At 42.9% G+C, this 69,742-nt stretch overlaps 1 protein-coding gene across 1 annotated transcript; it reads right to left on the bottom strand.

Moving 5' to 3' along the window:
• Positions 1–30,958: 30,958 nt before the first annotated feature.
• SPACA1 (sperm acrosome associated 1) lies at positions 30,959–63,931 on the bottom strand. Its single transcript, XM_030558326.1, has 7 exons — positions 63,532–63,931; positions 57,354–57,410; positions 53,347–53,448; positions 52,841–52,947; positions 51,279–51,414; positions 32,898–33,018; positions 30,959–32,593 (listed from the first exon to the last, which is right to left on the bottom strand). Exons 1-7 carry the CDS (start codon positions 63,929–63,931, stop codon positions 32,305–32,307), a joined length of 1,212 nt encoding a protein of 403 aa, XP_030414186.1. The 3' UTR covers positions 30,959–32,304.
• Between the last annotated feature and the right edge of the window lie 5,811 nt (positions 63,932–69,742).

Here is a 69,742-nt window from a genome sequence, read left to right as displayed (position 1 = left end):
AACCCATTCCAGTGCTTCACTCTCCTAGTGAAAAAGTTTTTCCTAATATCCAGCCTAAACCTTCCACACTGCAACTTGAGACCATTACTCCTTGTTCTATCATCAGGTACCACTGAGAACAGTCTAGATCCATCCTCTTTGGAACCCCCTTTCAGGTAGTTGAAAGCAGCTATCAAATCCCTCCTCATTCTTCTCTTCTGCAGACTAAACAATCCCAGTTCCCTCAGTCTCTCCTCATAGGTCATGTGCTCCAACCCCCTAATCATTTTTGTTGCCCTAGGCTGGACTCTTTCCAATTTTTCCACATCCTTCTTGTAGTGTGGGGCCCAAAACTGGACACAGTACTTCAGATGACGCCTCACCAATGTTGAATAGAGGGAAATGAACATGTCCCTCGATCTGCTGGCAATGCCCCTACTTATACAGCCCCAATGCCGTTAGCCTTCTTAGCAACAAGGGCACACTGTTGACTCATATCCAGCTTCTCGTCCACTGTAACCTGTAGGCCCTTTTCTGCAGAACTGCTTCCTAGACATTCGGTCCCTACTTAAAACAGCAGAGATGGGTATGGCAATAGGTGATTGTTCTTTAATGGGATTTTTACCAACCTTAATCTGGAATAAATTCATCATCTTTTATTATGATGCTTCTCTTGGGATACCCAGAACTGTGAGCCACTGTATTACCCCTCTTGGCCTCAGCAAGTATGAGTTTTGTTGCTGCTAAGCTATGTGTCAGCTCGCTGTCACAACAACTTCTCTGCCTTGTCAGCAAACCCAACAGGACTCTGCCAGACCAAACCTTGCCTTCCAGGCAACAACCAGTGAACCCCAATTCCTAAGAGATCTCGCTCTGCAGTATCCAGTCCCTCTCACTGGACACTCAGAGAAGTTATGACGTTTGCTTCCTCCGAAGAGACAGTATGCACTACAGCCTGTTGGATTAGCTCAGGACTCGCTCACCAGTCTAATATGCAGCACTGAAATGGTTTTGTAATAAAACACAAATATGTTTATTAACAAAGAACAGAGACTTAAGTGAGAATAAGTAAAAATGAAAGAGGTGGGTATGGCCGAGTAAAACAAAACAAAGTGCGTCCTAGCAACTAAAACATAATTTCAGCAAGTTGCAATCTTTGTCTGAGCAGCTTTTGCACCTACAGTCAGTTTCCAGGTACTCTTGTCTACCATATCAAGAGGATCCACTTTTCATGAACTCAAAGGGTGCTGTACTCCTTTGTCCCCTGGGTGATGGTTGACTACAATGTCTCTTTTCCCCCCTTATATTATCTCAAAGTTCATTGTTGCTGTTTCAGGAGCCAGGAAGGCTTCCATGTGGAAGGGGGACTTTATTCCCCATTGTGATCGTTAAGTGGGTATCTCTTCTACTTGCTAGCTTGATGGCTTTGTGCTTTTCATTATCCTCTGCAATCAAATTTGGCAAACAGCACATAAAGCCTAGCCTGCCCTAGACAAAGGAATGTGTATTTGCTTATCTGACCAACATTCTAAGATCATATTTCCAGCATACCTTTATAGGGAGGAAAAAAGAAATTGTCAATAAAAGATATTGACCCAGATCCTTAGCTGGTGTAAATCAAGACACCGCCACTGAAATCAATGGAACTGTGCCAATTTACACATGCCGAGCCTTTGGTGCATTACTGGAGTAAGACTATACATGATTTTCAGGCCATGGAACAATTCCAAACTATTAAGCACTAGCCGCGGCAAGGGCTTAAAATCATAATTTTATCTAAAAATGCATAGCAGAATAGGATTAGTGAGTATCAATTCAGTCTAATCAGACACATATAGAAAAGGACGCATTAACTCACACACCGTATTATATGTAGTCAAATCAGGAAATGCCAGTACATCCTCTGTGCAACCTTTTTTATTTTTAGTTTAGCCCACTTTGTTTTTAGGCTTTCTACTATGCAAATAGCAACAAAAGGCTCAACCTCGTGCAGTATTTAATTTATAGAAATCTGGGCAAAGGGATTATTTTGCACAGAAAACCATGCAAATAACAACATAAAATAAATGGCCCATCTCCAACAACCCCACAATATTCTCCAGTTAGTAGGGTTAAAGGAGACCTTTATGGGAGCGCTAAGCACAGGGAGATAAACTAAATCTCCAGTAGGTACAACCTGTTGCTCTCCTTCTACAGGAAAGTCCAGGAAGCACTTAGCAGAAAAACTGAAAGGATTAAGTAAACACTGGGATTTTACTAAATTAATACTGAATTCTGTCTGAAAAGAAGCAAATTAATATAGAATCAAAATTATTAAAGGGACAGAGCCTTGGGTTAAGATATAAAACATAGCAGACAGTTTCGGTATAATACTGTTTTGATAACAGTAATAGACCACAGTGTAATTCCAGAAAAATCCCAGTGGTCCCTCAGTACATTAGCGAAGGATAGCAATTAAAAAAGCAAAGCAAAATGGAGCCTGTGAACATCCCTGGTGTGTCCTGTTTTCTATCTTAAAGAATGAGGATTAAGGTGTATTATTAATACCAGAGGCACACAGAGAATCATACAGGGTTATCCACTAGCAAATACTTACTTCTTCCAGACCAAACCTTCTCAAAGAGTAAAATTGGCAATCTGATCCTATAAAATGGCTCATCATCAGTCCAAGAAACAATGCAGTCATTGCTTCCAGAGCTCATAGCACATAATCTAACATGCCATAATTGTCACATTATATACGTAACACCTACCTGCTACAAATCCAGTTTGATCAGGCAAAAACTAATAATAGAGGCATTTTCTCTAAATCTTTAAAGCTTTAACCAGAATTTTAATATGTAGCTTGAGTAACACAGCCTATGAGCATTACAATGATCTGCCTCCTCCTCTTTTCATATTTATTTTGCATTATTTTAGTGCTTTCAAAAGATGTTGACAGAATTCAACCCAGGGAGTGGGAAAGGACTCTGGGAAAGAGGAGGACTATTTTTTTCAAAGATGGATTATTATTATCATGCCCTGGGGAGACCTCACCAAAGACTTGATTGTGCTAGACCCCACACAAACACATTTTAAGAAATGCAAGTGAAGTGACTGGCACAAGTTTAAACAGCAGGTTGGTAACAGAGCTGGAAAAAAATTAATTGGCTCTCCTGATTTGCATTCCAGTTCAACTATGCTGCCTCTCAGCTAAGCACAGCTAAGACATAGGCTGGATTAGTGTCTGTCTTCATTGCCAATTTTGGGAAAGGAGGTCTGGGACATCGACTCTGGGAGGATTTCCACTGCAGGAAGAAAACATCTAGTCAGAAAATCCACCTCTGTAAGTAGTGAGCAGATGGAAGTAGGCTGGCCAGAAGACAAAGTCCCCACCCCAATGAGGAGGAGTCACGGAGAGATGGAGCGGTAAGGGGAGGTAAAAAAGACGTGAAAAGTCTGGGGTGAAAGAGAGAGGGAGTTGAATAATGAAAACGAAAGAGATGAGTGGACATTGGTCAGTTGACTCTGCTTGGAAGGCACATTCAAGTTGGGAAGGATTCTCCTGTGGTTAGGACACTAGCCGAGGACTCAAGAAACCTAGAGTGATCTGCCATAGACTTTCTGTGCACCATTTGGCAAGTCACTTAGCCTCTCTATGCCTCAGTTCCCCATCTATAATCTGGGGATCATAGTATTTCCCTACCTCACAGACATGGTGTGAGGTTAAATACATTCAGGACTGTGAAGTGCTCATGTAATCCACTCCTTGATGTGTATTATCTGTCTCTTTGTGTCTGATATACAGAGGAGCTAGGTCATTTTTACCTTGCAAGCCTAGGTCTTTAGCTCATGCTGTAGCAACTCATCCTCTTAACTATCAAGGGCCCTAGTTCAAGTCCTGTAATGACAGTGGCCACAATCAGAGGCTACAATAATAGGAGCATGTGCTGGCCATTTAAGAGAACTATAGACACAGCAAAGTATGCTGGGAAAGTTAGTTACCAGAAGCAGCTTTCCCTGAGAGCAGTGAGAAACTGGTGTTGGGTATCTCAACAGGAGTTTTGGAAGAGTTCTAGAGAAATAACCAAGAGGCTGAGGAAAGGTTGGTGGTTGGGCCAGAGCCTAGAGGAGAACTGAAGGGAGTCTCTGCCAAAAGGCTATGGAAGAGTCCCAGTGCAAAAGCATGGCTTGTGAGTCCTGGACCAAAGGAGAGATTAGGCTTCAACTGGAGTATTGTGTCCAGTTCTGGGTGCCACATTTCAGGAAGGATGTGGACAAATTGGAGAAAGTCCAGAGAAGAGTAACAAAAATGATTAAAGATCTAGAAAACCTGACCTATGAGGAAAGATTGAAAAAACTGGGTTTCTTTAGTCTGGAGAAGAGAAGACTGAGGGGGGACATGATAACAGTTTTCAAGTACATAAAAGGTTTTTACAAGGAGGAGGGAGAAAAATTGTTAACCTCTGAGGATAGGGCAAGAAGCAATGGGCTTAAATTGCAGAAAGGGTAGTTTAGGTTGGACATTAGGGAAAACTTCCTAACTGTCTGAGTGGTTAAGCACTGGAATAAATTGCCTAGGGAGGTGGTGGAATCTCCATCATTGGGGATTTTTAAGAGCAGGTTACACAAACACCTGTCAGGGATGGTCTAGATAATACTTAGTCCTGCTTTGAGTGCAGGGGACTGGACTAAATGACCTCTCAAGATCCCTTCCAGTTCTATGCTTCTATGATTTCTAGGAAAGGAGGACTGAGGAGGGAAGATTTGCAATGGTTTTTTTTACTTTCCTGGCCCCTGGGAAGGGGAGGAATCTTTTAGTTTAGCTGGAGGGCTAAATTGCCCTAGTAAGAAGAGGGAAATGGAGGCAGTGACTGCACTTGGTGCTGGGGAGATAAGTTACTGCCACAGAGCCCTATAGGTGCCTCCTTTAAAAAACAAACAAACAAAAACACAAAGGGTGGGACCCATGAAGGGACTTAGGTGTTCCAATGCTGAGCGTCAGAGCACCTGGATTCACGGATTCTAAGGCTAAAAGGGGCCAGCATGATCATCTAGACTGGCTTCCTGTCTACCACTGGCCATAGAACTGCCCCCAAATAACTCCTAAGTAGGGTGACCAGACAGCAAATGTGAAAAATCAGGACGGGGTGGAGGCGTAATCGGAGCCTATATAAGATGCAAAAATCGGCACTGGCTCTATAAAATCGGGACATCTGGTCACCCTACTCCTAAAGCACATCTTTTAGAAAAGATCCAATCACAGGAACAGCACTGCAATTCACAAAGACCCATGCTCAGGGTGACGCTAAACTTCTGACTATCAGAAGCAGAAAGTGGGTGGATCACTCCATAACTACTTTGTTCTGTAGATTCTCCCTGAAGCTCTGGTATGGGCCACTGTCAGAGACAGGATACTGGGTAAGCAGAACCATGATCTGACAGTATGACAGCTTTTATGTTAGAACTCCTAGTATAGTGAAAGGGGATAGAGACGCACCTTAGACTGCAGTCCACAAAATCCAGCATGCAAGGTGGGCCTAAACTAGCCAATGGGAGATACTGAGGTGAGGGTATGTGTGCTGAGCCTTGCCCCTCTCACAGAGATGGTGCCAAAGTCTGGGCTGCAGTGAGGTGCCTATTGCTGCTTGTGATTCACAAATGGGACTTTGCTGCCTGGAGTCAAGTGCCTTAGGCACCTCAGCTGCTGTTTGTGGATATGAATTAGATGCCTGCCTTGCGCCAGCCAAAACAGCCAGAGCAGGAGGTGGTGCTCTACTGCCACCCACCTTATCACTTTTAGTCTAAGCACTCGCCTGGGAGGTGGGAAACCCAGGTTCAATCTCCCACTCTCTGCCAGAATAGGGTAGGGGGGAAGGATTTGAAAAAGGCTCTTCCACCTGTTAGTAGAGTGCTCCAAACACTGAGCTATGGGCTATTCTGAGGTGGGCCTTTCCTGTTGAACCTTTTCCACCATGGATAAATATTGAAAGAGTAGTTGGAGCAGGGGGAGTAGACTAGACCTGGAGGGTCTCTAGCATTGGGCTGCAGAATCATTCTCTCTCTCTCTGGCCCAATTACTGTTGAAGTATTTATCCACAGTAGACTAGTTATGATGGGAGTGCGGGGCTGGGCAAACAGCCCAAATCTGAGTGAGTGGCATTGCACCCTGGTGCCATTCAGACTTGATACCTGCCATTGATATCATGGGTAGCAACTTGCCCATCCTGACTAGGCCCAGAATATACCATTGTCACTGCGGTCATCAGCATGCCAGGCCTGAGGTGACCCACCAGGCCAAGAGCCCAGAAGTAGGAGTAGGGTTGGGTGTCAGGGATATCACTTCCACTGGCAGCTGGATCTGACGCTCAGGGAGAACAGGACTGAGAGCAAGGCCCTGTCCACATGTAGGGCAAATCTCCTAATCCCTAAGCAGAAGGCAGCAATTCCACAGGCCTGGAGCCTGTGACCTCCATCCCCATTCCCAAAGAAGGCAGCAACCCCACAGGCTTGAGCTCTTTCTGTCTAGTTTAAGGAAGGTGCGGGGCACCCAATTTCCATAGTGCAAATTAAAGAATTTGCACTATGGAAATTGAATTAAAGAATCCAGCACAGACTGAAATCATGAAACTGGGTTTGTTTGTTTTTTTTGAGACTTCATTGTTAGGTGTGCATGTGTGCAACTTCCTGTCATGATTGTGTGGGTGTGAGCTTTGATAGCCTAGAATTGGGGGTGGGGCGGGGAAATCCCTTCCATAACTGTCAAGTTTAGTATAGTGCTCCCATTGGATCAGACGGCTATCTCTGCCTCTGCTTAGGCTCCAAACTCTGGAGGTTAGGTGCCTAAATTGCTTCATGCATTACACAGTAAATCCTTTTGGGATCTATCCTTCAAGATGATGGGGCATGACTTGAACTGAGGGTCTTGGCGCTTGGCAAGACTGGGCCTTTGTTTGTTCTTAATCACATGTAAAATACTGCTACAGTTTCTTCTCCCTGTGAACCAGAGTAACAGTGCCTCCTTATTTATTCCATGCATGATAAAACCTCTGATTATAATAAGAAAGGGCAGAATCAGCTTTCACATTCAGTGCAGACTCATATGTTGTTCTTACTAATTCCCGATCTGCCCTATTTTGCTGATTACAAGAGGTTTTTATGTAGTTGCTTGTGATATCTAATCTTAGACTACAAATGAGCTGGCCTCTGCATAAAACTTTAGCCTTCCTGCTGACTTTGAAATTATAGGTTCAAGTCACTGGAAATACCCTTTCTGTCCCGGTATATTCCCTACTGTTAGGACCTTGTCCCAAAAAGGAAACAAACATCTCTATTTCAGAAAGCAGAATATGAGAGGATGATTAAATAGTAAAATACTTACCATGAGGAACGGATGGCAAAACCCTAGGAAGAACTGAAGCTGGGCACTTCCAGGGGCTTTGTTGAAATGAGTGCTGCAGTAGGTCAGTTAATATGATCACATTCTGTGTTCGGTACCAGACCTGAACTAAGGTGATGGTATCCACAAACTGCACTTTGTCTCCACGTTTGGAGTTCTTTCCTATCTGCTCCCCTCATGGCCCTACAAAAGGGCATCCCTGGTTCTGCTCAGCTGTGTCAGGACAGCACCTCTAAGTCACAGATCCAACCCAGTTTATGTCTACACTGCAGCTGGGAGGTGTGATTCCTAGTATGGGCAGACACATTGGTGTTAGCTCAGCCTGAGTTAATGCACTTTATACAGTAGTGTGAATATTGTGACACAGGTAGCCACATGGTCTAGCAACCCAAGCCCAGACCCAGGGCTACAAGCGGGCTTGGACTAATCACCCAAGCTGCCACCATGGTGCAACAGTCACGCTGCTATATTTAGTATGATGGCTCAAGCATGGCTAGCGGGTCTCTCTACCTGCACTGGCAACCACAGGTAACTGCAGTTTAGACATACCTCCAGACTCCTTTGCACTGGCTGCAGCAGTTCCTTCTTGGAACTGCCACAGCTGACTCAAGGGTTCTAGGGATTTACAGGGTCTGGTTTCACATGCTGCAGACAGAACTGGATGTGTTTTGGAGGAGGAACTGGCATGGCCAATAGGGATATCAGAGCAGCAAAGCCAGAGAAATAGCAAATTCCTGCAGGCACCATGGTCAAACAGCAGCCATCAAATGGTCCTAGGTACCAAAAGCCCTCAGTGATTCTTATCTTCTCAAATCCTATTAAAATCCCTATCTCCAATAACATGAGAATTGGAAAAATGAGCACTCTTCAAAAACTCTGATTTTAAAACAAATGTTTGGAGGCACTCGGGGCACATATAGTTAAAAAAAAGAATACATGTTTCTTCCATACCTAATCCTGTATCAAAATCCATGTTCCCTGGTTACCAGACGTGGTAAATAAATCTGACAGGGAGCTCTTGTGAATTAAAATAACTCCACCACGTTCACAGGCAGACTCATGAGCTAGCTCAGCCCACCCAGTCACATTTTAATTGCATCAATGACAAACGTGTTTCCTGCACAGATTTAACTTGACCTGTAATTCTATTTAAGTACCGTTTTTTTCCTCTGAAGGGAAAAATAACAAGTGACAAACATTGAGCCATGTTCTTGGCTTGTAGCAGCAGAATTTTATAGCACATCTGGGGGGGCGGTTGAGGAGTAGGCTGGCTTTCCTGGAGACACCTTTGTGAAGTAAGCTGTGGTCAGTGGTTCCTTCCTGTAGACGCACTTCTGGCAAATCTGTTCAGATCTAACCCATAAATCCTTAAGATAGGGCATTCTTTAAAATTCCTCTCCATCTGATGGCAATGATGGGGAAGCCCAGATGAATAGTATTCGTGGTAAGGAACTACTCCAAAGCCCCTTAAAGTCAATAGGAGACTTCCTTGTTGACTTAAGATGCTGTAAACTATATTCAGAACCAAACCAGAGCCCAGGAGCAGGAGACATCACTAGCTCATTTGTGGCTCTCTGACATTTGCTATGACCAAAGTTGACTGGGTCCCATTTAGTCTTCCTCTCAGATCACTGTCTGTGTGGCCTTGCTGTGCATATTGCTGTGAGCATCTGGCAGTGCTGCTAAAAGAGGTTAGTAGTCGCACAAAAAAAGAAACTTCCCCAAACTGCTCTTATGAGAAACACCAGCACTGCCTATGAGTTCCAGGGTCTTCTTTGTTGTGTGAGTCAACCCATGTCACAGTCTATATTCCATTAGTGTGAAATTCAACCCTGAGCTGAGGGACCACCCAAGGCCCTATTCGCCAGCTAAGCCCTTATCAAGGGATTTAATTGGGGGCCTATTAAGCCCTAAAGGGTATATATTCTACAGGCCCTTTGCACTGGGGAGCATACTATAGTGCAGTTGGTGGACTGACTTTTTTTATATTATTCTTTCAAGCTGTAGAAAAGATATTGCTGCAACTAACAGGAGCCCATCCTGTACCCTGGGCAAGCTGACCAATTAAAATTAACCCTCTCAAATAGTGTAACCACTAAAACAAATAACAGACTGCTAATTCCAGCTAATCCCACTCAATGTTTCAACAGTAAATAAAGCTCTTCCCTTACCTTGCCTCTCCCTTGTCAACATTTCTGGGCGAAGTGATCGCGTAGCATGACCAGAAGGCTAACAAATCCAGATTCTGGTAACCCCAGTGGGAATCAACCTCCAGAGATGAGGGCTTTCATGAAGATCCTCTTTCCAGCAGCTTTCTACCATTTGCAGTGAGGGTGTTGCTGCACCAGCATCTCAACTGAGTTCAGCAGCAGTAGGATGGCATGAGGAGAGAGGCAGGTAACTGGGTCCCAAACCGCTAAGGGTCCTAAAGGTTAAAACCACTCCCTAGAATTCAGTCATCTGTAAATTTAGCCAGTGCATATTGCTAAAATGGTGCTCCAATTAGCAAAGTAGCTGCCTTGTTTTGCAGCATCTTCAGTTTCCAAGTGTCTCAGGATGCATTTCCTGGCAGTGCACATTGCAGCATCCAATCTCGCAGAGAGATGAACTGAAAGTTTGAATTTAATATACTGTGTTTTGGGGGTTGTGTGTGCTGAGCCTGCTTATATGGGTGCATGAAGCTCGAATAGCAGATTCAGTGCATTTCCCTGGGTTGGTTGCCAAAGGAATGGCAATTGACTTCATGGCAGAACAGAACTCCACAAGGCACCGTGGAGGGAGGATGTACATATAGGGGCATGACCAGTAGGTGTGTACACAGAGCAAACCTGTCTGGAGTCTCATTCCCTTTATGTTCTGCCCCAGCAAAAGCTGTCGAAGACTTTGGATCAGGTCCAAGGTATTGCACAGCCCACTGGTAGAACAAGATGCTTCCAACATCTGGTTCTGCAAGTGGTCAAATCATCAATGCATCCCAATGCAGCTGTGCTGTCGCTAGAAGATTTGTACCTTGGGTGCCTTAGATTTTGCTCCTGCATGATTCCCTGAAAGCACTTGCCATGCAATAGGCATTATTTGTCCTTTCAAATATCAGTCTGGATTTTCTATTGCATCAGCTCCCTCCTCAGACTTGTTTCTGTAAATAACATTATTTGAAGTACAGTTATCTTTCCATGGAAAGAATAGTTTCTCAGTGGTGGATCCATGATGGAGCATCAACATACACCATCTCACAATAAGGCCATACAGCTCATAGGCTGGACTTTCTATCAAGTCATGTTTTGTGTCACTAAGAAGTTAGCTTCTGAAAGAAAGTATCAAAGGACTGGAGCATATCATGTCATGCAGAATGTGTGCTGCAACTTTTTTCACAACTTAGATATGTAGTTTTCATTCTGCCATGTTCTATGAAACATGGGAATGTATCCTAGCATTGCTTTTTATGAAAAACTCCCATTGACTTCAATGGTAGCTCTATGTATGGGACAATGACGTCAGATAGGGCCTTGAGTCTGCAAGGTTCTGAGCACTGTGGCCCATTCCAGCAAGACAAGGCTTCCCTTTAAGTTCATGAGGCCCACTGGGGACTTAAGTGCTTTGCCGGATTGGGCCCCAGTGTTCATCATCCTGCAGCATTGAGCCCGTAGCATGGTATTGTGAAGCACAGTGGTAAAAAGCATACTGGTTTCTCTGATTGGGCTAATTAATAAACAGATAAGGTGGAGGGAGGAATTTTTAAAAAAAATCAGAATTAGGTATTTGCAAGGTTTGGCTTCCCCATATATGTAACAATAAAGTATTGACTCTTGCCCTCAGATGCATGCACGTGAACCCCATTGGTAAAACATTGGATAGGATGCAGAAAAGAACTACAGTCATGATGCAGAAAAGAACTACAATCATGATTTGGAAGGTGGAGAAAATGCCTCCTTAAGAGTGCCATATGTTTAGCTTATCAAAAAGAAGACTGAGAGGTGACTTGATAAAAGTATGTGTATGTTCACAGGGAGAAAATACTGAGTATTAAAGGCTCTTTAATCTAGCAGAGAAAAGCATAACAAGCACCAATGGCTGGAATCTGAAGTCAGACAAATTCTAATTAGAAATAAGGCACACATTTTTAACAGCACATATGAGTTAACCATTGGAACAAAATACCAAAGGAAGTGGTAGATTCTGTCTCTTGATGGCTTCACATCAAGACTGGATGTATTTCTGGATGCCATGCTCATGTTAATCACAAGTTATTAGGCTTATCATAGGGGTAACTGGGTAAAACTTAATGGCCTCTGACATTAGGAGGTAAGTCTAGATGATCTAATGGTTCCTTCTGGCCTTAAACTTATGAATCTATTCAACTAAATGGGAGTTGGGAATATGTAACAGAGGGTAGACCTAGATCCAGCCTCCATTTTAACTTCTATAAAGCTGAAAAGAATTGGTATGTAAACGTTCAGAAGACAGTTGGATCCAGTGATGAGTCAGAAGCTAGTCAGTAAGAAAAAATATATCAAATTATCCATTTGTTTTCTCATAGATTCTATTGGAAAACTGAATGCCTGTAGAAACTGAGACTATAAGGTAGTAATTTACAGTGAAGATGTTCAAATGGAATTGGGAAATATAAATGTATGTTTGGAGACTGTCAGACTTGTGTAATGAAAGTGCTTTTTAAATTAATAATCTTACTGAAAATAGAGCCGTCATCTGCTACCATGTGTCTATTAGCAGATAAATCCAAAGTGAAAGATATCCCCTGTGGGACTACTTGATGGATTATATTAAATTTAATGGTAATGGAAATAATACTGTAATTGTAAGTTGCTGGAGGAAAAGATATTGGAGGAGGAAAGAAAGAGACATTGCTTATATGATAGACCCATTTATATAGAATTTGGCTCAGTTCCTGCCATGCTGCACAAAGGGAGCAGAGGAAGACTTCTCTTTTCACACAAGCAGCAGAAGTGACCTAGGTGAGTCCAGCTAATATGGCACCCTGCTGACAGCAGCCCTATGGGAGTTTTCTTCTGCAGCTTGGGGTGAGTCCAGATCCCCTAACCAACTGGCACTTATACAGCCACCAATGGCACACACTAGCCAGTAGACCAAGGGTGCACACAATACTCCTGCTCAAAGAAGCAGTGAAGTGATCTTTTTGTGCCACAGCCAGCCCATCCAGTGGGATGCTACCTTGGCTAGCAGAATTCTTTTGGCAGTGGCATTACCTCACTGTATCATTTTCAAACGACTGCACTGAGTAGGCTGGATTTGGTCTTATGTGTAAACATTTAGTATGGTCTGGAAGACAAAATATTTAATTGCAGTGTGGACACACCCTCAAAGGACTGCCGCAGCTCCTGTATATCTACATTGAGTGTGGGCCATGTTCCAGTTGACCCATGTCTCTTTCAAGTGAACCTTGGCCAAGTTTCAAGCAAACCTTTTGTTCCCTCCCCATGTGTTCTTAGGACGGAAACTAAGCAAACTCCAACCTTTGGTTTCAGTTCTAGGTCTTGTCTACAGTGGGGATCTGCCCCAATTCCAGCCATCAGCATAGGTGCCCTGGGCTAACCCCTCATATAGGTAGACTGGCATTACCAGCTATCATTTGATTATTGCAATTTACTTCTCCACCAATGCAAATATCAGCTTTGTTTGCCTACACTGGGATTTGGTGCCAGTGCATCTACATTGATCGCTGTCACCAATGGCTATAATCCAGCCAAATTCCCAATGTAGACAAGGCCTTAATTCCTTGTTAAGTTTCAGGTTTCTTTTAATCTAAACTTGCAAGTAAGATTGAGGAGTGAAAACCTATGGGGACTAAAACCAAATAAAGGTTGACAAATCACTAACCCTCAGCAAATAAACTGCTGAGTACCTCACCAATGAGATTGTAGTGATGTAAATGACAGCGGAGTTTGGTCTCATCTGTGCTGCAACACCATGAGAAAAGGGACTGAGTTAAGCTTGTTCTTATCTTGTGTTATAATGCTAACGTTATCTGAGTGCATTCTTCATATGTTAATAGGTTTGTACATTGTTAAACAATCTGATTATGTTTTGTTTGCTAGAAGCAACAGATCAGCTCACAATCCCATTTTCATAAAAACCGCTATTATTCTATGTAAAGATTTCATTAAGATGTTAATTGCTCTCTCTGAATTATATGCACATAAATAAACAAGAATATCTACCCATTATTCAAAAATAATTTCAACACAGACTGAGTCACTTACCTTATTTTGGTTTTGATTTCAGCAGAAGGGAGTAAACATGGTTGAAAATTAATAGAAGCACTTTTATTGTAAAATGCAATTTTATTTGATTCTATAAGGAATATGATTATGTAGACCATGTGAGGAGAGCAGGTGATGTCATATTTACATGACTAGAAAGGACTTGTACATAAAAAACTCCAATAATGAAGAACAATGCAGATTACATTGAAGAAGTGTTCAAGGAAGCAACCTAATAAACAACTATGGTGTGAATATCATACTGCCATGTTGTGTGAGCCAAACTCCCAAGGACAACAAAAGCATTGTCATCCATGACACCACATGTTAACTATTTAAGGACTAAGTTCTTGATCCTGCAAAGAGCTCCGTGTGGGCAAACCATGCTCCGGTGCAGAGTCCCATTGGAGTTAGTGAGACTGCTTGTGGGCACAGTTCTCCAGTCACACAACTCATCATAAGACTGGGGCCTAACTCTTGTGCATAGGAAGGGAGAACAGCAAAACTGGAGTCTTTGATAAAGTAGGAGCTGGAAACCTCAGAGGTAATCTTGGCAAGGTTGGTAATCATGTTGGTCTGAGAGGGTAATGACACTGTGCAAAGAGGTCTTAACTGTTGCTTCTGTACAGAGGGCTTCTCTGCTCTGTTTCAGGGTGTATTAGGCAGAGGAATCAGAGATGCTCCTGCCGGAGGTATGCTGATATGCCCTGTTGGGAAGTGGAAATCTTCAGGAGGCTGGGACTAAGTAAGGGCATAAGAAAAAATCCAGATTTTTCAAGGGTACCCAGTATCTCCTCACTTCTCTGCTTTCAAACAAGTGGTTCAAGCTAGCCATATGTGTAGGAATTGAGACCTTTCACTGGAAACAAAAGTTAAAAAGGAAGAATTGTAAACGCATAGTGTAAATAATCAGAGAATGTAGGTGAGAGAGAGACTGAATAGCAAGCAGCCTGAGATGCAAGAGAATACCCATAACAGAAGCTTCACAGTCAAAGCAACAGGAACATAGAAATAAGAAGGAAATTAAATTTTTAAAGACACAATGTTTAGCGAATGTTATCTCTGAGACACCACACGGCCAAGGCCAGGATATTCAGAATTAAGTCTAACACTCGTCTTATTTCCTGACTTTTGTGAAGAATAACAAACACAGTCAGATTCATGAGTTAATGTTTAAGTATTAAGTTAACTTTACATTTCCTGACATGTCACCATTTGGGCACTATTTAAACCTAGCTTTTTGCAGCTGTACATCTGTGGACTGACACATAAAGAAATATGTATTTTTATATATTAAGTGCAATGAAACTACGATGCACTAATATTAGTAGCTTAAGCCCCCAGAAGTCATGACTTTCAGAGTTATGGTTCATGTAGACTTTAACTTGACACCCTACTCCCCTCCTCTGTGTGTATATGATATAGGTCTAATCTTGATTCTAGTTAGGATAAAACTCCTGTTGATTGAACAAAAGCATAGGCCCTATGCTAGGGTCTCTTTATTATAAGATCACATCATAGCAGTCAGTGTGAACCTATTTGGCCAATATTTTTCTTTTTAGAGGTCAGATCCTGTAGCTCTTAGTTCTTATTCAGATAAAACTCCCATTGACTTTGACTTGTTAGGCTTTTACCCACTGCATTAACTAGGTGAAGTACAGAAATATTTAACAGCTTGACACATGCTCCTGCAACCCCTGAGCACCTGTTGACTTTCATGGGCTCTTTGGGTACACAAAGAGTCCAGGATTGGGCTCCAGTTGTAGGAAGTGATCACATGGAGATAATATGACAAATGGGAGGTTCCCAGAACAGCAGGCAATTATCACAGCCGCTGCTAACCCTGCACTGAAAAGAATCTGAAGCTGAAGATTTTTTCTCAAACAGTTCTTGACCCAGAACACCACAAAACAAACAAAGCTATGCTCGTATCTGACTACTTATTCAGATACAAAGAAGGGGGTTACACTATCCCTTGAGATACTTAGCTGCTGGCTCTTGTTACCAAGGGTGAAGAATCCCCAGTAGAAGAAAATCTGCCCAGGCACTAGGGGGTGGGGAGATAGTGACAACACAACACATCTCCTTTCCCTTTGCTAGAGGAGCACACAGCTAGCCAAAGCAGTTGGTGGCACTGGCTGTGGAGGAAGCATGAGTAAGGGGGGTGGAGAATGTGCTAATTCAGTTCATTCCTTTGGGAGTTTCTGCCAGCTGGCTGTTATGAAACCTCACCCATGGTCTTCAGGTGCCCTCTTCCAGCTGGGAGGCAGTGGTACCAACCACTGTGTTTATTCTCTTTCCTTGTGAGTGTCCTCCAGGGCACAGCAGTGCCTACTGGGGCAGGAAGGTTTCACTTGCATGTACCTAGTATATCTAGGAGTGAATCAGACTGGCAGAGTGGCAGAAACAATCAGATGGACAAAGCCTACACGGTATTGCATAGAGGCTCATTTTAATGTAATTGGCTGAGCTTGAAAGGCCTTACACTCTACTCAACAACATTTATTGTTGTAATGTGATAACTTTGAACGCCGCATCCAATCAATTCCAAAAAGTCAAGAAATGTTTTAGGCATGAATGGTCAGAACCCTATTGATTTTGATAAAATTCAGAAAACTAGAAGAGGGAAATGGGGGTGGCAGGAGGCGCTCAGAGTCCCTGGCATCTTGCTAGCTCACACATCGGTTTTATCCAGCTCTAAAAAGCTATAGATCAAAGAACCACTCGACAGCATCTTCCAGCCTAATAATACGCCATCCCAGTCCTGCCCATCCTCCCAATACTGTTTCAAAATGTTGACACTCTGAATAATTTCTCTCCCATACTGGAGGGGAGGAAGATTGGAGGATGTAGTGAGGTGGCCTGGCTCCCAGCCGCTCCAGAAAGGGATGAGCCCTTACGGACGCCAAAGTGGGTGGAGTCACTGGAGCCTGTGCCTGCCCCTCAGAGGTCAAGGCACGGGGCAGGAAGTATAAAAGCCCAGCCCCAGGGCTCAGAAGCTCCCTGGCCACCTGAGAGGCCAGACACTGATGCCCTAGCTCCCGCTGGGGAGACTCCTGCAGCCTGCGACCGACCTGAGGACTGGCCATACCTGGACGCCGACCAGACCCTGGAAGATCCCCTAATCCGACCAGTACAAAGGGACCCCAAGGAGCTGCCCAGTTTACCCCTTGCTCAGTATCCCGAGGAGCCCATGGTGTGGGATGCTGTGGAAGACGCCGCTGAGACACAGGTACCGGTAGAGGGGGAGGTCGGAAGTAGCCCGGGGGCAGTCGACCCTAGTCTGGCTGCAGCGCACCCAGAGCCAATGTCAGTGTATTGCGGCCAGGATCCCCCACTGACACAGGCTGCCTGCCGCTGTTCGGGCCCCGGGCTGGGACGTAGAGGAGTGGGCAGGTCTGCGTCCCCCCTGCCACCCCACTCATAGGTGGCAGTCTCCCCATCGCCCTGATACTCAGGCCCAGGAGCCTGAGCTTAAACTACTGAACTGCTTTGCTCAGCCCCTGCCTGAGGGTCTGAGCCCTGAACTATTGTTTGCTGCCCTGCCCTGACTTAGGGCCTGGGCTTAAACTGCTAACTGTTTGCTCAGCCCCTGCCTGGGAGTCTGAGCCCTGAACTGTCGTTTGTTGCCCCACTCTGACCTAGGGCCTGGACTTCCAATATGAGACTGTTTGCTCAGCCCCTGCCTGAGGGCCTGAGCTCCTGGCTGTTCCCTACCCCACCAAGCTAATTAGCCGGTGCACTGGACTCGTGTAGTGAGGCGGCCCGGCTCCCAGCCGCCCCAGAGAGGGGCAAACCCAAACAGCGGACATTTACAGAGGAGAAAAGGGGAAATGGGGGGCACACAAAGCCCCTGAGATGGGGGCACATAGAACACAGGGTGCGAGGGAGACCCTGGAATGGAGACATGGGGGGAAATTGGAAGAGCCCATAGAGCATGTAGTGGAGGGGAAACAGGGGGCACACAGATCACCACGAATCCTAGAAATCTGTTTGCCACGGAAAAACACAGAAAAACATAAAATTTGCGTTTTTACTGAGACTTTAGTTTTTACATTTTGTGAAAAAATAAAAACACACATTAACTGTGAACTACATTTTACTGAAAGTACCAGTGTTATTTATTCAATGTGCGCAAACTCCCCTTCTTGTGATTGGTTTTTGAATGTGCTGTAAATGTGCATAGTTAAATATTCTCCAATAAACTGCTTCCAGCGTAGAGAGGTTACTTAATGGCGTATAGGGGTTCGTGTTTTAATGCATCTCAAATTTCACTTCAGCCTCCAGACATGAGTAACTAAAGTTATGAAAAGACGCCGAAAACTAAAAATCACCCCTAAAGACCGTGTCACTGAGTTTGGCAAGGACAAACTTCACATTGATGGTAATGTGCTGTTGTGTACGGTATACAGCAAGGTTGTAGGTTATGTTCGAAGGCAGACAATTATAGGACACATGGAAAGTGCTAAACATAAGCTGAATGACAAGAAACAAAAACAAGAGGCTGAGGCAGCAGGGCCATCGATAACAGCAAAGAAACAATGCATTGTGACTAGATCATTCCAGCATTTTACAACGTAAATATAACAATAAAGCATTGTGTTCTACTAATACCTGTATATGTTTGCTTTTTTTATCATGGAAAACTAAAATCCCTGCTGGTCAGCAATCAGCCTATACAGTGGTAATAACTAGTAGCAAATGCACACAGTGCACACAATTATATATTCTTAACTGGTAGGCTGAAATGTGTTTCCAGGCTCCCAAGTCACTCAAGCACTTTTGTAAGGTTTATCCCAAATCTACTTAAGCCTTATAAAAGAATCTTTTATTCATGTGGCATACTATCCTTAGAATATCATTATTGGTGTCTCACAGACTGTTCTTCTATTGCTAAACCGTATGAAGGCTTTTTCCCTTCCCACTGATGTAAAGCTGGCTTTTTCTGTCTGTTGGTTATACACTATGATTATTAATTTGTTAATTTTTAATGCTTAAATATTATATGCGAACATATTCCAGCTTATAGGATCTGTATTTAGTGTGGTTTTGTGCATTTAAATTTTTTTTTTCTAAAAAATATAGAATACAGACATAGAAGGGTCTGGTAGATGTAAGAAATACAAATTGCAATTCTATTAATTTTATATTATTGTAATGATTGATGGAACTGGTAGGCTTAGAACTTGCTTAAAAATTGTAACTATATCAATAAAACATTATGTTCAACTGACATATATATTGTGGCTGGGGAAACTAAAGTTCAGCGTTTCATTTTAATCACAGAAAAACACAGATTTTTTTATGTTTTTTTAATCAGAGAATTTTTTGGGGGAGAGTGGTTCATCCTAGAAAACTAGAATCCCTGTAGATCATGTAATGTGATGGGAAAGGGGGAACTGGTAGAAGGGAAGAATGAGGGGGCACACATAGACCCTCCCGTGGAGAAGGAGAATGGGGACAATGGTAGGGGGAAGGGGGACATACATAGATGCCAGAATGTGATGAAGGAGGGATTTAGGCATATGCAGAGCCCCTGCTATAGGGAGACTGGGAGGGGTGCAAGGTGGCCCTAAAATAGAGGGGAATGGGAGGATGGCACACAGAGTTTGTAGGGAACCATGAAGAAATGTAAAGAGTCTCTAGTGTGAGCAATGAACTTGGCCTACCAAAGCATGTAACTCTCTAGTGCAGTGGTTCCCAGACTTTAACAACCTGTGAACCACTTTCACCAAAATGTTGAGTCTCGCAAACCCTGTCAGAAAAATGAATATTTCCAGGGATTTTCTCCTTTACCTGAGTATAAATTATAAAAGCAGTAATCTTGGAAATATAAAATTTGTTTTTATGACATGCTTATTACACACTATTTATTATTAATTATTATTGATCATTATAGTATCTTTATTACATTATGAAAACGGCAACACTCTTCCTAGATCTCACTTTCATAGCTTGTACCACTTTGAATAAGCCTTTTATAATTCAAGGCTCCTATGTTTCATCAAGGAGTATCAGATGTGAAATAGCATGAAGATATTTAAGAAGCCAACTCAAAGCATTCCTCCTACACAAGCATTTAGGTCGTGAGCAGTCCAGGCAAACAACACACGTTACAACAAAGCTTAAACTTGTTCTTTGTAATAATTTTAAAATCCATACTAGCTGCCTATTTAATTTAAAAAATAGCAAAATATATCCATTTTCCTTTCCATTTCTTATAAGGAGTCTTGAAGTTTAAATCTCCTCAGTGTGATAGAGATGCTTGCTTTGATCTGCTTAGCTCTTGGAAGTCCAGGGGCTCAGGGCTTCTAGCCCCAGGCTGTCCAGGGACCCTAGGGACAGCTCTGTCTGCCATTAGGGAATTTTTTCCCAAGAACCCAGTGTAACATTTCATGAACTCCAGTTTGGGAACCACTAGTCTAGTGTATAAGCCTTGCTAGCACTGCTATTATGCAAGTACACAACACACATACTCAGACAGACAGCCTCAGGCCTGGTCTACACTACGGGGTTAGGTCAAATTTAGCCACATTAGGTTGATTTAAAAATGAATGCATCCAGACAACCAAGCCTGTTCCATCAACCTAAAGGGTTCTTAAAATTGACTTCTGTACGCCTCCCTGGCGTAGGGGAGTAGCGCTAAAATTGACTTTGCTGGATCGAATTTGGGGTAGTGCAGACAGACATCAATGGTATTGGCCTCTGGGAGCTATCCCAAAGTGCTCCATTGTGACCGTTCTGGACAGCACTTTGAACTCTGATGCACTAGCCAGGTACACAGGAAAAGCCCCGGGGAACTTTTGAATTTCATTTCCTGTTTGGTCAGTGTGGCAAACTCAGCAGCACAGGTGACCACGCAGTCCCCCCAGAATCATAGAGCAAAGAACGTTTCTGTGCTCTCACTATCATCTCCATCCCTGAGGTTACCACAGATTAGAAGGCGAAAAAAACCACACTCATGGTAACATGTATTCCGAGCTCATGCAGCCCTTCCACACTGATAGGGCACAGCTTAATGCATGGAGGCATTCAGTGGCAGATGCCAGGAAAGAATTAAGTGAGCTCGAAGAGTGGAGGCAGGATGCGATGCTGAGGCTAATGGGGGAGCAAATGGACATGATGAAGCATCTATTGGGGGAGCAAACGGACATGATGAAGCATCTGTTGGAGCTGCAGGAAAGCCAACAAAAGCACAGACCCCCGATGCATCCACTGTATAATTGCCTACCCTCCTCCCCGTGTCTCATAGCCTCCTCACCCAGATGCCCAAGAACACGGGGGTGGGGGTGAGGAGGTGGAGGAGAGGCTCCGAGCACCCAGCCACTCCATTCCAGAGGATGGCCCAAGCAACACAAGGCTGTCATTCAGACAGTTTGATTTTTAGTGTGGCTACAATAAGCAAAATATCCTTGTCATTTCCTCCTCCCCCACCCCACCTGGGCTATCTTGTCCGTTATCTCATTTTTTAAAATAATAAAGAAAGAATGCATGGTTTCAAAACAATAGTTACTTTATTTCGAAGGGGGGAGGGTGGCTGGCTACCAGGGAATTAAAATCAATAAAGGGGGGAGTCTTGCATCAAGGAGAAACGCACACAACTTTCACACCGAAGCCTGGCCAGTCATGAAACTGGTTTTCAAAGCCTCTCTGATGCACAGCACACCTTCTGTGCTCTTCTAATCACCCTTGTGTCTGGTGCGAAACGATTGTCTGCCATTGCTTTCACAGAGGGAGGGGCGACTGACGACATGTACCCAAAACCACCCGTGACAATGTTTTTGCCCCATCAGGCATTGGGAGCTTGACCCAGAATTCCAATGGGTAGCGGAGACTGCAGGAACTGTGGGATAGCAACCCACAGTGCACCACTCTGTAAGTCGATGCTAGCCATGGTAGTGAGGACGCACTCCACCGACTTAATGCGCTTAGTGTGGACATACGCAATCAACTGTATAAAATCAATTTCTAAAAATCAACTTCTATAAAATCGACCTAATTTCATAGTGTAGACATACCCTCAGCTCCCACGGCTGCATAACTGGCTGATGAAGGATTCCATTAGTAAGAGGAAATGTCTGGGTGGCACAGAGCTGTTGTATTGGCACCCAAGCCACCCTCACTTATTCTGGACCTCAGGATAAGGGACCTGGCTAATAGAACATGAACACAGCTGGGCCATCTCTATGTCCTGGCAATACTCAACCGAGAGAACAGCACTTTGGGGCCAAAGGCAACTGGGTGTAGGTTAGAGACAGCATCACGGTGAGGCGAATTATACTTGTGCTTACAAGAGACAACTGAAAAGAAGTATTCTTCACTTTGTTCCAGTACTTGCATGTGGCATCCCACTTACATGCTTTCATTCACAGTTAAAAATTCTGCCAATACAATTCATATCTCAAGTGCACCTGTGAATCTGTGTTCCAGAGAAGGATGTGTCTTCTGAGAGGTGAGGAGTGATAGATGTAATTCATTCTCCTGGTAACATTTTGACATGTCACACCGATGAACCAATCTCACAGAATGCGAGTTGAAATTACAAGATATTACAGAGACACATGCCAGGTCCCTTCCAGGATTCTGGGGGACTGATATGGCCCTGTTATACTGGAGTAAATCCACAGAAATTGCTCTGAAGGCAATGGAGTTACACAAGTGTAAAACAAGTCCAAGTGATATCTGAATAAGGCCCTGTCATTATATAGCTTGTGCAAATCATGGTTAAGAAAAGAGGTACTAGCTTTTATCAAGGATAAAAATAACCCAAAATAGATATTCTATAGAGTCTATACCACCAATCACTGAGTAATAATGATCTCCTATTTATACAGTGGCTTTCAGACCCAAGGACGCCCAAAGCACTTCAGAAACCTAAACACACATTAAAACCCAGCAACCGCTTCACCCACCACTGAAATGCAGCAACCTCTAGGGTGTAATGCAGCAAGTTTTTAACATCTCACAGCAATACTACATAGCAGTTTAGGACATTTACATTTATACATAGCTACTGCCTGGATTTAGGATGCAATCTGAGTAAATTAAAGAGGGATCCAGTCTATTTAATGAAGAAACCCATATAAAAATGGCTGTTGCTACCTTATATATTCACTTGTTTAATATATCGATTTGTAAATGTCATGAATATTCCTGTTTTGAGTGAGTCTTGTGGGCGCTTCCCAAATAAAAACATTGTTGTCACACTAGCCAATACTGCAGTTTTGTAGAGGGGAGGAAAAAAATCCTCCCTGTCTCCCCAAGGTGATTTACTTGCAACCCGAGTAGGAGAGCTGATTAATTAGCCTGCATAACTTTGAGTGTAAAGAAATTCATGGAAGTGACCAGGGCAGTGGCAGCAGGCACTCTAATGAAGAGCTCCCCTCCACCACTTCTTTTTTCGATATAAAGTAAAATCAAAAGAAAAAACATGTCTATGGTATAAGCAGCAAAGAATCCTGTGGCACCTTATAGACTAACATGCATCTGACGAAGCGGGTATTCACCCACGAAAGCTCATACTCCAAAACGTCTGTTAATCTATAAGGTGCCACAGGATTTTTTGCTGCTTTTACAGATCCAGACTAACATGGCTACCCCTCTGATATATGTCTATGGTATGTTCTCAATAGTTAAAGCTCCTGTTTGCAGTCACCAGGATTGCTACTTTTATTCACTGTGAATGTGAAACCTACCACAGAGGATTCCAAACTACTACTATGCTTCATTCTCACAAACAGCGAAAGTCACCCATTGTTGCCCCCTCGAGAGCTGGCTGAAATTTTGTGACTGAAAACTTTTCTTGCTGAAAAACGGGGTTTTGTTGAAAATGAATTTTTTGAAGTGAAAATGTTATTTTAAATGTTGTAATGTTATTTCATTTTGTTATAATATTATTTAACATTTGTTTACAATATTTATATACAAATACATTATTAAAATAATTGAAAAGCTGATACGGGATTCAACTGATAAAGAATTAACAGCTAGAAATATACTTGATACTAATCAACAGGTTTTATGGTTTTAGGTCTTGTCAAGTACACCAGATTTTATTCCTTGAGGACATTAAAAGTTTGGTGAATAAAGGTAAGTTCATAGATATAATATACTCTCCCGCTGACAAAGCGCTGTCCACATTGGTGCTTTTTGTCAGTAAAACTTTTGTCAGTCAGAGGTGTGTCCTTCACCAACAAAAGTGCAGTGTAAACATGCAGTGTAGACATAGCCCTAGTTAGCCAGTGCACTCTACTGACACTGTATAAGGCTAATTTTTAATCAGAATGTCATGCTGCAATGACAGATCTCAAAAAGTAGTTGTCAGTGAAGAATCATCATCAAATGGGCATGTTTCTAGTGGATTTCCATAGGGATCAATACCAGGCTGACCCATTTCAACATTTTCATCGGAGATCTGGAAGTGAAAATAAAATCACTGCTGATGAAATTTGTGGAGGCCACAAAGATTGGCAGAGTGGTAAATAATGAGGACAGGGCAATCATACAGAGCCAACTGGATGGCTTGGTAAGCTGGGCTCGTTCAAATAAACTGTGTTTTAATATAGCTAAATGTAAAGTTATACATCTATGGGGAAGGAATTCAGGCCATTCCTAAGGAACAGGGGACTGTGCTGGAAAGCAGTGACTCTGAAAAGGATTGAGGGGTCATCGTGGACAGGCAACTGAACATGCGCTGTCAGTGTGATTCTGTGGCAAAAAGGGGTAATGCAATCCTTGGATATGCAAACGAGTGTAGGAGTAGGGAGGAGATTTGTCCTATATATATGGCATTGGTGAGATCGAGACTAGAATATCGCTTACAATTCTGGTGCCCACACTTTTAAAAGGATTTTGATAAATTGGTGAGGGTGTAGAAAATGAGCAACAGAAACAATTCAAGGGCTGGAGAAAGGCTTACAGTTAGAGATTTGAAGAGCTCAATCTCTTTGGTTTATAAAGAAAATTGAGAGATGACTTGATTACAGTGTATAAATACCTTAATGGGGAGAAAATACTGGGTATTAAGGGGCTCTTTAATCTAGTAGAGAAAGGCAGAACAAGAACTAATGGCTGGAAGATGAAGCTAGACAAATTCAAATTAGAAGTTAGGCACAAATTTTTAACCATGAGGGCAGAGGCGGCTCCAGGCACCAGTGCAGCAAGCACTTGCCTGGGGCAGCAAGCCACCACGGGCGGGCTGCCGGTCGCTATGAAGGTGGCAGTCAGGCAGCCTTCGGTCACGTTTCTGCGGGAGGTCTGCTGGTCCCGCGGTGGTAATTCAGTGGCGGGTACGCCAAAGGCGCGGGACCGGCAGATCACCTGCAGAACCGCCACTGAATCCACGTGACCAGTGGGCTGCCTGCAGGCATGCCGCCGAAGGCCATCTGACTGCTGTGCTTGGGGCAGCAAAAAACATAGAGCCGCACCTGCATGAGGGTGATTAACCATTGGACCAAACTACCAAGGGAAATGGTGGATTCTCCCTCTCTTTGATGTTTTCAAATTAAGACTGGATGCCTTTTTGGAAGATATGCTTTAGCCAGCCACAGGTTATTAGGCTCAGGATAGGGGTATCTGGATGAAATTTAATGGTCTATGGTATACAGGAGGTCAGATTAGATGATCTAATAATCCCTTTGGGCTTTATACTTCATGAACTTTGACTTTTCATGCTTTCTGTGGAAATCAAAAACGTCTTCCCCTGAGACTAGGAAGTGCTGTCTGTGCAAAACACAAGCAGCCTGAATAAAACACACAGAAATAAATCAACACTGAAAAAAATAAAAACGAGATTTAATTATATATGACTTGCCTTTCGAATATTCAAAGAGAGCTGACATTTTGACTTCCACTGGCTGGAGAACTGCTGCGATGATCACTTGGACCAGGAAGACTGATGGCATTTTGAAAGAACTACATAACTTGCCTAATGAACATTTCATGAGACAAGGAATTTACCTTATTTTTTGTAATTGTAAAAGTTTGCAGGTTTTAAAACTTAAAAAAGGTTGTTTTGTAGGTATTTACAAGGAAGTACACACTTGTCTATAAGGAAATGTGTCTGTGTGTATTCTCTCCATCACATCATGTTCAGGATTTTAGGGTGAAATATTAACCTCACTGCAGCTAATGGCAACATTTTCATTGACTTAAACGTACAGGATTTTTGTTCTGAGTCTTTACCTTTCAAGCCCTGCTCCACTTATTTGCTTGTGTACCCCATCCCATTGCCCTGCTTCCTCTGCTCTGTTAATCATATCACATTTGATTGCTTTTTTATCCACCTCTCTCATAAGAGCCTTCAAACTTTCTTCTTTGCTGCCTTTTCTGCAGGGACTGTCTTCCATTAGTCTTCCAAACTAATCCAGAAGCCAGTGTGACATAGCACTTATGCACAAGGAGGCCAAAATAAGGTTGCACAGTTAACTTTAAGTCTGGCATTTCCTAACTTTTGAATGCTTGGCTTTTCTGCCTTCATAAGGTATTTTAACATAGGTTTTATGTGTAATTTCCCAGGTTTTTAATAAGTTTTTAAACTGAAAAAACAGAAATTCCATCATGTGCCTCCTTGTCTCTCCCCAACCCCATCCCAGCTCCCACTCTACCTTCCTGGGCTCCTCATCCATTCTCAGTCTCCTTTCCCCAGTCTCTTTGCTCAGTCAGTCACAGTTTGCCCCCTGCACTCCAGATCCTTGTCAGATCTCGCTCTCCTCCCCTACTTGTGCCTAGTCTTTTCCTTTCCCAGCCAATCCTAGTCTTCCCCCTCCCTCCAGCTCCTTATCCAATCACAATGATCCTCTCCCTTCCCAGTCACTCACCCCATTTCCCTCAAAGATCCCAATCTCATCGCCACCATCCACCATCCAGTCTCCTTGCTCAATCACTCCCAGCCTTTCCTCTCTGTCCCAGCTCCCTGTCCCAGCCTCCTGTCCCTCACATTTCCAGCCTCCCCTGCCACCCCTTGGCTCCCACTCTGAGCCTTCCCATCCAACTAGTCTCAGACTGCCCTCCCTGCCACAACTCCCAGTTTTCTTGCCCAGCCAGTCCCACTCTCCTCCTCCCAGTCCGTCTTCTTGATCAACCATTCCCAGTCTCTCTCACTTCAACTCCCTGTTACAATGTCTCTCCTCTTACCCCCATCAGTCCCAGTTTCATCAGATTCCTCATCCCAATCTACTTCTTTCCCTCCTCCTCATCTGGCTTTTGTTCCCTCTGCATTTGAATCAGGCAGCTTCCTCCTCCACACTGCCTGGGTGTCAGCAGGGAGATCAGTAAAGAGACAGGCTCTGTTCTCTCAGTTCCAATGCCTGGCCCCATCCCAGTCCAGAGACTTCAGCCTTAATTTTTCTGAGCTCCCAGAGCACTGGGCTGGAGCATGCTCAGTTGCAGTGGGATGGCACGCGTTCAGTCCAGGCATAGGAGCTACAAGGGGAAAGTGCATGCATAGCCTGGTCAGCAGCACTTGGAGCAGTGGGAGCATGGACCCTGATCAGTTGTTCTGTGGGGATGGGGCATGTACACACTGATGAGCAATAAGATTTGTGAGAGGTTCAAGCATGTTCAGTGAGGAAAGAATCTTCAGAGATTTTAGCTAAATTCTAGTAAATCTCTACTGAGCGTGTGTGAATTAAGATTTTATTTAAGTGGGATTTTCATCAGAATGGCAAAAGACACATCCTTTTCATAAAGGCCATACCTGGCCTAATTTCAAGTTCCTGACCCAAAGCATGGGGGTGCTACAGCTGTTCAACAAAAAGATCTCAATAATTTTTGAATGTGGGCATTCTCCTAGCTTCATTCTCGGAAATGGTTGAACCATTTGGCTAACATTTTTCCCAAAAATTCAGCCAAGGCAGACAGCCAGAATAGAAAACTTCAGCTCAAACAGTCAAAGTTTAGCAATGTTAGAAGAATCTGAAAGCAGAGGCTTACAATGGAAAGTGTTGGGCACCCTAAACAGCAGCCAGTGCTACCAGCCCTGCATATAGTAAGATTGTTAACTTTCCATGTACAGAGCAAGGTAGTTTTAGCTCAAGGGCTTAATTGTTTCTTGTGTACAGTAAGCAGATGTTAATATTTAACATCCAGAAGCCCCAGTCTGGATCAGGGCCCCTTTGTACATATATGTAATAAGACACTGTCACTCCTGCAAAAAGTTTGCAATGTACCCTTAAGAATTCATTGGTTACAGTCCAACTCTCTTCAAAATGGTCATTAGATTGCCTAGTTTGAGCTGTGGTCTGTTCCACATCTTTAGGGTAGAGACAGTACAAAACACATATTGCTTAAGAATTTCCAATAATCAATCAGTTTCTCACAAATGTGTTGAATTTTGATTCTAATTGCTTCAGGCAGGCATGCTTTTTTCCAGCTATCTTTTCACAGCACATAAACACAATCTCCTGTTAAAGAAGTGTTATGCTGAACTACTATAAGGAATTTTCCAGTCTGTGCACTCTGATCCAGTTATTCACTCAATATTATTTCTAGACATCTAATGTGAAACTTAGTAGTAAAACACAAGTGCACAGAATTGGCCTAATTTAAAGAGATGCCCATGATGAAGTGAGCGGAAGCTGAGGGTGCTCAGTACCACTGAAAAATGGTCCATATATTTTAAATAAATAAGAAAATTGCAGAACTCAAGATTTTTACTATTTCTAAAAAAATAATTGCATAGCCAGCATAAACTACCTTGTATTTGACTTAACATTTAGCTGATACACAAATCAAATTATTTGCCTCCTGTACCTTCAGAACACTGCTGAAAATATCACTGCTAATCATAGAGAACTAAATCTGTTTTCAACTGATGTTTTTTTAATTTAATTTTATGGAGCATCTGGTTAAAAATGACCTTTATTTATGCTGCTAAGTTATCCACTATGCATAACACCAGAGAAATAGCTTTGAGTGTCTAGTGTTTTGTTAAATGTGTTTGGCTAAATAAAGTGATAAAATATAATGAAAATCTTTGCGATTCAACATAAAAAATTCATTTCCAACTGTCAAGGTTTTTTCCCCACTTTGAACTTTAGGGTACAAAAAGTGGGGACCTGCATGAACACTTTTAAACTTAATTACTAGCTTAAATCTGGTACGCTGGCACCAGCCAGAATTTAGTGTCTGGCACGCTTTCTGTTCCCCCCAAACCTTCCTTAGGGAACCCAGACCCAAACCCCTTGGGTCTTAAAACAAGGAGAAATGAATCATCTCCCTCTTTTCCCCCCCAGACTTTTCCCTCCCTGGGTTGCCTTGAGAGGTTTCACACCGATCCAAACTCCTTGGATCTTAAAACAAGGAAGAATTAACTATCCCCCCTCCTTTCCCCCCACCAATCCCTGGTGAGTTCAGACTCAATCCCTTGGATTTTAAAACAAGCAAAAATCAATCAGGTTCATAAAAAGAAAACTTTTAATTAAAGAAAGAAAAAAAGTAGAAGTTACCTCTGTAAAATCAGGATGGAAAATGCTTTACAGGGTACTCAGATTCATATACACCAGAGGGACCCCCCTGCACCAGCCTTAGATTCAAAGTTACAGCAAACAGAGGTAAAAATCCTTCCAGCAAAGAGACACATTTACAAGTTGAGAAAACAAACATAAGACTAATCCGCCTTGCCTGGCTACTACTTACAATTTTGAAACATGAAAGACTGATTCAGAAAGATTTGGAGAACCTGGAATGATGTCCCGTCCCTCTCAGTCCCGAGAGCGAACAACAAACCAAACAAAAAGCACAAACAAAGACTTCCCTCCACCAAGATTTGAAAGTATCTTGTCTCCCTATTGGTCCTCTGGTCAGGTGTCAGCCAGGTTTACTGAGTTTCTTAACCCTTTACAGGTAAAAGAGACATTAACCCTTAACCATCTGTTTATGACACCAACAAGGACCAGTAAAGCCGTCAAAGAAAAACTGATTTCCATCATATATAGTATTAGATCAGACATAAATGAAACATACATCAAGACCTAAATAACGATATAAATGTATCCTAAATTTTCTGAGACAGATGGTGGATCGCATACAGACGAGTTATGAATTCCAAAAGGATCATCCTTGAAAAGAAAAGAAAGGAAAAAGAAAGATTTTAAATGTTGCCCGATAAAACAAAAACAGCAAGGTGATTAATCAAATCTAGATAATGCAAGGTAAATGAGATAATGAAGATGACATAAACAATTTGGCCCCCATTCAGGAAATCACTTCACAGAACTTCAGTAGATGTTTAACTTTAAATGTAGGTGAGATTCTCGCCCCTGTTCCTGCCCCTTTATGCTGGGTAACAGCATTGTAAAGGTGCTCTAAAAGCCCTGGATCCAGCCAGGGGAGAATTCACCCACTGCAGAAGCTGAGGTTGACAGCTAGGGCTTTCCTCTGAGGACCACCTCATGCAACTGACTGGCAGTGAGGACATGATGGAATAGGTTTCAGCCTGGGCTGGCCACCCCAAAACAAACCCACAAGGAACCCTGGGGATATAGTTGTGTGGCTGCCCATGCTAGGGTCCATGCCACCACATCTTCTCTGCTATTACCCAAACTAGCTAGATTAAAGCTAGAGTGGGTACACCTGCCTGTTCTGCAATGACTCCTTCATTTGCAGTGTAGACATACCCTTAGACAGGCCCAGATCTGTCTAAACTACTCTGAGAGCTGCTCTGCCCCTCCCCCCCCAGGAGCTCAGAATCAGGAAGGCTGAGTTCTGTGCTTCTCCTGCCAGGGCATGTCTACACTTCAAACTGGGGGTATGAGTCACACTGACTTTCATCAAGCTAGCATGCTAAAAGTACAAGGTAGCAGCATGAGCTGTCCTGAGTATATACTCGGAGGGAATGCCCTTGGGCTGGCTAGACCCTCCCAGTGCTCATCCTGCTGTGGCTACTCTCTATTTTTAGTGTGGTCACTCAATGGGAGCTTGTGCAAGTGTGTCTCCTAAAGCTGGGAATTATATCCATAGAAGAACTCAATATGCTTAAATCCTATATTGACTTCAGTGGGACTTACATGCTTAAGCAGTCCTGAATATACATGCTTTCCTGACTTGAGGCGATTGCGAATTTAACATTAATATTTCCATTACATATGGCTAACAGGAGGAAATGCAAATATTATGCATACATCCTGCAGAAAGCAAAACTTTGCTTTGCTGCTTTGAATTAATTCAGCTATCAAAAGATAATAACAAAAAGGTATCAGCACAATTTAAATTACTCAAACACAACAGACATTGTAAGACATGTATCAGAGAAGTAGCCGTGTTAGTCTGGATCTGTAAAAGCAGCAAAGAATCCTGTGGCACCTTATAGACTAACAGACGTTTTGGAGCATGAGCTTTCGTGCGTGAATACCCACTTTGTCTGTTAGTCTATAAGGTGGCACAGGATTCATTGTAAGACATGTTTAGAAAGAGAGAGAGGGAGAATCTTTCTAACTTAGAAATATAGAGTTTGATCAAATTTTTGACCTTTAAATATTATTTTCTCCTTTTAAGAAGAGCAAGACAAACCTTTATTTCTGGATATTCTTCAGCTTATCTGCCATAGTGAAAAATAAGTAGTGCAATGTTCAGGTTGTGGGATCAAAAATAAGGAAATTCAAAAAATTAAAAGGTTGCTATGGCTATATTTAAAAGGCTATGTTGCACATCCTATGTATTTTATAATGTGGACTAATAGAAAGAGTAATACATTAAAGTTTACATCTAGCAGGGTAAAGAAGATGATAAAATAATACAGGGTGTAAGAATGTAGGAACTTTGCCAGAGCAACCTTAACTTTTGAAGTTTCCTGACTTTTGAGTGCTTGTGATCTCATAACTTTAGAGTTGTAACAGAAAGTGAGTTGCAACTCTAAGTATGGGGCAGCTAGGTACTGTTTCATATTTAATGCTGGACTTTTGCATTTAATTTTCTTGGGACGGTGGGTATTGTGGGAGGTTTTAGAATGCCAAAAATTAAGGAAGAAGAATAAAACCCAAATATCATCATTTTTCACAATATACAAGCTCTTCACCAGTTGAGTGTAAATTTCCTGGATCTGCACTTATATGGCTATGTAGCTTTGTCCAGTAGTTTGTAAATGCCATGTTCTGTATATACTTTTCTTGTGTTTCTGTTTTTAAACAATATACTGTTTATTGAGAACCAATTTTGTCCATTCGAGTATCTGAAATGAGTCTTTTTTTTTTAAGTCACTATGATGTAAAATACCAAAACTGTTATTTCCAAGGGCCCCTTTTCAGAGATTTCACTTATCCAAGGAATTTGGTCATAACATTTATTTTAATTATTTTGGGGACAAATTTTTAAAGGGCCTTTGTAGTGGTGTATGTACACCCTGGCCCAAAAAGGATTGTGGGGGTATGTGGTCCACTTGTCTGTCTCTGATCTCGCCACCCAGGGGTCTAAGGACCAGTAAAAAGTTAAAAGCCCTGGTGCCCAGGGCAGCGTGGCCTAGCAGCTAGAGTTAATAGTGCTGCCTTTCGATACAGGACAGTGTGGTCTAGCGGCCAGAGTCAATAGCATGGTCATTTGGTGCAGGGCAGCAGGGTTTAGTATTTTTACCACACCATCTTTAAGGTTCAGCTCTATATACCCAATGTATGTCAAAAAAAAATCTTAAAACTAGTAATGTGAGTATTTTAAACATGCTTTATTATAATCTCTTCTCAGATAATCTTTTAATTTAGTCTAGTCTTATTTTTCTTTCTAATTCTCTTCTTCATTGTTCCATTCATGGAAAGACTCCTGTTCTTGTCCAGTAGTATCTATATGTGATGATGTTGGTACTGACATTGTTGCTGAGGCTAATCCAGATCCTGATGCTAATCTTGATCCTGATGCTAATGCGGATCCTGATGCTAATTTTGATCCTGATGCCAATACAGATCCTGATCCTGGTGCTTCTTCTATGGTTCTCATTGAACCTTGAGAGCTTGATTGTTCTTCTTTGGAGCTCTTACCAACTTTTGATGTCCAGAATGCTTTTACAGCTGCCCTGATATGGAAATAATAATTGAACAAAAATGTAAATTTAAGTAGATTTACATTCACATTCCCTTACACAGAATGTGCTATATCATGTCTCTTCATATCAATAATCTATGGTACTGCTTTGCAGATTACTTCTTTTGAAGCTACTCTAGTAAAAAGAGACACTGCCAGATACACTGACCAATAGCAACATAAATATCCCAGTATAGAAAAATTAAATTATCTGATCTGAGTGTCAGGTTTGCAGTTAGTAGTACTATACTCTGATCAAAGAACACAAAAATCACATTTGTACACTGTCCACCTACCAGTGAAGAATTATGAAGATTAATGCAAAGATCACACCAACACAAACAATAACTCCAGTTATCAGGACAAACACCAGAACTATATCTGTGTTTGGTCTTCTTAATCTTCTTGTTTCCAATTCTAAAGAGAAGAAATACCTTGATCATTATTGCTCAAACATCTTGTTGAATAGGATGTTAAATGGAAGGAAAAGAAATGAAAAGAAATAGGGCCTGATTCTCCATTGCCTTAAACCTTGTATAACCAGTTAGACCTGTGAAAAAATGAGTCCAAATCAGAATAGTAGTATTTTACACCCACTTTGCACAGGTGTGATCATAGAAGATGCAAGGCAATGGAAAACCAGATACATAATAACTTTAAAAAGCCTAGGAGTAGTAAGGGACAGCAAATTACATTAGAGCTTGCAATGCAATACAGTGGAAGGAAATCAGAACCCAAATCAATTATGAGCTGTATCCAAAGAGGCATCCCATCACAAGCCGATTAGATATATGGTAGTCCTTCTCTATACAGCCCTAGTCAGACTGCACATAGTTTTGCACACATCAGTATCAGAAAGATGATAACAAACTGGAGGGAATTAGGAGCAGCACAAATTATTAAAGTGATTAAAACCTTAAATTAGGAAAAAAGCTGTTGTTATGAAAAGAATGAGTAAAAGAGTAATATTTTGCTTTTTAGAAATTGTTTTTATAACATTTGAATAGATTAAGGTAAAGGTAGGTGTATTGTATAAATTTAAAAAATTAAAAAATAAGTAAATTAAATAATTTGCTGAGATTGTAAATTCTTCAGGGCATAAATTTTCTCTTTGTTCTGTGTTTGTGCAATTCCTAGTACAATGAGCCCTGATCCATGGCTGGGGCTCCTAGGAGCATACAAATAAATAATAATAATAATAATAATAATAATTAAACAATAATAAAACAGAGGATGTTAACTGTATTGTATTTGAAGCATGAAGCATGGAGATGAATTGTTTTGGGTTGACCAAAGAGGTATAACTACACGTAATAGGATGAAATCGAGCAAGGGAAAACTTAGGATCAGAAAATATTTCTTAACAATGCAGTTGGTTAAACTCCAGAACAATCTTCGAAGGGAAGTATTGGCAACCCCACTACCTGAGACATTTTACATGTGTCACGGAGTGTGGGGGAGTCCAGCCCTGCACCCCTCTTCCTGGGACCCCCAGTGACTCTTAGCCAGCCAGTAAAACAGAAGGTTTATTGGACAACAGGAACACAGGTTACAGCAGAGCTTGCAGGCACAGTCAGGACCCCTCCACCGAGTCCTTCTGGGCTTTCAGGGTGCTTGGATCCCAGCTAGGATACCCTGAATTCCGCCCACACAGCCCCAATCCCAAACTCAAAATGCTTCCCTCCTGCCACTCCCTTCCTTTGTCCCCTTCCCGGGCAAAGGTGTTGACCTTTCCCCTCCCTTACCTAGCTCAGGTTACAGGCTCTGGCATCGTCCATCCCCTAAAGTCCTCCCCTGCTCTCCAACTCCCCACACAGACAGTCCCTACTGCATCACAACATGATACCAGACAAAACACGTGAGAACAAACTACACCTCTACCTCAATATAACACTGTCCTCAGGAGCCAAAAAATCTTACCACGTTATAGGTGAAACCGTGTTATATCAAACTTGACTTGATCTGCTGGAGCATGCAGCCCCGCCACCCCGGAGTACTGCTTTACTGCATTATATCGAATTTGTGTTCTATCAGGTGGCGTTATAATGGGGTAGAGGTGTATAAGGAACAATCCAACATTGGCAGAAGACATGCAAGATGACCTACTAAGTCTTTTCCATCTAATTTATGAGATTCAATTGTCACACTGTGAAGAAAAATGTTTGGTGGCCAAACACGGTCAGCTCTATTCAGAAATGTTGACAAGTGTCCAATAACAATCCAAGTTCCTGAAATGTAATACACCCGCCTCTGATCACTCCAGATTCAGCAATCTACATACACTGTATTTCCTCTCAGGTGTGCACCTGCGAAGCCTCACGAGGCCATCAAGGGCCACGCAGCAGCGACACAGGTGTGCACACAAGTGAGTGGAGAGAATGTGGAGGGTGAGCGCAGTGGGGTGAGGTGATGGGGGGGTTGGGGGAGCTTGGGGTGTGCAGAGTGAGGGGGAGAAAGATGCCTCTCTCCCCCGGCTAGGGCTACGGCGGGAACGGAAGAGACGCCTCTCTTCCCTGGCCTCAGCTCTGGCCTGGACTGTGGCAGGCGTGTCTTCCCAGGCCAGGGCTAGAGAGGGGAGAGATGCGCACGTGTGTGTGTCTCTGTCTCACACACACACACTTTTTCTGTGTCTCACACACATACACACAGTCTTTCACACTCACCTCCCGACACATACTTGTATTATTGTTGTTGTCGTTACTTGATACTTCCTGCAATGCACATATATTTTCTGTAATTTTATTCTTTCAGAGTGCTATTTTATTTTTTTGATTAGTCTATGCATTTCATAATTTTTATTTCTCTCTTATGCTTAAATTTAATTCTTTGAGAAGTGAGTTCTAAAATGCCTAACCTATCCTGGCTGGAGTAATTATCCCTATGGTAACTTTTAAAAAATATATATTATATCTAGATTTTTTCTTTCTACTGGTGGCACACAGCCGCACATTACTTTGATATTGGTACACATAACAAAATTCATTTCACCCATGGGTGGAAAAAATTAGAGGGAACATTGTACATATACAAGCGAATTTTAATTTCAGATTGATTTCTATCTGGCAACATATATGTTAAAAGCACAGGGTGTGATCCTGACATTTACTGCTATGCAAAATTCCCACAGTGATTGCAGGAAATCCATAGCATCACTTGAATATTAATGGGCCCTCCAGTCCATTTTCTTGCATCACGGCAGTAATGATTTCATTATTCCTAAATCATAGATCATTCTTATAATCCCCATGGTCTTTCTGCATGATACAGGGTTGACAGGTATGATCATTAGACTGGTTGAAAATTCCAAAACTAACTGCTCTGCATGTAGGAATTGTCAGATAAGGTTAAAGTAACTAACTGCTTTTAGGCAGTTTCATTTTAAATGTAGTACTGTGACATTTTAGAATGATATGGGGGGGATATTAATTTAAAAGAACTTCAATTTTGCTATTTAATTAATTTAGATTTTTTTATTTTATTGCTTAGTAATAAGTGATTATGATGCTCTAAGGATATCTCTATTTGCAGGTTGCAACAGGGGAGTCTGCTAATGAGAAGTAGGAAGTATCTCATAGTTCATCCAGTATTGATCCATTCACTTTTGCTTCGTATGGCAGATCCATATAATCCAGAACTAGAGTAGTCTATGAGACAACCTTATAACAAGCAGAGATGCCTTCAAGGCTATCACATATGATTAAAATAAAAGCAGAGCAGAGAGACAAGTGAAGGTCCAATCAAGCATTTTACTCTGAAGAAATACTGATTCAGGCATCACAAAAAGCACTTTAAAAGTATTTTAAAGCAATACAACTGGCTTGATTCTGTACTAATCGCTCAGACAAAACTTCCATTACAATCAGTGAGAGTTTTGCCAGAATGAGCAGTGCAGGACATAGACTCATAGACTCATGGTTCAGTATGTCTTTGATCCACTGATTCAGCCAGTGTAATATTTATTCCAGTCATTCTGAAAAAAATTAATTTGTTTATTAAAAGTAGAGATAGGAGAATATTCTTTAAAATGCTCCAATAGCAATACTCTAGTAAAACATCTTAGAAGCTGACTGTTAGTGTCAAATAGCTCCACTCCTGTCAATTTATATTTCATAAGTCTCCAACCTTTACACAGCCACATGTTTTCCGTGTAGCTGTTGATTCTTTGATTATGCTTTTCTGGACTGAAAGAGGAATGTGTGGTAAATTTAAGTGAAACTTCTTGTTTTGTTTGTTTGTATTAAATTAGAAAGTGAGTTGTGCACAAGTCAATGTAGCCCCAAACCAATACAAACATTTTGGAAGATATTTTAGGAATTTCTGTAAAAATCAGATTCTGTACAAATTAACCAACACACTAATTTTATGTACAGTATGAAAGAGCAACACATTATGAGTAACTGAATACTGAGGGCCAAACACTTCTCTGATTTAAAGTTCATTGAAGTCCATGGGAGTCTTTCCATTCACCTCAAAGGGATTTGGATTACGCCCTTAGACTAGTGCAACCGTCATTCCATTGAGAAGGAGGAATCTGGTATCTAGGGGACAGACCACGCATGGTTTGCCTCTGCACAGATATGTAGGGAGAGGGAAGGACAGGAACCATCCTTCTATTGTTCCATGAGGTGCAAGCCGTTCCAAAAGGCAAGAGGATGAGGCAAGGATATGGCCCATCCTCCCTTCATACCAACTATCAGAGCTAGACAGCCACAAAGGGGAGTGCACTCTGCACCCTGTGAGGTGTGGCATGAGGGTGTACTCACACTGTGCACTAAGGAGCTCTGGGAGTACCTGAACAATGCCTCTCTCAGCTCCTAGTAGTACGATGCTTCTCTGGACTGCCCACCAAGTGCATCTGTGCATTAATAGCACAATCTGCCTCTGAATCTATTAAAAATTAAATAGGCTACACCAAAAATATGTTGTCACTGCTAGTTTTTCCCTCCAGAAAATATCAGTGATATAAAATTTTATCCATACACTTTTAAATGATGTAATTTATTCAGTCACTTCTTTTTAAAAAATAGATTAATAATTACATGAATTACATACATCAACCCTGGAGCACTTGCTCTTCCACTCCAACTTCTAGCCATAGAAGACCGATCAACTGAGAATGTTACTCACCCTGTATAGTAACTGAGGTTCTTCAAGATGTGTGTTCCTATGAGTGCTCCACTTGTAGGCGTGGCAGTATCCCCTGCGCCTGGGTTCGGAGATCTTCATCAGCAGTGCCCGTCAGACCGCACATGCGCATACACAGTCCCTCATGCTATGAGCAGGACATATTTATAGTGCTGTGCGGTCTGATCACCCCCACTTCCTTCTCTGCCACAGAGCATATTTTTTTGGCTCCAAAGCAGAGAGGAGGAGAACAAGTAATGGAGCACCTACAGGGACACACATTTCGAAGAACCTCAGTTACTGCACAGGTTAAGTAACCATCTCTTCTTCTTGGAGTGATGTCCCTGTGGGTGTTCCACTTATAAGTGACTAGAAAGCAGGGCCCCTAATTGGAAAGCAGGGGCTTCAGAGCAACATTTACTGTTGATGATAGGACTGCACACCCTAGAAAATGTCTGCTGTGGCATCGTGCGTAATAGCATAGTGATGGGCAAAAGTGTTTGTTGATGTCCATGTAGCTGCTTCGCAAATTTCAGCAATGGGGACATTATTGAGAAAGGCTATCGAGGTGGATAATGAATGTGTGGAATGTGCTCTGATTGTGGTAGGATGTTGTCTATTGTGGAGTTCATAAGATAAAGACATACACTGCGAAATCCATTTTGAAAGGCGCTGCTTAGATATGGCTGTGCCTCTAGCTCTTTTGGTGGTGGAGAGGAATAATCATGGTGATTTTTGGAAAGGTTTAGTCCTGGCCAAGTAAAACACTAATGCTCGTCTCACGTCCAGTCTGTGTAGAGCTGCCTCCTGTTGATTACTGTGAGGCTTCAGGAAGAAGCAAGGAAGGTGTATAGGTTGGTTGAGATGGCTAGATATTGGAACCTTATGTAGAAATCTTGGGTGTGGGCATAGTGTAACTTTCTCCTTGTAGAATAGTGTGTATGGTGGTGTAGTGAGGTGGTCACCCCGCTCCGGCCCTGAAGGGGTTAAAGCAGCCCTGGAGTCTGCTGTGGCTGGAAAAAGCTGGGCTGATTGGAGAAGCAGCCACAGCTGGGGCCACACCGCAATCAGGCGATGGCTGGCCCTAGAAGAGGGCTGAGGGCCAGAGGCTGAAGTCACTCTCTCTCTAGCCTTTTGAGAGAGAAGGACCTGGCTTCCTGAGAGCTGGGGGCTAGATGATGACTGGCAGTAGCCACTGAGGCAAGGTGGGGATAGGGGGTTGGGAGTTCCCCTAGGAGGGGAGACCCAGAGTGAGGGGGTACTGTGATGGGCAGAACCCCTGGGAAAAGGGCACCGAGGTCTGGGAAGAACATGGGGCCAGTCGCAGGCAAGACACCGGCCTGCAGAGGGCGCTATGGAGGCTGGAGAGCTAATTCCCTGGACAACCAGCAGGGGGCACCACAGCAGTGAGTCATCGCCCCGCCACAGGTGGACATGCCATAAGGGTCGTAATTTCACCAACTTGTCAGGCAGAAGTGATGGTGACAAGGAAGGTCATTTTCACTGATAGATGCACATAGGAATAGGTTAACATTGGTTCATATGGGGGACAAGGACAAGATGCCAGGCAGGGGTCGGGTTTCCTATGTGGGGATAAAAGTTATAGAAACCCTTCAGAGGTGTTTGGTGAGCAGATGTGTGAAGACAGAATTACCATCTATGTGGCAGTGAAAAGTAATGATTGTCACCAAGTGTACCTAAATGGAGCTGGTGGATAGATCTGATTGTTTAAGGTCTGGCATGTATTCCAGGATAAGTGGTAGGGGAGCATGTGCTGTGTCAACTTGTGGGAGGCTCACCAGCATTAAAATCTAGTCCTTTGGTGAACATATATGTGACTAGTTGTGTCCTGCCTACTATTTAAAAGCATTTGTTTGACTGTCTCTGAACAGGTTACTTCCAAATCCCGGAACCATGGAGGAGCCAGGCTTTGAGATAGGATATCTTTGGATTGGGATGGAGGATGTGTCCTGTGACAGGCACGTTGGATGGAGAGAGATCAATTGGTATATCATCATATGGAGGAGGTAAGTATCCAGACCTGTCGTGGCCCTGTTGGAGCTGTAAGTATGACATGAGCTTGGTCCTCCTATATCTTGCAAAGTATTCAGAATAAGAGGGGAAAGGGAAGGAAGGCATAAAGAAGATGTGTATCCAATGTTATGAGGAATGTGTCTCCTAGAGATCCATGTCCCAGTCGCACTCTGGAACAAAATTGAGGACAGCGGAAGTTGTGTTACATGGCAAAGAGCTCTATGGTGGGATATCTCCATCAGTTAAAGATGCGCTGAAGTGTTCACATATCCCGTTCCCACTGATGATCGTGTGAGAATCTCCTGCTCAGTGCATCTGTGGTGGTGTTCTGGTGTCCAAGGAAGTACGCTGCTGACATGGCGATATTGTGTTGAATACACCAATTCTACGATTTTAATGCATCTGAGCATAAAGAGTGGGACCTTGCTTTTCCCTGACTGTCGATATAATACATGCAGGCGAGGTTGTCTGTCATGACTCTGATGGTACGCTGATTGAGTACAGGGAGGAAATATCATCAGGCCTGGCAGACTACTCTAGGAGATTGATGTGTAGGGTAGATTGGTTAATGACCATCTGCCCTGCTCTGCGTGATTGTGGAGATGCGCTCCCCAACCAGTTAGGGAGGCATCAGTTGTTAGGATCATGGCTGGTGGTGGTTGGAGAAAAGAAACTCTGACACAGATGTTGTTGGGCAGTGTCCACCAAAGTAGTGAGTCCTTGACTCTCATTGGCATGGATAAGAACTTCTGGAAGTTGTGTTTGTGGGGGAGATATACTGTATGGAGCCATGCCCAAAGAGATCACACACGGAGTCTTGAGTGCCTGACCCTGAAATTTGCCACTGCTATGTAGCCTAGAAGTTGCAGGCAGGTTCTGGCAGAGATCTGGGGTCAGACCCATCCGTTGGATACCAGATCTACAGTAGCCAAGAATCTGTGAGGTGGTAGGAAGGCTCTGGCTTGTGTGGCATCCCCAACTGTGAGCTGATGAATTCCAGTTATTGCACCAGCATTAAAGTGGACTTTTCTAAGTTCATAAGGAGGCCTAGCTTCATGAACAGGCCAATTGTTACGTGGACAGCTCAGAGAATGTCGGTCTCGGATGAGGCCTTGAGGAGATAATCATCCACGTATGGAACGATGTTTCCTTGTTTCCTTAAGTAAATAGCAACTACTGCAAGGACCTTGGAGGACACCCAAGATGCTGTGAATAAGAAATATGAATATGAAAATATACGTCTTGGAGGTTGAGGGCCAAGAACTAGTGCCTCTGTTCCAGTGTTAGGATAATAGTGGAGAGGGTAACCATCTTGAAGCATTGCAGTTTGATGAACTTGTTTAGACTGCGAAGATCTAGGTTGGGTCACCAGTTGCCAGATTTCTTCTGGATCAGAAAATAGTGTGAGTAGAAACCCTGTCCCACATGCTGGGAAGGGACCAGTTCTATGGGTCCCAGTTGCAGATGATTTATTTCCCCCCACAGAATGGAATCATGAGAGGGTCCCTGAAGAGGGATAGCGTACGGGGTGGCGGGGCAGGATGGATAGAAAAGGGATGGAGTATCCTTCCTTGATTACCTCTAGAACCAACTTGTCCGATGTGATTAATTTCCAAGATGGGAAAAACTGAGTTAGTTGATTACCAAACTGGTGGAATATTGAAGATGGTGGGAATGACCAGAAGAGGGCCAGGCTTCTTGGGAACTCGACAACAGCTTCACAATTGTTGCTTCAGTGGAGGTGTGTAACAGGTAGCCCCCTTGAGGAGTGGGCTGTCTATGTTTAGTAGGAGGCCTTTGTCTTCGTGCTAGGTGTCACAGTGCTGTTGAGGGGTGTACTGCGTGGTCGGGATTGCGGGGAGAGATGATATTTCTCTGAGTGTCTCTTTGGTGGTGTTGTATAAATGCCGAGAGGTCAGAGTGTAGCTCAGGAGTCTTTAAGGGAGGGCAGAGAATCATCCATGCATTCCGAGAATAGTTTCTGGTCCTCAAAAGGTAAGTCCTCTACTGTGGTTTGTACCTCCTTAGGAAAACTTGAGAGGTGAAGCCATGACGCATGCCTCATTACCACAGCAATCGCAATGGATTAGGCAGCAGTGTCTGCAGAGTCTAACAATGCTTGTAGGGTTGTACGGGTTAGAAGGTGTCCTTCCGATATTAAGGACTGGAATTTCTCTTCCTTAGCGTAGTTTAGGTAATTGTATTTAGCCATGAGAGCTTCACAGATAGAAAATCAAAACTGTAGCATGGTTGACAAATATGCTTTGAGTCCAAATAAGTGTAGGTGTTTCCAATCCCTATCTGGATGACTAGAATGGGATTGGTATTGATGGCCTTTCTCTTGCACAGCACTTACCACCAAAGAATTTGGGGTGGGGTGTGAGAATAGAAATTCCATATCCTTCACCAGAACATAATATTTTTTGTTGGTGTGTTTGCAGGTCGGAGGAATGGATGCCAGGGTCTGCTAGAGCATCTTCACAGGGTGGAGAAGAACCTAATTGATCGGTAGTGTGATCTTGGAGAAAGAGGATGTGTGAAACATATCAAGCAGCTTATGCTGCTGAACCTCGACTTCCTCCAAAGGGATCTCCAGTGAGTCTGCAATCCTGTGGAATAAGTCCTGAAAAATTTCTGAAGTTGTTGGCAGATGTAGAAGGTTGAGGCATAATAACCTCGTCAGGAGAGGACAAGGAAAAATGTAGAGTTGGCGTGGCCTCCTCCTCCTGTTCTTCCGCTTCAGTTGGTACCAGCATGGTTTCAACCTTCAGAGGGCAAGAGACTGATGGTGATGGGAGAGCTGTAGGTCTCAGGCTTTGCTTTTTAGGAGGGTTCCCAAACTGTGGCTTGCACATGGCCCAAAAGTCCCAGTATGGCCAGTATGGAGGGAGTGGAACATGTGGCTGCATCCACAGTGGTCCATGCCAAGATTGTGGACTAGATGTGAATTGTGGATAATGAGGATGAGCAGGTGTGATTTGCCTGGTAGAAAAGGGAGCAATTGAGCCCTCCTCTTCCTCCTCCTCATCATGGCGGAAGGGAAGTGCCATCCTTGGCAGAGAAAGGTAGAAATGTTGTGAATCCAGAGAAGAAGGTGGAAGTGGGGGGAGGTCAAAGGAGTGGAGACTCATGAGTGTCAAGATATCAGCAGGTCTTTAGGGTATATAAAGTCTTGTGGAGGAGGAAAAAGCATCATTATTGCTGGTGTGACTCAATGCCGAAGAAAGAGTGTATTCCCTTAAAGTGTCCATAGATGGAACCAATGATTTGGCCGATACTGGTGACTTGGCTGGTGCCTTGACCAGTGCAGATGATTTCAATAGTGCCAAGGGCATGCTCGGTATTGACTGTCTTGTTCGTGTCCGAAAGGATGCCAGCGCCATCATTTTTGTTGGCGCTATAGCTCCTGAAGTCGTCCTGTCTCATTCCCCAGTGCTGGGAAATAGTGCCAAGGGCTGTAGGTCTGCTCAGTTAGGGTCTTTAGACCATTTCTTTGCATCAGTACCAGAGGTACTCAGATGGGCCCTGGAACTGTGTCCCCTGCCAAACAATGTTGAGGCAACAAACCTTGTCGGGGAGGATGTGTCTCAAGGTGTGAGGAGGGAGCCCATTTCTTTTCATCTGAGTGAAAAACAAAATACTTTCTTTTCGAGGGACATGGGAGTGATTATCAGCAAACAACCTGGCAGAGAGTGAGGGCCTCTCCGGGGAAAAGTCTGGGCCCAAATCTGATGCCAGTTGCAGCAATTTCTCCATGAGGAGAAGTTTTAACCTAATGTCTTGGTCTTTCTGGCTCCGGCTTTCAGGCCAAGGCAGTGGGAACACTTTTGTGGGACATGTCCCTCTTCCAAACAGCGAATGTATTGCAGATGTCCATCCATTACTGAGCAGGTGGCCTCACAAGAAAAGCACCTCTTAAACCCAAGGGATTTGGGCACAAAGGTGAAGGGGAAAAGCTTCCCAGTTGGAAAGGGCGGGAAGTGAGGAAATGGAAACCTAAACTATGAAATAATTGTGAAGGTAAACTTGAAACAAAAAAATATATTTTTTTTAGATACAAGAAAGGATAAGAAGAAAATACTAACTACAGTACACTAACAGGTGGGGCACTATCTAGTGAAGGAAATAGGAGAAGCAGGCTCTGCTGTAGATTCCATCCCAGACAAAAGGCGATAAGCAGGGGCGGCACCAGGCCCCAGCATGCCAAGCGCGTGCTTGGGGCGGCATGCTGCGGGGAGCACTCTGCCAGTCGCCAGAAGGGCGGCAGGAGGCTCCAGTGGACCTCCCGCAGGCGTGCCTGTGGAGGGTCCGCTGGTCCCATGGCTCTGGTGGACCTCCCGCAGACATGCCTGCAGAGGGTCCGCTGATCCTGCAGCTCCAGTGGAGCATCCGCAGGCATGCCTGTGGGAGGTCCGCCGGAGCCGCGGGACCAGCGGACCCTCCGCAGGCACGTCTGTGGGAGGTCCACCAGAGCCGCGGGACTGGCGAACGGCAGAGCGCCCCCTGCGGCATGCTGCTGTGCTTGGGGTGGCGAAATGGCTAGAGCCGCCCCTGGGCGATAGAGATGAAACTGTGGGCGGTTCGACTGCATAGCACTATATATACGTCCCACTCACAGTGTGGGAGGGGCATGTGAAGTCCAACAGGCACTGCTGAAGATCTCTGATCCCAGGAGCAGGAGGGGTTGCCACACTTATGAGTGGAGCACCCATAGGAACATCATTCTAAGAACTGCCACTGCACTTTTTTTCCCAAAAATTATTTCATTGAGTTGGAGCTGTTCCTAGAGGATGATGTTGTAGCTGAAGATGATAAGAGTATTCTCTCTATAAACAGAATGCTTTACCATTTGCTCACACACTTCAGCAGCATATATGCATTATTTTCACTTAATTTCAGACCCAGCTTTCTAAGTATATATTGTTTGTTTTGAGAAAGTTGCATTAGATAGGAATGCACTTTTTACACCCTAGTCAGACTTCTTTGTACGTATGTACTACTGGTGCACATATCTTTGTTCCCCTTGTGGATCATCTGCAAGACTCTTCACATATTAAAAATGCATGTGCATGTCCAGATGTGGGAACAGACTCTCTTTCTCTCTCTCTACACACAAAGACCAGGAATTCCAAATATGGTCACCGGGATTCCCTATTTCATTACTATATAATGCAAAAAAATAATCATAGTATGTAATATGTCCTTTTTAGAGTAGTCTGTTAGAAAGAGGCAGCCTCTGCCTGAATAGGAAGTGAACTGAACTCATGAGAAATGGTCTACAGAAGTGCCTCAGCACAACCTACTGTCCACGTGGGTGATGTGCCATTTCTGATGCCTGACAAGCTGCTGCCTCCACCTCCTCCACTGCTGGTGCCAATAAACACACTCACTAGGGTGATGGAACAAGGGGCACAGTCTGGATCTTGGCAGACTGGCTCCCTTCACATGGCACCATGAGGAGAATCATTCTCTATCTTCACCCCTTCCCCCGCAAAATCCTCCCTCCCTACAGAACTATAATTAGAAAACATGAATAAACTGCCTTATGGCACTGGAGTCTTCAAAAGCAACTTAACAACATAACAGGAAGGAGTATGAACAAAATGCTTTACTGTATCTCATGGTAGTGATATGGTAAGAGGGACATATGGAAAATTCAGCCACTAATGGGTGGGTTTTTTCTTGCAATGGCCGTAATAATGTTTACTGAAGGAAAAACAAGTAATTGTTTTCTTTCCCCAGGATGCTACAAAAGAAGAATAGAACCAATCCATCTGGAACTGTGTTGAAAATAAAGGAGAAAAGCCCATTTGTGATGACAGCTCATTGTGAAAAAGCATTATTATTGCTCAATAGAAGGTCAGTGAGAACTACGGCAAGCTACTGAGTAAGTGCAAATGAAGGCTCTCTATAGGCAGCTTTACACTATACCAGGTTCTTCCACATAGCCACTTGGAATATCTGTGTGAACGGCTCCTACAGGTCTCTTCCTGCACTTTTGCAAAATGTATATAGTACTTCTTCCACCTTCCTAAGACATATCCTAAAATTTGAAGTGGAAAAGATCATGCAGCATGTTTTAAACAAGAAAATTCCTATACCTGTAGGGGGCCAAATTCTCAGCTGGTGTAAATCAGTGTTCTATTTCTTCCAATAGAGCTATGCCTATATACACTAGATGAGAATTTGGCTGTAATGTTCAAATTACACAAGCATACAAGAAGGAAAAGGGAGTGAAATGAGGGAGTGAGGCCAGAACAAACAAGTTTTCCTCTTACCTGTTCGTTTTGTTTTTTTTATAACTGTTGACCAGCACAAGATTCTCCTTTCCCTGGCAGCAACAAGCAGGAAACCCAACCAACCAAGCTGAAGCATTTCCACTCCCCTTCCCCAGCCTTGCAGCTCATTCTCCGTTTCTCTAGAGGAAGTGGAAGGAATTGGAAAACACCCATTACGATCCTATTCACTTCTCTCCAAGAACACATCTGGATCCTCTCAGGGAAAAGTCACTCTGAGAACCCTCTGAACAAAGTTGTGCGGGTCAAAACCAGACCCTTCAGTTGGCAATGCTTCTGATAAGTGTGCAAAGATCACCAGAAAGCCACATGACACAGATCATCTACTTAGGCTTCACCGCCTTCTACCTGAAAAAAGGTGACAACCTGGGTAGAATGTGCTCTGATCCTAGCACACAAGGCACTTCTGGTATTCTGTATGATTCCTGATCTACTTTGCAATGGCAGTCCTTGCTTGGGGCCCTTGAAAAGAACAAAGGGCCCAATCCAGTGCCCTCTAAAGTTTATGGGAACCAAGGACACCAATTGATTTTAATGGGAATTGGCTCAGGCCCAAAGAAAGTCAGCTTTCTAAAGGGTTCTGTTTTCAACGCAAGCCTTAAGAGTGCTCCGTAGACATAGGGTATGCCAAATGTCCCCTTTCCTAGTCCTACATTGCTGAGAAAAACTGGGCAAGAAAATATCTTGAATGATGTGAAAAGGCAAAAGCATTGCGGGAAGAAAACTAGGGAAGGTGCAAAGAGCCCTATATCTGTGGAACAGCATATAAAGTAACAATCTAGAAGGTATTGAAATCACCCTACTGGTGGCCATTATCACAGCAAGGAAGACTACATAGAAACTTCAATTCTATGGATTCAAATGCCTCGAAGGGAAAGTGAGAAATAATAGAAAGTAACTCTATGAGATACCGAACAAGGCCCACTGTGATCCTTAGTAAAACTGATCCACTGGGATAAAATCAGCCTGAGATCCTTCCCCTCGCGCCAATTCCATTCTGGTCTGAAACCCTTATAGTTAAATATGGATGCTGAAAAGAAGGGTTTGGCCTTGTAATTGGCCTTAAAAATGACTAGTTCTGCCCCATGTACCTCCTCATTCCCCATCCCCTCCAAAAAATTTGCTTTTAAGGCTCTACCTCACTGGATCTTAACAGATGGCACAGGAAAGAATCCACTCTGAGGAGAAAGGTTTAGATTTTCTGGAATAGGCAGAAATACCTTCTTGTTCAAGAGGTCTGGTAAAGTAATGCCTAAACTCTCTGCAAAATATGTTTTCAACTTTGAAGTGGGAGAGTTAGCATTCTAAGATGTGAAGTAACATTCCCCCCCTCCAGAGTCGTAGGGTCTGTCTACACTACGGGATTATTCCAATTTTACATAAACCGGTTTTGTAAAACAGATTGTATAAAGTCGAGTGCACGCGGCCACACTAAGCACATTAATTCAGCGGTATGTGTCCATGTACCAAGGCTAGTGTCAATTTACGGAGCGTTGCACTGTGGGTAGTTATCCTGTAGCTATCCCATAGTTCCTGTAGTCTCCCCCGCCCATTGGAATTCTGGGTTGAGATCCCAATGCAAAAACAGTGTCGCGGGTGATTCTGGATAAATGTCGTCACTCAATCCTTCCTCCGTGAAAGCAACGGCAGACAATCATTTCGCACCCTTTTTCCCTGGATTGCCCTGGCAGATGCCATAGCATGGCAACCATGGAGCCCGTTTTGCCTTGTTGCTGTCACCGTATGTGTACTGGATGCTGCTGACAGATGCGGTACTGCAGTGCTACACAGCAGCATTCATTTGCCTTTGCAAGGTAGCAGAGACGGTTACCATCCCTATTGCACCATCTGCCATTGTAAATTTGCAATGAGATGATGGTTATCAGTTGTTTTGTACCGTCTGCTGCTGTCATGGGTGCTCCTGGCTGGCCTCGCTGAGGTCAGCCGGGGGCTCATGGACAAAAATAGGAATGACTCCCTGGGTCATTCCCTTCTTTATGTTTTGTCTAAAAATAGAGTCAGTCCTGCCTAGAATATGAGGCAAGCCTACTAGAGCACCAGAGAGCACAGCCGCTCCGTGTCAGAGCCCCAGAGATCCCGCAGAAATGATGTGCTACATGCCATTCTAGGGGGTGCCCTTGCAACAACCCCATCCCTTGCTTCCCTCCTCCCCCAACCCTCCTGGGCTACCGTGGCAGTGTCCCTCCATTTGTGTGATGAAGTAATAAAGAATGCAGGAATAAGAAACACTGACTTTTTAGTGAGATAAAATGAGGGGGAGGAAGCCTCCAGCTGCTATGATAGTCTAGGCAGGACATTAAAGGGGGGGGGGAGAGAAGCGCAGCCTCCCGCTTCTATGATAGTCCAGGCAGCAGAGAATCTTTTTTTTTAGACATGAAAGGAGGGTGCGCTGATAGAGCTCAGCCTCCAGTTGCTATGATGAGGACGGTTACCAGCTGTTCTGTACCATCTGCCGGGAATGAACGGGAGTCATTCCCATTTTTACTCAGGCGCCCCCAGCTGACCTCACCGAGGCCAGCCAGGAGCACTCATGAGCTGATGATGATGATGGATAGCAGTCATATTGTACTGTCTGCCACCGGGAAGGGGATGCTGGTGTTCAGCGCTGCCGTCTACCAGCAGCATGCAGTAGACATAGGGTGACATTGAAAAAAAGGGAGAAACATTTTTTTCCCTTTTCTTTTGGGCGGGGGGAAGAGTGTAAATTGATGACATATACCCTGAAACACCCGGGAAAATGTTTTTGACCCTTCAGCCACTGGGAGCTCAGCCAAGCAAATGCTTTTTGGAGACTGTGGGGACTGTGGGATAGCTAGAATCCTCAGTCCTCAGTCCCCCCTCCCTCCCTCCATGAGTGTCCATTTGATTCTTTGGCTTTCCGTTACGCTTGTCACACAGCATTGTGCTGTGGACTCTGTATCATAGCCTGGAGATTTTTTCAAATGCTTTGTCATTTCATCTTCTGTAATGGAGCTCTGATAGAACAAATTTGTCTCCCCGTACAGCGATCAGATCCAGTATCTCCCGTACCGTCCATGCTGAAGCTCTTTTTGGATTTGGGACTGCGTCGCCACCCATGCTGATCAGAGCTCCATGCTTGGCAAACAGGAAATGAAATTCAAAAGTTCGCGGGGCTTTTCCTGTCTACCTGGCCAGTGCATCCGAGTTCAGATTGCTTTCCAGAGCGGTCACAATGGTGCACTGTGGGATACCGCCCGGAGGCCAATACCGTCAATTTGCAGCCACACTAACCCTAATCCGACATGGCAATCCCGATTTCAGTGCTACTCCCCTCGTCGGGGAGAAGTACAGAAATCAGTTTAAAGAGCCCTTTATATCGATATAAAGGGCTTCGTTGTGTGGACGGGTGCAGGGTTAAATCAGTTTAACGCTGCTAAATTTGGTTTAAACGCGTAGTGTAGGCCAGGCCTGAGCCAACAGAGCTCTGTAAACTATCAGAGAAGAGCTAAGAATGTCTGCATTTAAAACAGAATCCTGTGGCATATCTCTACAGCTTTTAATAGCAAAAGGGACCTTTCAAAAGTTCTGATCCTCCTAGAGAGGTACATGAAGAAATCCTGATCTTGCTGGATCTCAGAAAGCCAACAGACAGCAGATCTGGACACACAACAAAAAAGTCTCCATAGAACTGTATAACTCACAATCAATTATTTTACTGATGATCTCTTCCACCTTCAGTGTCTGCATGCATGTTAGGGGAAGTAAGCCACTCATCTGAAAATCCACTGGCAGTCTGTATCGATCTAGAGGAAACCAGTTTGGCACTGAGCATGACACAGACTTTTTCCATTGTCTTCCAAAGAGTGGAACTTGATTCTTTTTTTCCAAAGAACAGAAGTAGTAGATCTTGAAGCCAAGCTTTGCTGAGACTCTTATAATTGCATAGCCAAACCAATAGTTTCTGAATAGATTCTTGTAATCCTTGTGAGACATTCTGCTAGATGGATCTCGGCCTAGCCCTCATTCAGTAAACAACTTAATCATGTTTAAGTTCAAGCATGACTCCAATTCAATGGGGCTACTTGAGTGCTTAAACTTAAACACATGATTAAATGCTCTGTTGATCAGGGTCAAAGAAAACCACTCCTTCCTACAAACAGATTTCAGAGTTTGAATACTCATAGATAGAATATAACGTGATAAAGCCAGAGCTCTGGAAGTTTTGCAGGACCCAGATGGATTTAAGAATGCAAAAACAAATTCCTGGGCACTCTGCAGAAGAAAAGAGAAGAGACATTACCTATGTGAGCAGAGTTCCTTCCTGAATTAAATGTCGCTTCAGATGGACATGAAACCATGGGGGAGTAGAAAAATAAGGGACTTCAAGAGGTTTCCAGTCCCATGCCCTCTCCTCTACAGTGTTTATTTGGATAATTCAATCTTGCTGGCAGCACACTTTTAAAACAGACTGTTTTCATTCTCCTCAATAAAATGGTCCTCTATGGCTCTAGGTCCATCTAAATCCATACTTTTTCAGGCAGGGACTCTGTACACATAAGGTTCCTTCTCTTTTCTACTGATTGGGAAGGCTGGAGTCTCCAGCAGGCCTCTCAGAATCTGAAAGGCAAACGGGACCACTGCTGTATCTCCTGACAATACAAGCAAAAATTACCTGCAGCAGAAGAGGGAAGAAAACTGTTGCAGATGAACCATTTTATGAAATCTTCTTTTTAATTTTCAGCTTTTCTGCATGCATGATAAAATTCAAGATGGCAGTTAAATGTGTTAAAATTCAAAAGGTTGCCTTCCTACTTCTGCACTGCACTGGAGAATTTAACAGGGGAGCTGAGAAGCAGAGAACAAGGTGCCACTAACTGGAGTGGAGCTGCTTCCATTTAACTGGTTGCTTTTCCTGCTTTTTTGCTAGCAGTGAGAGAAGACACCTGAGATCTGTGCAGATTGACCAAGCCCTAGTAATAAATTAACAGGACAAAGAGAAATAATTTATTTTAGCCTATAAATTTAAGAAATTACTATTGCTACCATCAAAACCTCATAGTTTCCATAGCCGTGTTTTCTTTTCTATTCATCTTTCATTGATAAGCATTTCTATGGCACTCATTATAGCCTATGAACACCTGTTCTGATACTAAGGTGAGGTACAGTACCATGAAGGCTTATCGCTACTCATTAAACACAAGCAATATCTTGTAAAAGGTTTAAAAGCGACTATGGACTTACCAGCTGTTGTATATACTGTATATTTTACAGAGGCAACTATCTCATTATTTTCTTTTGTGTCACACTGGAAAGCTACTGGATGGGTATCCCTGTGTACCTCCAGAATAGCCGAATCATTAGGAAGAATCAGTGATTGCTATCCATATTAAAAAAAAAGACAAAATGGATTTTTTTCAAATAGCTTTATAAGGGGGAAATGCTCTATATCATAGTCACATAGAAAACTGGTTATTCTACTTGAGCACTTCTCAATCAGTTCCTTACAAGGGTCCCTCCCTCACTATCCAAAACCCCATCACGTCTAGGCAGGACACCTCTCCTATTCACCAAAGGAGTAGGGCAGTGTGGTTATGTCCCACTGACACTTGTTCATATCCTCCAGGTTGACAACCCAAGTTCTAAGAACATAAGAATGGCCATACTGGGTCAGGTCAATAGTCCATCTAGACCAATAACCTGTCTTCTGACAGTGGCTAATGACAATGATCAGAACAGGACAATTATCGAGTGATCCATCCCGTCCTCCACTCCCAGATTCTAGCAATCAGAAGCTAGGGACACAGAACATGGGGTTGCATCCCTGATGATCATGGGTATTAGTTATTGAAGCATCTATCCTTCGTTAATTTATCTAGTTCTTTTTTGACCCCCATTACATTTCTAATCTTTACAATACCACCTGGCAATGAGTTCCACAGGCTGACTGTGCACTATGTGAGGAGGTACTTCCTTTTGTTTGTTTTAATTCTACTGCCTATTAATTTCATTGAGTGACTCCTGGTTCTCATGTTATATGAAGGAATAAATAACACTTCCTTATCCACTTTCTCCACAACAGTTGAGATTGTATTGACATCTATGATATCCCCTCTTAGTCATTTCTTTTCCAAGCTGAGAAGTCCCAGTCTTTTTAATCTCTCCTCAAATGGAAGCGGTTCCATACCCTTAATAATTTCTGTTGCCCGTCTCTGCACCTTCTCTGATTCTAATATATTTTTTTTTTAGATGGGTTCCCAGAACTGCAAGCAGTATACAAGCTGTGGGCGAATCGTGGATTTCTATACTTGCACTATGATATTTTCTGTTTTATTATCTATCCTTTTCCTAATGGTTCCACACATTCTGTTCACCTTTTTGACTGCTGCTGCACATTGAGCAGATGTTTTCAGAGCACTATCCACAATGACTCCATGATCTCTTTGTTGAGTGGAAGCAGCTAATTTAGACCCTATCATTTGTATGTATAGTTGGGATTATGTTTTCTAATGTGCATTACTTTGCATTTATTTACTCAAGAAAGAACAAAAAAGGTTACCTTCTAAAATACATTACAGAATGTATTGCTTACTTTAAATAAATAAAGGAAAATTGTAGCTCTACAAAATAGTGGGGCACACAAGCTCTTGTGCCATCTGACTGTCAAAGAAAAACTGAAAGGTCTCATTTGTATTATGATAGCAAAGAAAAAAATTAAACCAGGAGTTTGTATGAGATTGTTGAAGCAGCTCGTAAAAGTACTGAATACATCATTCTCCTGCAGAAGGTGGAGTTCAGTTGCTCACCTGGTCTGGAATTAACATTTTCCAAAGATATGTAAATCGATTCTCTGGAGGTATAAAAATACATGGGATCTTCACAGTTGCAAGGCTTTCAGAAATTGGTTTACCCCCTGTGGAAGAAAATTTTAATAGATACATCAAATCTGTCTAAAATACCTCTGTATGTCCTATATATTTCATAATTTACCTAATCAAGGAATGTTATTTTGAAATTGTTCTTTCAATTAAAACCATTTAAAACATGTGCAGTTTGGCTTAATATTTAGAACTACATACATATCTACAAAATAGAAAATAAGTGCAGAAAAATGTACTTTACAGCGACTTAAAATCAAACACACATCAGTACAAAAATGAGTTTAGAAATGTTATTAGATTGCCTAATAGGGTAATTGGAGAATGGAATGCAATCATTTCCTTCCATTTCCACCACACTCAGACAGAATAGAGATGTTTCCCTTGAATAAACACATTCACTCTAAATTCCTATATCATAGTATTCTACTTACATCCACAATCTACTGGTCCTCTGCATTCCTCTACACGAACAATACATTTTGTTTCGCTTCCAGGGCACCCATTGGTTAATATAACTTCTCGAATGCCAATACCTTTGCAAAAAAAATTTAAAAATACGTTTTAATTTCTATTTCTTCTTTTTCTTCCAACATTTTTTGCCTTCTCCCTCTTTATATTGGATGCGAAACTAATTTATCTACCATACATCTGGAGAAACAGATCCTCTCAGAGCTTCTGCCAAGGCTATCCCATATTTGTGCTTAAGATTTAGGTGACAACACTTAACTCTGCCCACTTTCTTCACCTAAGGTCCTGTAAAGCACACAGATCCTCAGAGTCACCATGTCACATTCCTAAAAAGTCATTCTTAATATACTCCTTTTAGAAGAATTCAAAATACAATTAAACTTTATACAGTATACTCCAGATTATCCAAACAGCACTTGGGACACGGATTTTACTTGGATAATCGAGAGCTATTCAGGCACCAGTAGCGAGGTGGCCTCCCCTGAGACTGAGGGCTCGTCCTCCTTCTTCTCTTTGCAGTCTTGGCTGCGGGTCTCTGTTCCCCACCCACCCATCTCACACCTCATGCCTGCAGGGATTGGGTATCACTGGGCCTGCAGCAGCAAAGGGACCTCTCCCTGCAGCACTGCTGTCACAGCCCTACTCACTCACTCTCATGACAGTGAGGTTGCAGAGGACTCCCTGTGCTGCCACAGGAGCCATTCACCAGCAGAGTGGCCTCCTCTGTAGACAGGAGCTAGTCCTACTACACCTCCTAATAGTCCTGGCTGGGCTCTCCACTCCATTATATGAACCTCCACATTACTGAACCTCTTTCTTGTCCCTTGCATAAAATACATGCTACAGAGGGCATGCATTTCCTGTGTTTCATGCTGGGGGACAAGGAAGGGATTCAGATAATGCAAAGGTTTGGATAATAGGCTTTTGGATAAACAGAAATATACTGTATACTGCTAAAAAACAAAACAGCAAATCAAACATCAAAGCTGACTAGCAGTATTCATGAACATGGTCTTTCAGTGCCCAAGTCAGCTGGTGCTGGGAGCATGGTAGAGATACTCTTCCCACTCTGACCCTGATCCTGCACTGTACTGGGCACCTTTAATTCCCACTGATGTCAACAGGGATTGAGTGTGCTAAGCACCTTATAGGATAGGATCCTCTTAGAAGAAGGAGAGCCTTCAATCACTTAACAGTAACCAGTATTGTAAGGCTAAGGAACAACACTGACAGGCTCTGAAGTGGATTCCATTCAGACCCCCTCGTTTTGACCCTCATAACTCCACCTAATACATGGAGGGCCCTACTGAAGATAAGGAGGGGAAGTAGGCAATCATAAATATTGATGGTGAAGAGAAATGTCTGTATAAAATTCAATTAAATAAAATGTATTTACTCTCACACATCAGTATTTCAATGGGAACACTGCCTCATTTTAACCATTACAAATTCAAAACAAATGCTATATTTATTTTTGCCAAACAATGTGTACACAGTTCATTGAAATGACATAGGGTGTGGGGGTGGAGGGAATAGTATGTTTAGGCCCAGTAAACACTGAAGAAATTGTCATTATTCTAGCAGCATGTTGTTTACTAAACTGCAGGGGCATGGGAAAAGGGGAGTTAAAACCCTCCTGCAGTATGATAAATGGGAAATTGATTGGAATGCTGAATTAACCCCATTGATGTGAAGAATAATTTGTTGTGATGTATCTGCTTCTTTTAAATGTGTATGATACACACTGATAGATATTAGAATATTTCACAGATGACATATAGCTCATGAAACAATACTTCAAGTGACAGAGGGAGAGGACAACACTTACTGAAGCTGTCACAAAACACGGATCATTCTCCATTGCTGAGAATGTCTCATCTCAAGGATGCAGAGACAGAGTGTAAATGACAACGAACTGACACTTTTATTAAAGACATTCCTCTTACTTTAGAACTAGGTCTTTTTGTTGTCTGGTTGTCTGGGAAAACAGAGAAGGGTGAGCAGAAAACCTATGAACATCAAAATGATTGGTCTGAAAAGATCCGGATGCTGAGCTAACTGTGGTCACGTTTAGTAGGAAAAAACATGCCTGTTTTAACTACTTGAATATTAAAACTGTGGCACCCTATCGAAGTCAAAGAGTTGACTAAAGGAACCCCATCCAGAGACCTGTAGGATATTCCAGTACTCCCCTGACTCTCCATTTTGACCAGTTTTGTCTTCTATTCCCAGAAAACTTGGAACTTGAAAAAAAATGCAAGTTAATAATACAGCTGGGAAAAATAACACAAAAAGTAAATATCAATGGGAAGAAAAATACAAATGATGAAAGAGACCTAGAGGTAATAGTAGACAGAAAAATTAGACATCAATTTATTGGGACATGGCAGCAAAAAAGACTAATGCAGAATTGACCAAAATATTAACGAGCATCATTATCATGAAGAAAAAGGCCTTATGAGCTCTCTATAAGCCGTGGTATAACCACGTTAGGAATAATGAATTCTGGCCACAACATTACCAGAAAGATATTGAGAAACTGGAGGCAGTTCAAACAGCAACCAAAATTACTGAGGGATGTAGGGATGGATTTATAAACAAAGATTAAGAAAGTTAAATGTGTATAGTTTGGCTGGATGGACGGGAGGGAATACCTTTCAACCTGCCAACACCCAACTATTGGATCTAATGAGTGACCGAGATCCAAAATGAGGGACACAAAATAATATCCAAATTCAAAATGATGGGGAATGGCCTTAGTGTAAATAATCCTTCATCCAACCTCTGATGATTATTTAAGATTTAAATAATTGACATCTATAAAAGTGAAGGGACATCATATTTGTTGGGAACACAGGTAACTCTGGGACTAAACTGAGTTAAGTCCCTCAAATGGAAGGACATCTGAGAGGTCCATTGAAGAGGTAGGCCATGACAATAGTCTCTAAATATCTTAAGGGTGCAAGCATGAAAGAAAATGAGATTATTTAGGGTAGCTCATAATGAGGGGAAGTGAGGTATATAACCAGCAGTAAATGACAAAATTAAGAAAGGGAATAAATAAACTGAATGTCAGAAAAAAAGAATTTGAGATCAAGATGTATTAGCGTGTGGAATAGTTTCCCAAGGGCAGTAGTGGAAGCCCCATCATTTGCGACATTCAGAACTAGTCAGGAAAAAAATACTAGAGAATGTAATGTGTGAAACAATATTATATTGGCTGGGGAATAGACTAATTGATTTGAAAGTTGGTGGTTCCCCTCCTCCCTTCTTGTTTCCAGGTACTATGATACTATGAGAGACAGAGTCTGTTCAAAACAAATTCAATACTATTTCTGAATCTTCTGCTAAATGGGTGTTTTCTAAGCAATGCAGTGCCACTCCATTCCGGCCCCTATTACCACCCTAATACCACAGATGTCTTCTTTGCAATATGTCCAGTTTTCACCAGATGGGTGAAGCAAAAATTCTGAGATTCTATGTGCTGAATTTTCATCCTATCTTTTTCCAAGATACCTCTTCTTTCCATGACACAGTTTATAAATTATATAAATGTGGTATATAGAATAGACTACTGCAGATGAGCAATTTTTTGATAGAGTTGGCAATACTGTATGTGGGAAGACATCTGTGAGATGCATCAGAAGATCTTTCATCTTCTGAACATCTCACAGATGTTCACAAATAGAGAAAATTGTTACTTTGGTGAAGGCAGCTCATGTGCCAATAAATGTAGGGAACTGGTTTAAAATAGGAGCTTGCAGGCTGTGAAATTAATAAAACAACAGATCTGACCTAAACTTCTAATGACAATCAGCTTGATTGTTTTTGTTAATTATAGTTATTGGAAATTGAAATCAATGAGAGGTGAAGGAGAGCAAGCAAATTACACCTGCTAAATTGCTACAGTTAGCACTTTTTTCCCAAAAACAAATTACAATATGCTTTATTCATCTGCTTTGCTACTTACCACACGTCACTGTGCATGTTCCAAATTCTACTTCCTTGGATACTGTAGCATTCAAACCTAAACACAAAGTCTGAAGTTACATTTCTAATATGACACCTTCTTGGAGGGTGTGTGGGGGAGTGGGGAGGAATAACCATTTACCAGGAAATCCATTTCTTGAAGTCTTCCCTAGCCTTTTTTCAGAAAACCAAGTGCAAATAACTAATATTTAAATCTTAATCTCATTTCTGAGAAAATATTATGCATTTTCCTTATAAGTTAACCTTTTATGTTAAATTAGTTTACTGCAAGCCTTCTCACATGATTTTTTCCCCATCACACTTTAAGGTCAGCTTTAGACAGCTAGCACAAGCAATGAATCAACCAGGTACAGTCTTTTAATTAACTATTGTGGTTTTAACCACTATGATTTGGCTTCTTCTATTTTTCTGGTATTTCTCAGGCTAGGAAATGTGTTTTGCAAATTATGCAGAAGTAAAAGGTTCACATCTCCATCTGCGATTCAAATATGGATTTATTAATATTAGCATACAAGTTGAATGTTTATAAAGATGCTAAGAAAAAGTAACTGATCAATAGAGGAATTAAACAACTTTATGCAGTGTCTCTGAAAACAATTCATTAAACAAGCAATAAGTCTTTTTAATCTTCTAAAATGCAAAGGGACAAAGACGATTTATTATGGTTGTTTTTACAAGTCTACATAACCAGTCTATCCTACTCCAAATATGTTGTTATGATAATAAATACCATAAATGCAAAGTTTACTTTTTCTATTCCTCATTTTTTTGTTTTGGAATCTCTTACACAAAATGTTATGTTAATTCAGTAATGCAAGTTTATATTTCTCTTCTTTTAAGCTGTTAAAACTTTACATAACATTTCTGTGATTGAAAGATAAGTGGGTCCATTCCACTAGCAGTCAGTGATACACAAATATAAAATAGCCTTCCTTACTCTACAGCAAGGGATTAACACTACAGTGGTAGCAGGATTAAATTGTTATCAAACTCTTATAACCTCTTTTCCAACATTATTCATGAAACTTCATAATTCTACAGTTGTGCTATTCCTGTCACTATATATATAAGCTGTGCTAATCAGAACACCCTTTTAGTACATATACAACAATATTTAAAGAATAATTTCACAATTTAGTTCATTATTCTTAACTCTCTCAAACCAGAAAGGGAGGAATTAAAAAAAAACAGATTCTGTCAGTACCACCTCATGCAAAATCATGTGAAAACAGAGAAACAGCCCATAACTTAACACACCATGCCTTCAGTGCCTTCCCTCCCTCTCCCCTCCCTCCCCACTAACACCTCATTTAAATCTGTGGGATATTAGCTCAAGAGCTTTGGCTAATCTCAACCACCACAGCATAATAGAAAGGGAGAGGAGATTTCCAAGATCCCATCTATAATACAAATGTAAACATGTTTAAATGTGGCTGTGATCAACCCATATTATAAAATGGTCTATTCTCATTCATAGGGACAAAAATAAAACATGATAGAGAACTGGGAAAACTGGAGGGCAGATCCTTCACTGGTGTACATTGTCATAGTTCTATTGATTTCAACAGAACCGTGACAATTTATACTAGCTGAGGAACTGCCACAATGGGTAAAAGACTCATGGCACCCTCATGGCACACTCAAGACTGGGCAGGTCAGCTGACTCAGGCTTGCAGGGCTCAGTCTGTGGGGCTAAAAATGCTCTGTAGGTGTTCAAGCTCAGGCTGGAGCCCAAGCTCTGGGCCCCTCCACCCTCACCCACAGTGTGAGCTAAAGTCAGCTGACTGGGGCCAGCTGCAGGTTTTTTACCCAAGGTGTCTACCCCAGAGTCTATGTATTACAGTCATCCAATCTAGAAATGACCAGATCTGGCAACTGTGGCAAGGTGTGGTCACATCTGAAAGGAGAGGTTGCAATTTCCCATCCAAATACAAATGAAAAAATGGATTTTGGCCACTGCTACTACTTGGTTTAAGAGCAGCCAGGGACCGAACAGATTCAAAGATTACTAACAAAAGGTGAGCAACCTTACTACCCAAAGCACGCAAACTTCCTCTAACTATGAGGCAGATATCAACTATGCTATCCTCTCAGGAGGCTTCCCACAATCCAGAAGCATCATTATAAAACATATTATGACTCTTTTGTCACAAACTTAAGCAAGCTAAGCAGTCATGGGATAAGAGGGAAGGTTCCTCTCATGGATCAGTAACAGGTTAAAAGATAGGAAACAAAGGGTAGAAACAAATGGTCAGTTTTCACAATGGAGAGAGGTGAACAGTGGGGTCCCCCAAGGATCTGTCCTGGGACCAGTACTATTCAACATATTCATAAATTATCTGGAAAAGGCAATGAACAGAAATGTGGCAAAATTTGCAATGGATACAAAATTACTCAAGACAGTTAAGTCCAAAGATGACTGCGAAGATTTACAAAGGGATCGCACTAAACCAGGTGACCGTGCAAGAAAATGGCAGACTCATAGACTCATAGGTCAGAAGGGACCAATATGATCATCTAGTCTGACCTCCTGCACAAGGCAGGCCACAGAACCCCACCCATCCAATTTTATAACAACCCCTAACCCAGGACCGAGTTATTGAAATCCTCAAAATTGGTTTGAAGACCTCAAGCTGCAGAGAATCCACCAGCAAGCAACCCGTGCCCCACGCTGCAGGGGAAGGCGAAAAATTCAATGCTGATAAATGCAAAGTAATTCAGATTGGAAAACAATCCCAATTATAAATACAAAATGATGGAGTCTAAATTGGCTGTTACTACTCAAGAAAGATCTTGGAGTAATAGTGGATGGTTTTCTGAAAACATCTGCTGAATGCGCAGCAGCAGTCAAAAAAACCAACAGAATGTTAGGAACCATTAGGAAAGAGATAGATAATACAACAGAAAATATCAGAATGCCACTACAGAAATCCACGATACACCCACATCTTGAATACTGAATGCAGTTCTGGTCACCCCATCTCAAAAAAGATATATTAGAATCAGAAAAGATACAGAAAAGGGCAATGAAAAGTATTAGGGGGATGAAACAGCTTCCATACAAGGAGAAATTTAAAAAACTGGGATTGTTCGGTTCAGAAAATAGATGACTAAGGGGGGTATAATAGAGGTCTATAAAATCATGAATGGTGTGGAGAAAGTGAATAGCGAAGTGTTATTTACCCCTTCACATAACATATAACACAGGAACTAGGGGGTCATTCGATAAAATGAATAAGCAGAGGGTTCAAAACAAAAATAGGAAGTACAACTTCACACAACACACAGTCAACCTGTGGAACTTGTTGCCATTGTCTGTTGTGAAGGCCAAAAGTATACCTGCGTTCAAAAAATAACTAGATAAGTTCATGGAGGATGGGTTCATCAATAGCTATTAGTCAAAATGGTCAGAGATGCTATCCCATGCACTGGGCATCCCTAACCTTCAATTGCCAGAAGCTTGGACTGGACAACTGGAGATGGGTCTCTCAAAATTGCCACATTCTGTTCATTCCCTCTGAAGCATCTGGCACTGGCCACTATCTGAAGACAGGATACTGGGCTAGATGAACCTTTGGTTTGACTTGAAATGGTCATTCTTATGTTTTTAAACTTACAATAGTGATTTGTTCATAAGAGATGAATAACCCCAAATTAAAAAAAGGATTTTTTTTATTTTCAAATACTATTTCAACTAAACTTTTAAACATATTTAGACACTGAAAATGTGACTCTACATTAGCATGCCAATCAGAAATAATTGACAATGGACTCAATCCTGCTGTCAGTGAATTTGAAAAAAAAATAAAAAAGCAAAGAAAAACAAAAACAAATAAAATCTTTAAGGGGAACAGAAGCAGACGTAATGATATAATACTGTACATATTATTGTTATGATGCAACCTCACCTCTTTTTTTTCTTGTATTTCCTCCCTAGATTTTTTAAACCAATCTAACCCCTATTGATCCGTACATTTATATATGCCTTTTTCATTTTGCATCAGACTCTGATAAGAAGATATAGCATCATCCCTATGCAGAGATTTATGTATATAACTTCCACTAGCATTAATAGGAGTTATATATGTAAATCTCACACAAAATGAGATGAGACTATGCTAAAATAATATACATTTACATTCCAGTCATAGGGCTGCAATTAATACTAGCAAAGCAAAGACAACTCGGGTTCTCTTCTACATCTGGAATCCCGATAAAAACCATGCAAAACAGAAACTGTTTCCATTATTCTCTCTTTTCATTACAGGTCACATCACAGGATGCACATAGTACATTTTGATAAACACTTAAAAATCCTATTTGAGAATGTCAATAGAGGTTGTTCCAAGTCATGCCTGTGAAGTGAACTAATAGAGAAAGTCACTCATTCGTGTTGTAAATGTTTTACTCTTATTGTGGCTTATTAGCAATATTTTTCACTACGCTATACATGAGGCCTGAGCATCCAGGGGATAACTTTAACACTCTCTTTCCTAGTTCCAGGACTGCTGGAACTCAGGTTTTGCAGTCAAAGCAGCTGGCTACATTGATCTCTCATGATCCCTGATAGGCAATTTCTGTATGACACTGAGAGTGGTTACATCTGAGTAGGGAAATGGGATAAACACAGTATGAAAAATGATGTGGTAGGAAAAAATAAGACAAGGAGACAGATGAAATTCTGTAAAAGGAAAAGCCCACTTTCAGATGGCTGAAGGAAGGAATACAATTCATTATGTAGCTGGCTTTGTGCCTAATGACACACTAGGTGTGAACTTAGGTGTCTCATTACTCAATGAACTTAACAGACTGTGAGGGAGTTTACATGTACCCAACAAGTTCCTTTAGCCCACACTGTTTAGCTACAAGAATCACAAGTAAATCTAGGATTTCCCTTGCTCCTCCTTTAGGAGGGCCCCTTAGAAACTCTGTGACTTGATAAATCATGAATGAAGAAGGACATCTTCCCACTGTTGGCATATGATATGACCTACTCTCCACGCACCATGGGAGCCAGTCTCCTTCCTGGTGAAAGTACACGGGGCCAGGGAACTTTTCTGCACTTCCCCACTCCTAGTGTGTTCAGGGAAATCCTGCTTGTCCTCAGCACCCAAGAATCATCCCTGCTGCATGGCACCCCCTCATCTTAGTGACCCCATCACTCTGCCTGCCATCCCACAGACAGCCCCTCACCCACCTTGGCACCCCACAGATCCCATCACCCTGCCTGGCGTGCCCCAGACACCCCCTCACCCACTCTGGCACCCCACTGACACCCACCTCACCCCCCAGACACTCCCTTACCCACCCTGGCACCCCACTGACACCCACCTCACCCTGTCTAGCACCCCACAGCCACCCACCTCACCCTGTCCAGCACCTCACAGCCACCCACCTCACCCTGCCTGGCACCCACCTCACCCCCCAGACACTCCCTTACCCACCCTGGCACCTCACTGACACCCACCTCACCCTGTCTAGCACCCCACAGCCACCCACCTCACCCTGTCCAGCACCTCACAGCCACCCACCTCACCCTGCCTGGCACCCACCTCACCCCCCAGACACTCCCTTACCCACCCTGGCACCTCACTGACACCCACCTCACCCTGTCTAGCACCCCACAGCCACCCACCTCACCCTGTCCAGCACCTCACAGCCACCCACCTCACCCTGCCTGGCACCCACCTCACCCCCCAGACACTCCCTTACCCATCCTGGCACCTCACTGACACCCACCTCACCCTGTCTAGCACCTCACAGCCACCCACCTCACCCTGCCTGGCACCCACCTCACCCCCCAGACACTCTCTTACCCACCCTGGCACCCCACTGACACCCACCTCACCCCCCAGACACTCCCTTACCCACCCTGGCACCTCACTGACACCCACCTCACCCTGTCTAGCTCTCCACTGACACCCCCTCACCCTGTCCAGCACCTCACCCTGCCTGGCACCCGCCTCACCCCCCAGACACTCCCTTACCCACCCTGGCACCCCACTGACACTCACCTCACCCTGTCTAGCTCTCCACTGACATCCCCTCACCCTGCCTGGCACCCGCCTCACCCCCCAGACACTCTCTTACCCACCCTGGCACCCCGCTGCCGCCCACCCCACCCTGCAGGAACGCGTCGGTCCGGCCCCTCCCCTCACCCGGCTCTAACAGCTGCACTATCGGCTCCACCACGGCTTGCTCGAGGGCAGAGCCGCTGTCATTCTTGGCGCTCACGGGCTGCTGGGCCAGCAGGCTGAGGAGCAGCCCCAGGCGCAGGGCGAGGCGCCCCGCGTCCCCGGCCGGCCGCAGCCCCATCCTCAGCCGCGCCCCGAGTGGCGGCCCCGGCGTCCTGAGCCCAGCGCCGAGCCGCCCTGGTGGAACCCGCCGCCGCAGCCCGGCAACGCCTGAGGCGTCACAAAGGGCCGGCTCAGCGTTCGGAGCTGCCGCCAAGCCAGGCGGGGGGCGGGCTCCGCGCTCCCGCCTCTGTATGATAGTGCTAGGAGACGCCCCTCCCGGGCCACTGTGTGGTCCTCCCCCGACTCTCTTTCCATCCTCCATGTCCTCAGTCCCCGGACCCCGTTCACAGACTCCTCTCCCTGTCCCTTGTTCTCTACCTGGCACTCCAAAAACATCCCCAGCCTTCTCTGCCCTTCCCTCCTGGCTGGGCACCCCCCACCAGAACCTCCTTCTCTGCCTCCTTTCCATTGCACCTCACCCCCAGACATCTCTTTTCCATCTCACAGCACCCAGGCAATGCTACCTTTGCTACCCCTTCTCCCCAGGCAGCTGCCCAGATCTGCCGGCCATCCGACTGTCACAGCACCCGGAGCAGCCCTCCTTCTCAGTCCCACCCTAACATGTAGGGGGCAGGGTCTACTCTGAATTACAAATTCAGACTAACTTTCTCTGAAGTCACTGAGGATTTAAATTAGTCCAAATGAGAGCAGACTCTGGACCATGATGCCTAAATACTAACTTGTATGTACATCTACGGCATCAATCCGGTATTTGTGTGCATGGACCTCAAAGCCCTACTTTCTGAAAATGTGAACCACAAACTTTGTGCTGCCTGAATGTTGAGGACACTCATTACAGATAGGCCTCAGTAACACAGTCTGTATATGGAATTGAACCCACAGAGCACTCCCCCAAACTTCAGAAGGAAGAGAGTTTGGATTCAGTGTTCTGCTTCAGGCCTGTTCCTAATAGAAATACTTACAATTGTATCTTACCTTTCTATAGCACCTGTCAACCCAAAGTATCCCAAAGCTCTTTACAAACTACATACATGCAGCCCTGCTGAAATGCAGCCACATCTGGAGTAGAAAGATGACAGCTATATAGATAGCAGGTGTGCAAAACAATAGTTCTGGAGAAGAAAGGGGATTTTGGCCAACTACTACCCAACGCAGCTTAACATCACAGGGCACAATGAACATGTGTCCCTGGGGCTGGTCTACGCTAGGGGGGGAAATCGATCTAAGATACGCAATTTCAGCTACGTGAATAGCGTAGCTGAAGTTGAAGTATCTTAGATCGAGTTACCTACCGTCCTCACGGCGCGGGATCGACGTCCGAGGCTCCCCCTGTCGACTCCGCTACCGTCGTTTGCGTTGGTGGAGTTCCGGAGTCGACAGGAGCTCGTTCGGGGATCGATATATCGCGTCTAGATGAGACGCGATATATCAATCCCCGAGAAATCGATTGCTATCCGCTGATACGGCCGGTAGTGAAGACGTACCCTAGTGCTCTGGTCTTTACACTGAATAGAGTCCACTCAAAGTCTCTCTCCTGATGCTCAAAACCTTGTCTGGAATTGGCCCAAGCTACTTAAAAAAGAGTGTCTCCCTCTACAATCAGGACCTCCATTGACATGTGTGTTCTGCTGAAATGATGAAACTCAAAGAATAGGAGGCTTGTGAGGGCAGGAGATAGAACTCTCAAAGAAGCTGGACCAAGACTATGGTATTAACTCTTGCAAGAGATAAGAATGAGCAGAGATCACATCCTTTTCAGAATTAAATGCAAATCTTATTTCAAATTAGCTTTCCCCCAATAATTTCTTCCCATACATATAGATACACAAAACACCCAGTCACTCACATGCACAAACATAAACAAGCAAACAAACAAAATTCCTGTGAACTGATTAAGCTATTAATCCTATGGGCTGGGAAGGAAGGCAGGAAGAGAGCTATTACTTTTTCAAAATACATGGTAGACTCTCATTTACTATAGTGATGGGGACAGGAATTTCACTCTGGGGAGTTTAGAGCACTGCAATATTTTGATCTGATGGATGGAGAGGCATTGCCTATTCCATCAAATGCATAAGACTTTCAAAGTTTGTATCAGAGAGATAAAGTGGGTAGGTAACATATTTTATTGGACCAACTTCTGTTGATAAGAGAGACAAGCTTTCGAACCACACAGAGTTCTTTTTCAGGTCCAGGAAAGAGTAGAGTGGTCCCTTAGAACATGCGCTAACTACTTATGCTAAACAATCTGTTCCACCTTACATTTAGCTGTGACGCTCGGACTACTTTTCCCAGACCTGAAGAAGAGCTCCGAGTGGCTCAGAAGCGGTCTCTCTCACCTATAGAAGTTGGCGCAATAAAAGATATTACTTCATCCACCTTGTCTTTCTAATATACTGGGACCAACACGGCTACAACAACTCTGCAAACAAAGTTTATATTGTCAGAATGATAAGGATATATTCTATAGCTTCTAGTCCCACCCACTGGAACTTTTAAAACTAGACTGGAAAAACATAACTAAATGTGAAATAAGGAATAATCCTCTTGAGACAGTGAAATGATAAATTAGATGAATTAATAGGTCTTCTCCCACTCTACATTTTGATTCTTTCATCCTTTCAAAGCACTTTACAATATAGTGCCAATGCAATGCACCTCTGGTGTGGAGGGCAGAAAACAACTGGTGCATAGAACAAATGACAGTTTTGGATGGTGGCAAAGAAAACCACTGCTTTCACATAAGGAGCTCAGTTTTTAAGATCTTACCAAAACCCAGATTTTTTTTAAATGGACACAGAGTAAACTGCAGAGAACTAGTGGATGGCTAGTTAGCATGCTTTATGTCACTTTTGGGGGGAGGGAGAGCTCAGTGGTTTGCGCACTGGCCTGCTAAACCCAGGGCTGTAAGTTCAATCCCTGAGGGGGCCACTTAGGGATCTGGGGCAAAAATTGGTCCTGCTAGTAAAGGCAGGGGGCTTGGACTCAATGACCTTGCAAGGTCCCTTCCAGTTCTAGGAGATTGGTATATCTCCAATTATTACCTAATATTATTCTTTAGTATGGAAGTCTATTCCATTTCTGCACTGCACCCCCTACAAATATTGAGTGTCCATCCTCTCCATAAACTTGTGTATAACTATTCTCCATGCTGTGTCTCACTTTTCCTAATCCTCCTTATTTTTCATCTCTTTCAGATGGGACACCATTTGAAAGTTATAAATGAGGACATAATGGAATTAAAATACGACCACATAATTCCAATGAAATATTACAGACCTAGGAAAGCTTTTTGAAGGGACTAAGAAAAAAGCTAAATATTTTGCTCAAAAATAGAGGGTGTCCCCCCTAAGTAAGATCAGTGTGCAAGAATCTGCTCTCCTCATTCCCCATACTCACTCTGCTGGTGACTCCATGGAGGAGCATAGTGGATTGCCAAGTAGTGGGTTTGCCACACCTACCTGTACTGCTCTCATGGCTGGTTGCACCCTGGTCTACTCCAACAGGAAAGGGGCTGGCAAATGAACATCTTTGAAAGAGATTGCAACTGCTTCCTCACCTCTACAGCACCAGGACAGTAACAAAAGCATTTCTGCAGTGGAATGGTGTTTGGAAGCTTTCTTCCAGGCTCTGCTCTTATCACTGGCACCATACCTCACTTAATACTTTCTCTCTCCCCAGCCAGTTATAGGAAGGGGAAAAGTAGTCTTCCTGAGCCCACAGCAGCCACCACCACCCCAGGATCATAGGAGCAGCAGTTACACAAGTGGTAAGAGTTATATTTTCCTTACAGGTGCCCACATGGGTCTTGAGGGGGAGAGGTAAAGTTGACACCTTCAGGAAGTACAAGGCTTGTGAAGTGTTATAAATATCCCTATCTTCCTTAGTGCTTTTGGTTAGCACTCAGGCTGTATTTGACAGACCCATTTAACCACACAATGCAAAATAGTTTCTTGCTTATTTTATTAGTCTTATTGCCACTATTAGAGGAGGGAACAAAAACAATTTGTATTTTTACCCTAAATCCTCACTCATTCACATAAAGAGTACAACAAACATGGATGTTTCACAGAGCTTCTTTAGCTAATAATTGGTGTTTTCATAGCTTTATAACTGCACATAGCCAAAACACACACACCACTAAAATGGACTTGTCAACGTCTGTTTTATTCACAATGATAAACTTAGTGGCTTTAAATGCAAGAAAGATGCTTGATTCTTTCAGATAATGTGAATTTCATGCCATGTTGTCTTCTGTGACAGAGTGCTTGAGGTCAATAGTATTTCTTGATTCACTGGGCATAAGCCAATGAATAATTCCCTAAGTTTTATTTAATAGAAACTGCCTGCAGCAGGAGCTGATGTCAGAAGGTCAGCACATCTGTAGTGGGTGGGTAGGGGGAAACACATTGAAAAACACCTCTTCCTATTTAATTCCTATGCATAGAGAATGCCATGCTTCTTCCAGCAAGTAAGAATTGTTGCCATAGTAATGTTTTCAGCATTCATTTGGATCAATAGCAGAGCAAATTTTTTTTATTATTAATATTATTGTTTGGAAATCTACCACCATGTCTTCAACATAGTTGTACTCTTTCCTGTAAAATAAGTTATTTCAAATAAATTTATGTACTTTACAGTAATGTGAAAAAAGTAACATACAAAGATATTAAATCATAATCAGACCTGGGATAAGCATATGCAATTCTGCTGAAGTCTGAGCAGTTGTTTCTACTTACTCCAACATCTGAATTTGGTCCTCAGTATCTATCAACAGGGGACCAAACACTAGAATAAACTTAAACTAAGAGAATTAGTGGGATATCTCATGCGGGACCTGTGGTATTGGCGACTGTGCCTTTTAAAACTGAGCTTCCCAGAGTGTGGGTGGGTGCTGTGAAACTCTTGTTGTTACACACAACCAGTTAAAACTGGACAGAGCCATTTTATACTGGACTCAAATGAACAGCAACATAGAGGAAACTGTTAAGGCTTGTTACATATGCTAAAAATACAGGCCCTGTAAAGTGAAAGAGATCACGCTGTTGGCACAGGAAAAATTGGCCCTCTGGAGCAAAGCAAGCATAGATTTGTTTATGTTGGCTAGAAAAAACTATGTATTTGTCCTAAACTATTATTCTCACTTTCCTGAGATACTCCTACTAGAAGATACTACATCTAAATAGGTAATTGTGCCTATCAAATCTGTTTTTGCTAGTATACGGTATACCTGACTTAGTAGTATCAGTCAACGGGGCACAGTTTAGTGGGCATGAGTTTAAGCATTTTGTAGTGAAGTACAGGTTTAGACATGTAACCACTAGTCTCCATTATCCCCAATCCAATGAATTGGTGGGAAACAGTATCAAAATAATAAAGCACCTACTGAAAAAAGCTGTGGAGTCAGACTGATCTGTATTTAGCAGAGTTAAGTTACAAAATAACATCAATGAAGCAGGGGTTGCTACCTGCTGAAATTTTGTTGGACAGAAAACGAAAAACAAGAACATCTGCACTGTTAGAAACTGATGTCAGTCTCTGGGGACTTGCAGCTGTTTAGAGACAGATAAGGCAAAACAAAAATCAATATGATTTGAGATCCTGGCAGCTGCCACCACTTCATGAAAATGATGATGAGTGTCTCTATGTTGGGAAACAATGGTCACAATCAACAGTGGGGTCACAAAAGGTAAGTTGCCCTGCAGTCATATGAGGTTTTCACCTTAGGTAGAGACATACTATGGTGACACCTTCTCCAAATCCCAAAAAGGAGGACGATACCAGGCACAGGACCTGCCTTTTTGCCCAAAGAGTCTCAAAACAGGCAACAACTACAGCAGATTGAGACAACAGAGCACCAGGACACAAAACAACCAGAATAAATGAGGCAAAAGGGCAACAAAAATGATTAGGGGTATGGAACAAGCCGAATTAGGAGAGATTAATAAGACTGGGATTTTTCAGCTTGGAAAAGAGATGACTAAGGGGAGATAAGATTGAGGTCTATAAAATCATGACTGATGTAGAGAAAGTAGATAAGGAAGTGTTGTTTACTACTGCTCATAACACTAGTGGGTCACCAAATGAAATTAATAGGCAGCAGGTTTAAAAC

This window comes from Gopherus evgoodei, chromosome 3 (assembly GCF_007399415.2).
Source record: "Gopherus evgoodei ecotype Sinaloan lineage chromosome 3, rGopEvg1_v1.p, whole genome shotgun sequence".
Taxonomy (NCBI): domain Eukaryota; kingdom Metazoa; phylum Chordata; order Testudines; family Testudinidae; genus Gopherus; species Gopherus evgoodei.
The sequence above is the reverse complement of the archived record's forward strand: the minus strand, read 5'-3'. Positions and strand labels throughout refer to the sequence as shown.

Excerpts from the sequence above, each read along its gene's own strand:
- SPACA1 (XM_030558326.1), bottom strand. The coding sequence starts at position 63,931 with ATGGAGGATGGAAAGAGAGTCGGGGGAGGACCACACAGTGGCCCGGGA. Across the intron at positions 51,415-52,840 it reads AAATGTTAATTCCAGACCAG|CAATCACTGATTCTTCCTAA; the intron begins GTGAGCAACTGA and ends TAATATGGATAG. Across the intron at positions 32,594-32,897 it reads ATCTTCATAATTCTTCACTG|GGCAGCTGTAAAAGCATTCT; the intron begins GTAGGTGGACAG and ends TTTCCATATCAG.